Raw genomic sequence first — 69,342 nt, forward strand, 5'->3', positions numbered from 1 at the left:
GATGGAGCCCAGATCCGAGGTGTGGGTGGTGTGGAGAGCACACGTGAGGATGGAGCCCAGATCGCAGGTGTGGGTGGTGTGGAGAGCACACGTGAGGATGGAGCCATGACCCGAGGTGTGGGTGGTGTGGAGAGCACACGTGGGGATGGAGCCATGATCCGAGGTGTGGGTGTGTGGAGAGCACACGTGGGGATGGAGCCATGACCCGAGGTGTGGGTTGTGTGGAGAGCACACGTGGGGATGGAGCCATGATCCGAGGTGTGGTTGTGTGGAGAGCACACGTGGGGATGGAGCCATGATCCGAGGTGTGGTTGTGTGGAGAGCACACACAGAGGTGAAGTCCAGACCCAGGTGGCAGTGGCAGTGGACAAGCTCCCGTTCTGAGAGGCTACAGCACGGCTGTCCAGGATCAGCGGTCCTGGGTCTCCGCTGTGTGTGGGTGTGCATTGGCAGCAGAGATGAAGGAGCGTCCAGTGCAGAGCATTGACGGCTTCTGTCTCAACTCCAGTAGCTGTGCCTCCTTCCACCTGCTGAGTGAACCTCCTCGGAGGGCAAGTCAGGATCGGGAAGGCAGTGAAGGGATTCGCCCTCCTGTGAGTTATGGGGCAAACAGTGCAGCCCTCCAGGCCTGGGGCTGGTACCTAGAGCTGGCTGCGGGTAGTTAGGAGCCAGGGAGTGGATTGTGTGTCAAAACCTGGTGGGTAGCCCTGGGAGGAAAGAGGTGTTGTTGGCTGAGGGAAAAACAGGAGGTCTAGATTTAGAGTTTGGGGGAGAAAGAGCGGATTTGGCGTGCAGTGTTCAGTGTGAAGGGTTTGGAGGGAACCCTTGGGGGATTAGGTGCCATGGGAGAGCCAGGGGCACAGGAGATGCTTGGTATTGGGAGCTGAGAGCAGGTAATGTGTTTGTCTCCTGAGGGGAGAGAGGAAAGGTTATAACAGGTGAAGGGTATGGTTGTTACAGCAGTGAAGGCCCAGGAGTGTTAGCCTTGCTATAGGATCAGGGGGAAAAACCATACGCAAAGTGGCAGGAAAGGAGAATTTTGTGGGGACAGAGCATTTGAAGGACCTGTTTATATTTTCTGGGTCTTCTTGATTTAATCTTGGTAGGTTTTATACATGTGTATATGTAAGTACATATATGTGTGAGTGTGTGTATCTATACATATGTGTGTATGTATACATATATATGTGTATATTTAGGAATGTATCCATTTCTCCCGGATTTTCCATTTTCTGCATTCTATTTTCCTATGACCCTTTGTATTTCAATGATGTCTGTCTTAATCTACCCTTTTATATTTTATTTAGTTATTATTTATGTGTTTGAAAGGAAGAGTTGCTGTGAGAGGGAGCCAGAGGTAAGGCCCAGGCCCTCGCTGAGCCATCACCCGCTGATTTCCTTGGTGTTTTAAGCAGGGAGCTGGATCAGAGGTCGGGCAGCTGAGTGTTTAACTCTTGCCCAGATGGGATGCTGGCGTGGCTTAACTTACTACACGCTAACGCCAAACAGGTAATGTCTCTTATTTTTCTTCCTCTTCACTTGGGCTTTGGCTTGTTCCTTTTCTACATCTTGGAGGTGCATAGTTGTAACTTTGAATTTGCAATATCACTCTTTTTGTGTTCCCATTTAATACCGTCAGTCTCCCTCTTAATCCTGATTTTGCTGTATCCCGCTGATTTGCTATGTTATGTTTTCATTTTCATTTTTTCAAGAAAGGTTTTCATGTCCTTTCAATTTGTTCAATGACCGGTTGCTCATTTAGTAGCGTATCGTTTAACTCTCAGGTATTTGTGAGTGTCCAGTTCTTGTTGATGTCAAGCTTTATTTCTTACTGGTCTAAGTAGGTACATGGTATTTCTTCTATCTTTTATTTGCTGAGACTTGATTTGTGCCCTGTTACCTGATCTGTCATAGAAAAGGTTCTGTGTGCTGGTGAGCAGGATGTGTATATGCCACTCCATTATCTTCTGGCTTGTAGAGTTTCCTGTGAGAGGTCTTCTGTTAGTTTAATTTATAGTCCTTTATATTTCAGTTGATTTTTTTTACGTGCATATTTAAGAATCTTATGTTCAGTTGAAGAGAGCTTGATTATCATGTGTCTTGGTGAAGATCGCTTTTGGGCAAGCCTGTTGGGAGTTCTGTGCCCCTCTTGGATGTTGTTTCCCAATTCTTTCTCTAGATTAGGGACAACTTCCCATATTATTTCATTAAATATATTTGTAAACCCAGTTTCTCTTTCTGCACCTTCTGGGACTCCCATAACTCTTACTATTTGGCCTTTTAATATAGTGTCTTTCAATTCTTGAATACTTGTTTTGGCCCTATCTAGCTCTGCTCCCAGCTTTTGTTTGTTTCACCCTGGTGACAGGAAATATCTTAATTTTGAGATTGTTTCTTCTGCCTCCTTCATTCTATTTTGGAGACTCTCCATTGTGCTTTTAATTTGCTCCACTATGTTCTTCATCTCTAATATATCAGCTTTCATTTGATTCATTTCCTGTGTGACATATTCCTTGAATTCCTTGAATGCCTGCTTTACGTGCTTCTCGTTGTTGATAAGAAGCTGTATGACAAAGAGTTTTGAATTCTGTATCCCCCGTTTTCTCACTGTCTTCCCTAGTTAACTCTGAGGACTGCAGAGGGTTTTGCTCTTTTGCAGGGGAGTCTTCAGTAATATTCACTGTGCCTCTGTCTCTTCTTTTGCTCTTGGTCATTGTTACTAGATTCTTCTCCTTCTGGTTATCAGATTCTTCTCCTTGGGGCAGGTTGCTAAGCTCTGTCACCCACAGGTCTACATGATAAGATTTTACTTATTGCAGTTGGCACATGGCTTTTTGTTTGTAGTCATTTGTGTTGCTCCTTTCAGCGAGTTCCAGGTCTGGGTTCTTATGTTAGAGTTCCACCATGGTCTCCATAGCCTCAACTCTTGGCTCACCAGTCTCCACCCCCTGTGATACCATGCTGAGGCTTCATCATTGTCTGTACAGCCTTTCTTCCACTTCCGGTTGGAGCATTTGCCATTAGGTCTGGGTGCCACGCGGACCTATTTTGACCCATACAGTGCCACAGTTAGTATTATTTTCCTGTGAGACCAGTGCAATGCACATGAGTAGCTCACTGTTGTCCCCTGCAGTCTTACGTTCTTTGCCACACTGTAAGAAATGGCACTTGATCAACTGATTTCTTGATCTGCTGGCCGTCAGGTCTGAGAGCTACCCAGACCTATCTTGGGTGGAACCTGTAGGATGGCACGTTGTTGCAGTACACTGAGCCAGAAATGAATTCACTCTCAGCTCAGTGCATGCGCAATACTGTCCATAGCCCTTGTTTGCTTAAGCAAAATGGCACTCGATATGGCCCTAGAGGGCAGACTGGGTTGTGAAATCCACCCTGTTCCCACACTGCCCATCTGTGGCTCTGTCTCTGCTTCTGGTCAAATTAAACAGACCAGCAGGACAGGCAGTTCTTTGTCTGGGTTCACCTCCTGAGTTCCCGGTGACAGTCCCTTCCCACCTGGTTGCTGCTGGGTTTCGGCTGCCAGTGGAGTTCAGTCACCCCAACTACACAGTGCTATGTCCGCTGCTTTCCTGTGTCTGTCAGTCTCCAGGTACCCCTCTGCTATTGTTCTGTCCTCTCCTCTTTCCTGGAATGTGCCCTCTCTGGTTCACACTGGACAGTATTTCTCTGTTTAAATGTGTCCTTACCCTATTCTGCTATCTTGATTCTCACAGATGATTTTTTTATTGTGTCTCCTTGAGGGCCCCTCCTGTCCAGTTTTCTCTGAGTCCCTGGGCGAATGAGATGTGCGTCCAGTGTGCCCTGAGGTCTGAAACTGAGTCCAGACCTTGGTTTCTGTGGTGCCCATGTCCTACGGAAGGAGACGATTGGGCTAAGCCTACATTTGAGAACCCAGAACCTGGGAAGTAGACTGAATGCCTCTGAGTTTGGTTTCTGCAGGGCAATGGAGGAGGCTGAGGAGAAGATCCCAAGTGCCAGCTTCCTGGAACCCACCTTCCAAGGCGCTGTGCGAGAGCAGTGTTTCAGTGGCATGCTGGACTGGAGCCCTCCCTCTGTGCCCGAGGTCAGTTGCAGGGCCCATGAGGATGAAGCACAGTGAACACTGGCAGGTGAAAACTCTGGCTCAAGTCTCCACAGCCGTCCCTTGGAGCAGGATGGCTCCTGCAGGGCAAGGATCAGGTGGATCCTTGTATGAAGTGCTGTTTGGGTGTGCCGTGCCTGAGCTCAGCAAAGCTTGTCCAAAGCCACGGATCAAGCTGTTCACTTTCAGAGGCATGTGAATGTGTTTTGGGGAGAGAATACAGGGGCTGTGATCAGGTTGTCACCCCATGGCAAGAATCTGGTTTATAAGCCTTTGCTTTCCTGCTATTTCTGGTTATCATGTGCCTATTGGGGAAGATTGGTGGCACAGACCATGGTATGTTCTAGTCCTCAGATGTTGTAACCATCATCTAATTGCTTGTTCTGATTCCTGGTTCCTCAAATTTGCCTGTATTTGGAGCTGCTTTAATTTTACAGGTAGGGAGCTCACCCTGAAGTTCTCCTCTTTCCTGGTCTGCTGCTTTGATGTGCAGGTGCTGCAGAGCTAGCTAAGATTTCCATGACTTGAAGTGCCTTCCGTGTCCTGATTGGTCAGTGATGTGTCCTTTTGCTTCCCAGATACCGCCTGGTCTCCCTGCACTGTCTGAGGAGGAGACTGCTTTGATGCTGGTGGTGCACCACCTGGGTTCCAGTGCTATCCACAGGTAGAAGCATGTGCACAGATGTCCTCACCAGCCTCGATTCCTGCTTGGTGCACCGCAGTATGTAGCACTAATGAGTATCTCATAAGAAGCCAGCAAGGGCCCGCTGCCATGGCCTAGCGGCTAAAGTCCTCACCCTGAATGTGCTGGGATCTCATATGGGTGCTGGTTCTAATCCTGGCAGCCCCACTTCCCATCCAGCTCCCTGCTTGTGGCCTGGGAAGGTAGTCGAGGACGGCCCAAAGCCTTGGGACCCTGCACCCATGTAGGAGACCTGTAGGAAGTTCCTGGCTCCTGACTTCAGATCGGCACAGCACTGGCCATTGCGGTCAGTTGGGGAGTGAATTATCGGACAGAAGATCTTCCTCTCTGTCTCTCCTCCTCTCTGTATATCTGACTTTCCAATAAAAATAGGTAAATCTTAAAAAAAAAAAAAACCAGCAAAAGCTTGGTTTGGTTCAGTTCCATTCTGACTTGAAGGAAAATGACAAGTTTTTACTTTTAGAAGAGTTCTGGGTTGACGTGAGCAGATAGTGCAGAGAATTCTGGCATATCCCACAATTGCCTCGGTGTTGTCTGTGCCTCGTGGTGGATGAACCAGAGTGGATGCATTGCTCTCCACTAGAGCTCAGTGCGTGTGGCTTAGCAGGGCTTTGTCAGATTTGTGATTTCCCCAACAGGTGTTCATAGTCAGTGACTTCTCACACTCCTCACAGTGTTGTTCACAGAATTTTTTTTAGTGGCATTTATAATCCCTTCTTTGATGGTCTGTGTTTTTTTTTTTTCTAAGAAGTCCTCAGCAGTGGACAAGGTTGCCTAGATCTTTTTGTTAGAAATCTTAAACCTAATTCGGGAAGTCTAAAGGCTCTGTCTTGATTTTCTTTAAGATTTATTTATTTTTCTTAGGCAGATTGGGTTTACACAATGAAGGAGGTACAGAAAGTTCTTCCAGCTGCTGATTCACTCATCTTGTGGCTGCAGTGGCCAGAGCTGGGCTGAGCTGAGCTGAAGGCAGGAGCTAGGAGCCTCTTCCGGATCTTCCACATAGGCGCAGGGCCCCAAGTCCTTGGGCCATGCTCCACTGCTTTTCCAGGCCAAAAGCAGGGAGCTGGATGGGAAGTGGAGCAGTTGGGACATGGGCTGGCACCCAAAAGGGGTCTCAGCATTTGCAAGGTGAGGATTTAGCCATTGAGGCATTGCACTGGGCTTGATTTTTTATTCAAGTCGAAGACATTCAGTTGTGGCAGCATTACTTACTGACGCGATTATGGCTTGCTTAATAATCACCTGTGCACCTTTGTGTGAAACCAGGTGACTTACCCACAGAGGTCTCCTTCCACACTCTGCATTGCTTCCCATGGATTTATATATTACTTTACTTTTTCTTTGTTTACTAGCTCTGAAACATTTATTTTATTAATTAATTTATTTTTAGATTTTAGTAATCTTTACATAGTTGATTAGTGCACAAAGGGTCAAGGCTACAGGAAATTGGATAGGACCATTGTTTCCACATTTTTTTTTCTGTATCTGGGGAAAGGAAAATAAAGGGAGAAGCTCCACCCAGCCTCCCACCCCATCCCAGGGTCCCCGATTCAGGGCATGCTCCAAGGGCACTGCTCAAGTGGTTTTGATAGTTCAGCAGTTTTGAATTGCTGCAAATCTTGTCAGTCCAGGCATCATGAAATCACTCCAGAGTCCACTGGCTGAAATAGTCCACCTTAGAGTCTCCGTCTGCCCAGATTTTCACTGCCAACACGTGGCTGGGGTACTTGATTGATTTGTTCTGACCTCCATGCTCTGTTGTAGTGCCAGGTGTCCTCTGCAGTTCCGATGGACTGCCTTATCCTCCACGTGCACCTGGGCATGCTGTCCACTGCTCCGTCTGAGCCTCTGAGGAGGCTCAGCTTTGACCCTTGCACTCCATGGTCAGACCATGGAACCTGCGCTTCTCTTCATGGTTGGTGTTCTGAGACCAGCAGTTCGGTTGGAGTGATCCCTAGAGATACTTTGTCTGAGATATCTGACCTGATTCTTGTGTGTTCATGCCAGTACAGGGTCCGGCACAGTCTGTAGCCGCAATCAGCTTATGCACATGCTGGTTGTTGCAATTACTGGGTCAGTTCTGTCTCCAGCCCTGTCTTCCATGCAAAGTAATGGGTATTGCAGTCCAGCCTGATTCTGCCCACCATACACTTAACCTTCACACAAATCAGTGGGAGCTGCAGCCTAGTCGGAGCAACCCACAATAACCCCAACCATGCCCACCCACTGCCCTGGTTCTCGTGCTTGCCAGTATGTACAGTAGACTGGTCCAGTCTATGACACATCCCATTGAACTCTCATACATGTCAGTGGGCATTGAAGCCCGGTTCAATCCAACCAGCCCCACTATCCAGCCCACAGATGTGCTGGGGGGATGCCGTTCTGTCTAGCCATGCCTGCCCCAGTCCTGGTTCTCATGGTTTCTAGTAGGAGTGGAAACCCAAGAGGAAGCAATGAAATGTAACATTTCATTACTGTGACTTTATAAGAAGTCCTAGTGTTACTATCAACTGCTAAACGCTAAATGAAAATAGACGCAAGACAGCTGAATAGACCCTATAGCCATTTTAGGATGTGTAGAAAGTGGTCGTATATAAACTGAAATTGAAATGTCAATGAAGTAGTCACAGGATGTGGTTAAGAATTTGCATTTTTTAACATATCGGTTACCCAATACCATGTCAATGAATTCCATAATGTTGTAAATTGTTGTTGATGTTATGTTGTAGCTTTTAATAGATTGGGATGGTATTCTGCTAGCTCTGCCTTCAGACCAGAGATGGTCTCCCCAAGAAACTGTTGAATTTATCTGGACAGTAAGAAGCTGGACTCTATGCTTGGCATACACTTGCAATGAAAGACTGTTGACTGAATTTGAACTGTAATACTGCACCAAGGTGGAGGGGAGGGTATGGGAAGGGGTTGGGAGAATCCCAGAGCCTATGAAACTGTGTTCACGAAATGCAGTGTAGTAAATAATAATAATAATAAAAAGAAGTCCTAGTGTTAGTAGTACCAATCTTGCGGGACTTTCAAATCCAAATATAATTAGTTCTTTATTTTTAAATTTGGTGCCTGGATATATTCAAGTTCAGGAAGAAAGAGACTGGAGGAGAGAGTGTTGTCATTTGCTGGTCCAGTCCCCAGACATGGCTGAGCTGGCCTGGGCTGGGGCTGAAGCCAAAGCCAGTAATGAGCAGCTCACTTCGGATTGTCTCCATGGGTAGCTGGAATCCAGTGACCTGAACTCTCAGCAGTGTCTGCATGAGCGAGGACCTGGCGTTGAGTGCAGAGATCTGCATCGAGCTCAGGTACTCCTGTGGGGCAAGGGTTTCCTAATGTCTTCACCGCTGAGCCAAATGCCCACCCTTGTTACGTTTTGTTCTTTTTGCATTTTTCAAGATTGCTCTGTTTTGTTCATTAGCTATAGATGAACATGTAACCCTTGTATATTTTAACCCTTGTACAGTACAGTATTTCAAAATGTATATAGAAAATAAGCTAGTCTTATTAGAAAGTTCGACTTTTCATTTTCTGACGTGATCTGACTTTGTGTCTTTCTGTAGTGTCTCACCCCGTCATTTCTTCTTTCTGGAATGTTTATGCATTTTTAAATTATTTCCAAAGGAAAGGAAGAGGGAAGGGTAGCAAACAGCCTGAAGGCAGGAGACCCGAAGTTACTTTGAGACCAGTGCATTGGCTATGTATCTGCTAACATGACTCCCAGAATACACATGCACAGGAACCTGGAGGAGGCAGCCAGGCTGGGACTTGAGCCCAGGCACACAGCTGCAGGGGACGATGTTCCTGAACATCTTACCTGTTGTGAAGAGACCCAGGCCGCACCAGAGTCCCCAGAGTCTCAGCTCCACAAAAGCTAGATGGGAAGAAAGCCAAGGGAGCCAGGAGGTGAATGCTGCCAAGGAGGCAGTTGTCAGTCACCAGGCACCAGACAGTCATGGTCATTATCCTCACGATGCTCATGAGTTGGTGGAATCCAGTGCCCATTCAGTAGGGTCCAGCCATAATGAAGAACCAACAAAAAGACCAAAATCCATCAGATTTCAAACCAATGAAACTGTTAAATATATCTTGACACCGGAATGCTGGAATTCATACCATTCTTTATACCTACAATATCCGTGTACGCTTCAATAGCAGGATGATGGATTTGTGACCATTGTTGATGGACTAAACTATCATTACAAAACAGCAGAAAACAGTAAGGGGAAGGGAGGGGAGTAGAAGGGGAAAACCCTGAGCCTAAGGAACTGTATCCTAAAAAATGAAGAGTTAAAAAATTATGGGTCTGGTGTTGTAACGTAGTGGCTAAATCCTCATCTTGCATGTTCCCATTTGGATAGAAGCTCATGTCCCGGTTGCTCCACTTCCCATCCAGCTCTCTGCCTGTGGCCTGGGAAAGCAGTGGAGGATGGCCCAAAGCCTTGAGACCCTGCATCCATGTGGGAGACCCAGAAGGAGTTCCAGGCTCCTGGCTTCATATTGGCTCAGCTCCAGCCGTTGCGTCCACATGGTGAGTGAACCAGCAGATGGAAAATCGTTCTGTCTTTCCTTCTCTCTGTATATCTGACTTAACAGCCAATTTTTTTGTAAAAAATGTAAGACTTCGCTGTGAAGGAAAAATTGCCATTAAGCCCTGTTCTGTTGAATTATAGGTAATCTATTTGAATCATTTGATATGTTGGAAAAGTCTGTTGTGGGGCTGAAATGAAAGTTGTGACACATAGGAAGTGTTCTCTTTAGTTGACGTTGGGAGCAAAACAAAGTCCCAACTCAGAGGAAGGACTTAGGATACAGAGATGTGTAGACTGGTCCTTAGTGGAATGATGCTTCCACATACTGCCTGGGTGAGGGAAGAGAAGGCAACCCAAGTCTGGAGTGCCACTCTGTTGAGGTAGAACAGAAACAAGGTTTGAATGATGTGCGCCCGGCGGCGTGGCCTAGCGGCTAAAGTCCTCGCCTTGAAAGCCCCGAGATCCCATATGGGCGCCGGTTCTAATCCCGGCAGCTCCACTTCCCATCCAGCTCCCTGCTTGTGGCCTGGGAAAGCAGTGGAGGACAGCCCAAAGGTTTGGGACCCTGCACCCGCGTGGGAGACCCAGAAGAGGTTCCTGGTCCCGGCATCGGATTGACTCATACTGGCCCGTTGCGGCTCACTTTGGGAGTGAAACATCGGATGGAAGATCTTCCTCTCTGTCTCTCCTCCTCTCTGTAAATCCGGCTTTCCAATAATAATAAAATCTTTAAAAAAAAAAAAAAGAAAATGAATGATGTATGCACTTCATACCGTCCCCTGCTTCTGCTCCTAGACTATTTAATGGACACAGCAAACCTGCCGAAGCACAGAGAACACTGCGGGTGGTTTATAACGTGGCATGTCTCCCTGGAGGAAAAGCCTGGGAAAAGTGGAGTGACTTCCTGGCAGTCCTTGAGAAAACAAAACGTGTTTGGAAGCTAATTCTGCCATCCTGCTTACAACCGCAGAGAAGGATGGACAGGGAGAGATGTGCTTCTCTGTTCTAGTGAAAAAGGCAGGACTTTGAAATCAGCCCTGGGGGCCGCAACTCCCGAGACTGATGGATGAGGGCAGGTCCCTAAAGGGCAGGCGGCCTTGTTTACCAGTCGCCCAGGCAACTGGAAGGGAGGGGCTCTGGAGATTCCATGACTCAAACAAACCCTGCTATTCTAACTGCTTGGCAGTTGGCTGACAAGGAGGGCCTTCGTGCTTCACTTGTGAAGAGTAGGAGTACTACTTATTGAAAAACTGAATTATACTCATTTTTGCTCATTTTTACTCATCTGTGATATATTAAAGAGTTCCAGGCTCTGTGGGGGGATCCCCCCACAGAAGCATAAGTAAGTAGAAATTACAGTTAAAGTCACCATTCACTGCTTGATGACGGCCACAGATTTTGATGTTAACTGCTTTTCTGCTTGTGTTTCCTCATGCTAGTCCCAGAATTGCAGGGTGCTGCAACACCAGCAAGATGGCAGCACCACTTGATCCTTCCTGTGCAACCTCGGATGTGGACATTAAGCTAAACCAGCTCTTTCTAGAAATTTCTAGTATACAACATGAATTAAATGACATGCGACAACAGAGGCTTCAACTAATAGCGTGCTTACAAAGCTTCAGTAAGTTCCATAGCTCCACCCAACAAAATGATGAATGACTGTGTTTTGTCCTTCTAGGACATGAAATGTATTCCACATCTAGTTGTTCTCTTGCCTTCATCCACAACACGGTCATGGTTACCACCTTCTAAGAAAATAGTATAGATATTTTTGTTAAATTTACTGAATATGGAATAAGCAAGGCATGGATAGGGCAGTATTTCCGCGTCTTGCCCTGCAGGGATGTAAGGTGTCCATTAAAGACCTGGATAAGGTTCCTGGTATAGAAAGTACCTGTCAGTGTCATAAAGAAGCCAGACCTGTATTTATGAGCTATGTATCATACCAAATGTTGTGTTTCAGGAACTGAAATACAGGATAGAAATGCATTCAAAATGCAAGACATCTCTACTAGTCAAACAGGTAAATGTCGTGAAGAGTGCACAGGAGGACGGGCATGTAGGATATGGGGAAATAGGTGGGTGTAGGTTGTCAGGAAAAGTGACTGTACCACGGAAGACAGCAACCTGCTCATGGTGTATTAGACAGAGGACCCAGTTACAGTGACCGTGTGTGTAGCCCAAGAGGGCTTGCCAGCTTGCCAAGGCTAAGGGTTCCTGGAGTGTCCAGCACCAGGCCCACTGTGGACAGAGGGCGGGAGGGCGGGAGTGAGGGAGGAAAGGAGGGCACTGCAGGCTTTGAGAGGCCATGTGGCCATCCCTAGGTGCCAGGTCCTACAGCGTGTGGGGGCAGGTGCCCACGCAGGCTGTGGCCTGAGCTGAGGGCATGGGTCTTCCATGGAAGCGGGGGCTAGCTCGTTGTGGACACTCACGTGCGTTGGTCTCACTGAGGCTGCCTTGCCCCTGCTTTACAGTGGACAGCGCCACTGCCTCTGATGGGCCACAGGCCGGCAAGGACCAAGTGCCAACAATTGCCACAGGGTGCACCGGGGTGGACCCGGGGTAAGTGTCTGTGTGTGTGTGTGTGTGTGTGTGTGAGTGGCTGTGGCCGTGGCCATGGAACCTGGCTGTCCAGGCCTGAGTGGAATGTGGGGTGTCCCAGGTGCCAGTGGAGAAGGCGGCAGGCTGGGCTGTGGCAGGCTGGTCGTGTGCCAGGAAGGCTGCATTCTGCCCCTCCACTCCAACTCTGTTATGGTCGGGCCCTGCAGGTCTCCAGAGGCTATGGCACTGTGCCTTGCCAAGAGCCGTCCCTGGTGCTGGCTGTCAGCCATTTGTGTGGAAGCCCCCCGGGGTGCTGCCTGTGTCCCTCTGGGTCGTGCTGGGTCCTGGGAGCCAAGGGGCCTGAGATCAACCTCCTTGTGGGTTTTGCATGGTGCCCCATGTCCGTGAGGCCCCATGAAAGGAAGCAGAGTACCCCATCGCAGTGTCTGTATTGGTGCTCGGCAAAGTGCGGGTGTAGGATGTGTGTTGTTGCTGCGGCAGCTGGTGCAGCCAGCATCGGGGCCAGACACCGAGCAGAGAGAAAGGTGGCTAGGGCAGCCCGTGGCGTGTTTGGTGCTGGGCACCACCAGCGCCAGGCTCATGGAAGTGTCCCAGGCCTAGCATACCAGCACCTTGGTGTTGACCAGCATCCACGGGCTTGCTTCTAGCCTGACCCTGCCTGAACGCAAGTGGGAGAGAGCAGGGCCTTGGAGTGGGTGGTGAGATGGGGTCCTCTGCTGCAGGACCAGCCTCCTGCATGTCCCCACACGGTCCAAACACCACCCTGCCTGGACCATGGCCCCCAGAGTTCCCCGGGCCCTTTCCTTAGCCTCCAGCCACAGGTGCCCTGGTGCCAAGCGTGCATTGCTGGGCCCCCGGGTGCATGGCTTGCCACTGCCACGCTGTTTTCTCCCGTGGCCCTGTGCCCTTGGGCCCAGAAGGGAGGCCGGGCGCCAGTAGTGGTGGCTGCTGAGTACCCAGACCCCTTGGTCCTGCCCTGAGACCCAGCAGCGCTCAACTCCCTTCTCCCCCGTTCTGTCTCCTCAGGGCTAGATCCGTAGCCCATGTTGTCCCACAGAATGCCTGTGCTGACAAGGCTCCGGATGTGCTTTATTACTGGGCCCCGCAAGCCAGCCCCATGAGCGCTGTCCCGAGCCCTAGCACAGCTGTAGAGGCACCACTGAGCTCGGCCGAGCCGGTGGAAGGTGAGTCATGTCACGGGATGCTGTGGGGCTGCTCGGCCCCAGGGCTGTTCACGCATGGCTCCTGGCGTGTCCAGAGCCCCAGGACACGACCTGAGCCTATTGTGGGCCCAGGTGGGCATTGTTGGTGCTGGTGGCTGGAAGTTGTTCCCAAATCCCACACCCTCTCCCATGCCCCTTTAGCCCTGACCTCCAGGGTGCGTTGCCGGACTGTAGAGAGGTCGTGAGGCAAGGGTAGTTCCCTGGGCAATATGGAGGTGGATTCCTGACCTTGGCCAGGAGCGGGCGTGACCAGAAACCATGGGCATGTGATTGAATGGTCAACCCGTGCATGAGAATACCTGCCGATGTGCCATGCAACAGGCCCCAGTTGCAGTGCCCATGTGTGTAGCCCAAGAGGGCTTGCCAGCTTGCCAAGGCTAAGGGTTCCTGGAGTGTCCAGCACCAGGCCCACTGTGGACGGAGGGCGGGAGGGCGGGAGTGAGGAAAGGAGGGCACTGCAGGCTTTGAGAGGCCATGTGGCCATCCCTAGGTGCCAGGTCCTACAGCGTGTGGGGGCAGGTGCCCACGCAGGCTGTGGCCTGAGCTGAGGGCATGGGTCTTCCATGGAAGCGGGGGCTAGCTCGTTGTGGACACTCACGTGCGTTGGTCTCACTGAGGCTGCCTTGCCCCTGCTTTACAGTGGACAGCGCCACTGCCTCTGATGGGCCACAGGCCGGCAAGGACCAAGTGCCAACAATTGCCACAGGGTGCACCGGGGTGGACCCGGGGTAAGTGTCTGTGTGTGTGTGTGTGAGTGGCTGTGGCCGTGGCCATGGAACCTGGCTGTCCAGGCCTGAGTGGAATGTGGGGTGTCCCAGGTGCCAGTGGAGAAGGCGGCAGGCTGGGCTGTGGCAGGCTGGTCGTGTGCCAGGAAGGCTGCATTCTGCCCCTCCACTCCAACTCTGCTATGGTCGGGCCCTGCAGGTCTCCAGAGGCTATGGCACTGTGCCTTGCCAAGAGCCGTCCCTTCCCTGGTGCTGGCTGTCAGCCATTTGTGTGGAAGTCTCCCGGGGTGCTGCCTGTGTCCCTCTGGGTCGTGCTGGGTCCTGGGAGCCAAGGGGCCTGAGATCAACCTCCTTGTGGGTTTTGCATGGTGCCCCATGTCCGTGAGGCCCCATGAAAGGAAGCAGAGTACCCCATCACAGTGTCTGTATTGGTGCTCGGCAAAGTGCGGGTGTAGGATGTGTGTTGTTGCTGCGGCAGCTGGTGCAGCCAGCATCGGGGCCAGACACCGAGCAGAGAGAAAGGTGGCCAGGGCAGCCCGTGGCGTGTTTGGTGCTGGGGACCACCAGCGCCAGGCTCATGGAAGTGTCCCAGGCCTAGCATACCAGCACCTTGGTGTTGACCAGCATCCACGGGCTTGCTTCTAGCCCGACCCTGCCTGAACGCAAGTGGGAGAGAGCAGGGCCTTGGAGTGGGTGGTGAGATGGGGTCCTCTGCTGCAGGACCAGCCTCCTGCATGTCCCCACACGGTCCAAACACCACCCTGCCTGGACCATGGCCCCCAGAGTTCCCCGGGCCCTTTCCTTAGCCTCCAGCCACAGGTGCCCTGGTGCCAAGCGTGCATTGCTGGGCCCCCGGGTGCATGGCTTGCCACTGCCACGCTGTTTTCTCCCGTGGCCCTGTGCCCTTGGGCCCAGAAGGGAGGCCGGGCGCCAGTAGTGGTGGCTGCTGAGTACCCAGACCCCTCGGTCCTGCCCTGAGACCCAGCAGCGCTCAACTCCCTTCTCCCCCGTTCTGTCTCCTCAGGGCTAGATCCGTAGCCCATATTGTCCCAGAGAATGCCTGTGCTGACAAGGCTCCGGATGTGCTTTATTACTGGGCCCCGCAAGCCAGCCCCATGAGCGCTGTCCCGAGCCCTAGCACAGCTGTAGAGGCACCACTGAGCTCGGCCGAGCCGGTGGAAGGTGAGTCATGTCACGGGATGCTGTGGGGCTGCTCGGCCCCAGGGCTGTTCACACATGGCTCCTGGCGTGTCCAGAGCCCCAGGACACGACTTGAGCCTGTTGTGGGCCCAGGTGGGCATTGTTGGTGCTGGTGGCTGGAAGTTGTTCCCAAATCCCACACCCTCTCCCATGCCCCTTTAGCCCTGACCTCCAGGGTGCGTTGCCGGACTGTAGAGAGGTCGTGAGGCAAGGGTAGTTCCCTGGGCAATATGGAGGCGGATTCCTGACCTTGGCCAGGAGCGGGCGTGACCAGAAACCATGGGCTTGTGATTGAATGGTCGACCCGTGCATGAGAATACCTGCCGATGTGCCATGCAACAGGCCCCAGTTACAGTGCCCATGTGTGTAGCCCAAGAGGGCTTGCCAGCTTGCCAAGGCTAAGGGTTCCTGGAGTGTCCAGCACCAGGCCCACTGTGGACGGAGGGCGGGAGGGCGGGAGTGAGGAAGGAAAGGAGGGCACTGCAGGCTTTGAGAGGCCATGTGGCCATCCCTAGGTGCCAGGTCCTACAGCGTGTGGGGGCAGGTGCCCACGCAGGCTGTGGCCTGAGCTGAGGGCATGGGTCTTCCATGGAAGCGGGGGCTAGCTCGTTGTGGACACTCACGTGCGTTGGTCTCACTGAGGCTGCCTTGCCCCTGCTTTACAGTGGACAGCGCCACTGCCTCTGATGGGCCACAGGCCGGCAAGGACCAAGTGCCAACAATTGCCACAGGGTGCACCGGGGTGGACCCGGGGTAAGTGTCTGTGTGTGTGTGTGTGAGTGGCTGTGGCCGTGGCCATGGAACCTGGCTGTCCAGGCCTGAGTGGAATGTGGGGTGTCCCAGGTGCCAGTGGAGAAGGCGGCAGGCTGGGCTGTGGCAGGCTGGTCGTGTGCCAGGAAGGCTGCATTCTGCCCCTCCACTCCAACTCTGCTATGGTCGGGCCCTGCAGGTCTCCAGAGGCTATGGCACTGTGCCTTGCCAAGAGCCGTCCCTGGTGCTGGCTGTCAGCCATTTGTGTGGAAGCCCCCCGGGGTGCTGCCTGTGTCCCTCTGGGTCGTGCTGGGTCCTGGGAGCCAAGGGGCCTGAGATCAACCTCCTTGTGGGTTTTGCATGGTGCCCCATGTCCGTGAGGCCCCATGAAAGGAAGCAGAGTACCCCATCGCAGTGTCTGTATTGGTGCTCGGCAAAGTGCGGGTGTAGGATGTGTGTTGTTGCTGCGGCAGCTGGTGCAGCCAGCATCGGGGCCAGACACCGAGCAGAGAGAAAGGTGGCCAGGGGACCACCAGCGCCAGGCTCATGGAAGTGTCCCAGGCCTAGCATACCAGCACCTTGGTGTTGACCAGCATCCACGGGCTTGCTTCTAGCCCGACCCTGCCTGAACGCAAGTGGGAGAGAGCAGGGCCTTGGAGTGGGTGGTGAGATGGGGTCCTCTGCTGCAGGACCAGCCTCCTGCATGTCCCCACACGGTCCAAACACCACCCTGCCTGGACCATGGCCCCCAGAGTTCCCCGGGCCTTTTCCTTAGGCTCCAGCCACAGGTGCCCTGGTGCCAAGCGTGCATTGCTGGGCCCCCGGGTGCATGGCTTGCCACTGCCACGCTGTTTTCTCCCGTGGCCCTGTGCCCTTGGGCCCAGAAGGGAGGCCGGGCGCCAGTAGTGGTGGCTGCTGAGTACCCAGACCCCTCGGTCCTGCCCTGAGACCCAGCAGCGCTCAACTCCCTTCTCCCCCGTTCTGTCTCCTCAGGGCTAGATCCGTAGCCCATGTTGTCCCAGAGAATGCCTGTGCTGACAAGGCTCCGGATGTGCTTTATTACTGGGCCCCGCAAGCCAGCCCCATGAGCGCTGTCCCGAGCCCTAGCACAGCTGTAGAGGCACCACTGAGCTCGGCCGAGCCGGTGGAAGGTGAGTCATGTCACGGGATGCTGTGGGGCTGCTCGGCCCCAGGGCTGTTCACGCATGGCTCCTGGCGTGTCCAGAGCCCCAGGACACGACCTGAGTCTGTTGTGGGCCCAGGTGGGCATTGTTGGTGCTGGTGGCTGGAAGTTGTTCCCAAATCCCACACCCTCTCCCATGCCCCTTTAGCCCTGACCTCCAGGGTGCGTTGCCGGACTGTAGAGAGGTCGTGAGGCAAGGGTAGTTCCCTGGGCAATATGGAGGCGGATTCCTGACCTTGGCCAGGAGCGGGCGTGACCAGAAACCATGGGCTTGTGATTGAATGGTCGACCCGTGCATGAGAATACCTGCCGATGTGCCATGCAACAGGCCCCAGTTACAGTGCCCATGTGTGTAGCCCAAGAGGGCTTGCCAGCTTGCCAAGGCTAAGGGTTCCTGGAGTGTCCAGCACCAGGCCCACTGTGGACGGAGGGCGGGAGGGCGGGAGTGAGGAAGGAAAGGAGGGCACTGCAGGCTTTGAGAGGCCATGTGGCCATCCCTAGGTGCCAGGTCCTACAGCGTGTGGGGGCAGGTGCCCACGCAGGCTGTGGCCTGAGCTGAGGGCATGGGTCTTCCATGGAAGCGGGGGCTAGCTCGTTGTGGACACTCACGTGCGTTGGTCTCACTGAGGCTGCCTTGCCCCTGCTTTACAGTGGACAGCGCCACTGCCTCTGATGGGCCACAGGCCGGCAAGGACCAAGTGCCAACAATTGCCACAGGGTGCACCGGGGTGGACCCGGGGTAAGTGTCTGTGTGTGTGTGTGTGAGTGGCTGTGGCCGTGGCCATGGAACCTGGCTGTCCAGGCCTGAGTGGAATGTGGGGTGTCCCAGGTGCCAGTGGAGAAGGCGGCAGGCTGGGCTGTGGCAGGCTGGTCGTGTGCCAGGAAGGCTGCATTCTGCCCCTCCACTCCAACTCTGTTATGGTCGGGCCCTGCAGGTCTCCAGAGGCTATGGCACTGTGCCTTGCCAAGAGCCGTCCCTGGTGCTGGCTGTCAGCCATTTGTGTGGAAGCCCCCCGGGGTGCTGCCTGTGTCCCTCTGGGTCGTGCTGGGTCCTGGGAGCCAAGGGGCCTGAGATCAACCTCCTTGTGGGTTTTGCATGGTGCCCCATGTCCGTGAGGCCCCATGAAAGGAAGCAGAGTACCCCATCACAGTGTCTGTATTGGTGCTCGGCAAAGTGCGGGTGTAGGATGTGTGTTGTTGCTGCGGCAGCTGGTGCAGCCAGCATCGGGGCCAGACACCGAGCAGAGAGAAAGGTGGCCAGGGCAGCCCGTGGCGTGTTTGGTGCTGGGGACCACCAGCGCCAGGCTCATGGAAGTGTCCCAGGCCTAGCATACCAGCACCTTGGTGTTGACCAGCATCCACGGGCTTGCTTCTAGCCTGACCCTGCCTGAACGCAAGTGGGAGAGAGCAGGGCCTTGGAGTGGGTGGTGAGATGGGGTCCTCTGCTGCAGGACCAGCCTCCTGCATGTCCCCACACGGTCCAAACACCACCCTGCCTGGACCATGGCCCCCAGAGTTCCCCGGGCCCTTTCCTTAGCCTCCAGCCACAGGTGCCCTGGTGCCAAGCGTGCATTGCTGGGCCCCCGGGTGCATGGCTTGCCACTGCCACGCTGTTTTCTCCCGTGGCCCTGTGCCCTTGGGCCCAGAAGGGAGGCCGGGCGCCAGTAGTGGTGGCTGCTGAGTACCCAGACCCCTCGGTCCTGCCCTGAGACCCAGCAGCGCTCAACTCCCTTCTCCCCTGTTCTGTCTCCTCAGGGCTAGATCCGTAGCCCATATTGTCCCAGAGAATGCCTGTGCTGACAAGGCTCCGGATGTGCTTTATTACTGGGCCCCGCAAGCCAGCCCCATGAGCGCTGTCCCGAGCCCTAGCACAGCTGTAGAGGCACCACTGAGCTCGGCCGAGCCGGTGGAAGGTGAGTCATGTCACGGGATGCTGTGGGGCTGCTCGGCCCCAGGGCTGTTCACGCATGGCTCCTGGCGTGTCCAGAGCCCCAGGACACGACTTGAGCCTGTTGTGGGCCCAGGTGGGCATTGTTGGTGCTGGTGGCTGGAAGTTGTTCCCAAATCCCACACCCTCTCCCATGCCCCTTTAGCCCTGACCTCCAGGGTGCGTTGCCTGACTGTAGAGAGGTCGTGAGGCAAGGGTAGTTCCCTGGGCAATATGGAGGCGGATTCCTGACCTTGGCCAGGAGCGGGCGTGACCAGAAACCATGGGCTTGTGATTGAATGGTCGACCCGTGCATGAGAATACCTGCCGATGTGCCATGCAACAGGCCCCAGTTACAGTGCCCATGTGTGTAGCCCAAGAGGGCTTGCCAGCTTGCCAAGGCTAAGGGTTCCTGGAGTGTCCAGCACCAGGCCCACTGTGGACGGAGGGCGGGAGGGCGGGAGTGAGGAAGGAAAGGAGGGCACTGCAGGCTTTGAGAGGCCATGTGGCCATCCCTAGGTGCCAGGTCCTACAGCGTGTGGGGGCAGGTGCCCACGCAGGCTGTGGCCTGAGCTGAGGGCATGGGTCTTCCATGGAAGCGGGGGCTAGCTCGTTGTGGACACTCACGTGCGTTGGTCTCACTGAGGCTGCCTTGCCCCTGCTTTACAGTGGACAGCGCCACTGCCTCTGATGGGCCACAGGCCGGCAAGGACCAAGTGCCAACAATTGCCACAGGGTGCACCGGGGTGGACCCGGGGTAAGTGTCTGTGTGTGTGTGTGTGAGTGGCTGTGGCCGTGGCCATGGAACCTGGCTGTCCAGGCCTGAGTGGAATATGGGGTGTCCCAGGTGCCAGTGGAGAAGGCGGCAGGCTGGGCTGTGGCAGGCTGGTCGTGTGCCAGGAAGGCTGCATTCTGCCCCTCCACTCCAACTCTGTTATGGTCGGGCCCTGCAGGTCTCCAGAGGCTATGGCACTGTGCCTTGCCAAGAGCCGTCCCTGGTGCTGGCTGTCAGCCATTTGTGTGGAAGCCCCCCGGGGTGCTGCCTGTGTCCCTCTGGGTCGTGCTGGGTCCTGGGAGCCAAGGGGCCTGAGATCAACCTCCTTGTGGGTTTTGCATGGTGCCCCATGTCCGTGAGGCCCCATGAAAGGAAGCAGAGTACCCCATCACAGTGTCTGTATTGGTGCTCGGCAAAGTGCGGGTGTAGGATGTGTGTTGTTGCTGCGGCAGCTGGTGCAGCCAGCATCGGGGCCACACACCGAGCAGAGAGAAAGGTGGCCAGGGGACCACCAGCGCCAGGCTCATGGAAGTGTCCCAGGCCTAGCATACCAGCACCTTGGTGTTGACCAGCATCCACGGGCTTGCTTCTAGCCCGACCCTGCCTGAACGCAAGTGGGAGAGAGCAGGGCCTTGGAGTGGGTGGTGAGATGGGGTCCTCTGCTGCAGGACCAGCCTCCTGCATGTCCCCACACGGTCCAAACACCACCCTGCCTGGACCATGGCCCCCAGAGTTCCCCGGGCCCTTTCCTTAGGCTCCAGCCACAGGTGCCCTGGTGCCAAGCGTGCATTGCTGGGCCCCCGGGTGCATGGCTTGCCACTGCCACGCTGTTTTCTCCCGTGGCCCTGTGCCCTTGGGCCCAGAAGGGAGGCCGGGCGCCAGTAGTGGTGGCTGCTGAGTACCCAGACCCCTCGGTCCTGCCCTGAGACCCAGCAGCGCTCAACTCCCTTCTCCCCCGTTCTGTCTCCTCAGGGCTAGATCCGTAGCCCATGTTGTCCCACAGAATGCCTGTGCTGACAAGGCTCCGGATGTGCTTTATTACTGGGCCCCGCAAGCCAGCCCCATGAGCGCTGTCCCGAGCCCTAGCACAGCTGTAGAGGCACCACTGAGCTCGGCCGAGCCGGTGGAAGGTGAGTCATGTCACGGGATGCTGTGGGGCTGCTCGGCCCCAGGGCTGTTCACGCATGGCTCCTGGCGTGTCCAGAGCCCCAGGACACGACCTGAGCCTGTTGTGGGCCCAGGTGGGCATTGTTGGTGCTGGTGGCTGGAAGTTGTTCCCAAATCCCACACCCTCTCCCATGCCCCTTTAGCCCTGACCTCCAGGGTGCGTTGTCGGACTGTAGAGAGGTCGTGAGGCAAGGGTAGTTCCCTGGGCAATATGGAGGTGGATTCCTGACCTTGGCCAGGAGCGGGCGTGACCAGAAACCATGGGCTTGTGATTGAATGGTCGACCCGTGCATGAGAATACCTGCCGATGTGCCATGCAACAGGCCCCAGTTACAGTGCCCATGTGTGTAGCCCAAGAGGGCTTGCCAGCTTGCCAAGGCTAAGGGTTCCTGGAGTGTCCAGCACCAGGCCCACTGTGGACGGAGGGCGGGAGGGTGGGAGTGAGGGAGGAAAAGAGGGCACTGCAGGCTTTGAGAGGCCATGTGGCCATCCCTAGGTGCCAGGTCCTACAGCGTGTGGGGGCAGGTGCCCACGCAGGCTGTGGCCTGAGCTGAGGGCATGGGTCTTCCATGGAAGCGGGGGCTAGCTCGTTGTGGACACTCACGTGCGTTGGTCTCACTGAGGCTGCCTTGCCCCTGCTTTACAGTGGACAGCGCCACTGCCTCTGATGGGCCACAGGCCGGCAAGGACCAAGTGCCAACAATTGCCACAGGGTGCACCGGGGTGGACCCGGGGTAAGTGTCTGTGTGTGTGTGTGTGAGTGGCTGTGGCCGTGGCCATGGAACCTGGCTGTCCAGGCCTGAGTGGAATGTGGGGTGTCCCAGGTGCCAGTGGAGAAGGCGGCAGGCTGGGCTGTGGCAGGCTGGTCGTGTGCCAGGAAGGCTGCATTCTGCCCCTCCACTCCAACTCTGTTATGGTCGGGCCCTGCAGGTCTCCAGAGGCTATGGCACTGTGCCTTGCCAAGAGCCGTCCCTTCCCTGGTGCTGGCTGTCAGCCATTTGTGTGGAAGTCCCCCGGGGGGCTGCCTGTGTCCCTCTGGGTCGTGCTGGGTCCTGGGAGCCAAGGGGCCTGAGATCAACCTCCTTGTGGGTTTTGCATGGTGCCCCATGTCCGTGAGGCCCCATGAAAGGAAGCAGAGTACCCCATCACAGTGTCTGTATTGGTGCTCGGCAAAGTGCGGGTGTAGGATGTGTGTTGTTGCTGCGGCAGCTGGTGCAGCCAGCATCGGGGCCAGACACCGAGCAGAGAGAAAGGTGGCCAGGGCAGCCCGTGGCGTGTTTGGTGCTGGGGACCACCAGCGCCAGGCTCATGGAAGTGTCCCAGGCCTAGCATACCAGCACCTTGGTGTTGACCAGCATCCACGGGCTTGCTTCTAGCCCGACCCTGCCTGAACGCAAGTGGGAGAGAGCAGGGCCTTGGAGTGGGTGGTGAGATGGGGTCCTCTGCTGCAGGACCAGCCTCCTGCATGTCCCCACACGGTCCAAACACCACCCTGCCTGGACCATGGCCCCCAGAGTTCCCCGGGCCCTTTCCTTAGGCTCCAGCCACAGGTGCCCTGGTGCCAAGCGTGCATTGCTGGGCCCCCGGGTGCATGGCTTGCCACTGCCACGCTGTTTTCTCCCGTGGCCCTGTGCCCTTGGGCCCAGAAGGGAGGCCGGGCGCCAGTAGTGGTGGCTGCTGAGTACCCAGACCCCTTGGTCCTGCCCTGAGACCCAGCAGCGCTCAACTCCCTTCTCCCCCGTTCTGTCTCCTCAGGGCTAGATCCGTAGCCCATGTTGTCCCACAGAATGCCTGTGCTGACAAGGCTCCGGATGTGCTTTATTACTGGGCCCCGCAAGCCAGCCCCATGAGCGCTGTCCCGAGCCCTAGCACAGCTGTAGAGGCACCACTGAGCTCGGCCGAGCCGGTGGAAGGTGAGTCATGTCACGGGATGCTGTGGGGCTGCTCGGCCCCAGGGCTGTTCACGCATGGCTCCTGGCGTGTCCAGAGCCCCAGGACACGACCTGAGCCTGTTGTGGGCCCAGGTGGGCATTGTTGGTGCTGGTGGCTGGAAGTTGTTCCCAAATCCCACACCCTCTCCCATGCCCCTTTAGCCCTGACCTCCAGGGTGCGTTGCCGGACTGTAGAGAGGTCGTGAGGCAAGGGTAGTTCCCTGGGCAATATGGAGGCGGATTCCTGACCTTGGCCAGGAGCGGGCGTGACCAGAAACCATGGGCTTGTGATTGAATGGTCGACCCGTGCATGAGAATACCTGCCGATGTGCCATGCAACAGGCCCCAGTTACAGTGCCCATGTGTGTAGCCCAAGAGGGCTTGCCAGCTTGCCAAGGCTAAGGGTTCCTGGAGTGTCCAGCACCAGGCCCACTGTGGACGGAGGGCGGGAGGGTGGGAGTGAGGGAGGAAAAGAGGGCACTGCAGGCTTTGAGAGGCCATGTGGCCATCCCTAGGTGCCAGGTCCTACAGCGTGTGGGGGCAGGTGCCCACGCAGGCTGTGGCCTGAGCTGAGGGCATGGGTCTTCCATGGAAGCGGGGGCTAGCTCGTTGTGGACACTCACGTGCGTTGGTCTCACTGAGGCTGCCTTGCCCCTGCTTTACAGTGGACAGCGCCACTGCCTCTGATGGGCCACAGGCCGGCAAGGACCAAGTGCCAACAATTGCCACAGGGTGCACCGGGGTGGACCCGGGGTAAGTGTCTGTGTGTGTGTGTGTGAGTGGCTGTGGCCGTGGCCATGGAACCTGGCTGTCCAGGCCTGAGTGGAATGTGGGGTGTCCCAGGTGCCAGTGGAGAAGGCGGCAGGCTGGGCTGTGGCAGGCTGGTCGTGTGCCAGGAAGGCTGCATTCTGCCCCTCCACTCCAACTCTGCTATGGTCGGGCCCTGCAGGTCTCCAGAGGCTATGGCACTGTGCCTTGCCAAGAGCCGTCCCTTCCCTGGTGCTGGCTGTCAGCCATTTGTGTGGAAGTCTCCCGGGGTGCTGCCTGTGTCCCTCTGGGTCGTGCTGGGTCCTGGGAGCCAAGGGGCCTGAGATCAACCTCCTTGTGGGTTTTGCATGGTGCCCCATGTCCGTGAGGCCCCATGAAAGGAAGCAGAGTACCCCATCGCAGTGTCTGTATTGGTGCTCGGCAAAGTGCGGGTGTAGGATGTGTGTTGTTGCTGCGGCAGCTGGTGCAGCCAGCATCGGGGCCAGACACCGAGCAGAGAGAAAGGTGGCCAGGGCAGCCCGTGGCGTGTTTGGTGCTGGGGACCACCAGCGCCAGGCTCATGGAAGTGTCCCAGGCCTAGCATACCAGCACCTTGGTGTTGACCAGCATCCACGGGCTTGCTTCTAGCCCGACCCTGCCTGAACGCAAGTGGGAGAGAGCAGGGCCTTGGAGTGGGTGGTGAGATGGGGTCCTCTGCTGCAGGACCAGCCTCCTGCATGTCCCCACACGGTCCAAACACCACCCTGCCTGGACCATGGCCCCCAGAGTTCCCCGGGCCCTTTCCTTAGGCTCCAGCCACAGGTGCCCTGGTGCCAAGCGTGCATTGCTGGGCCCCCGGGTGCATGGCTTGCCACTGCCACGCTGTTTTCTCCCGTGGCCCTGTGCCCTTGGGCCCAGAAGGGAGGCCGGGCGCCAGTAGTGGTGGCTGCTGAGTACCCAGACCCCTCGGTCCTGCCCTGAGACCCAGCAGCGCTCAACTCCCTTCTCCCCCGTTCTGTCTCCTCAGGGCTAGATCCGTAGCCCATATTGTCCCAGAGAATGCCTGTGCTGACAAGGCTCCGGATGTGCTTTATTACTGGGCCCCGCAAGCCAGCCCCATGAGCGCTGTCCCGAGCCCTAGCACAGCTGTAGAGGCACCACTGAGCTCGGCCGAGCCGGTGGAAGGTGAGTCATGTCACGGGATGCTGTGGGGCTGCTCGGCCCCAGGGCTGTTCACACATGGCTCCTGGCGTGTCCAGAGCCCCAGGACACGACTTGAGCCTGTTGTGGGCCCAGGTGGGCATTGTTGGTGCTGGTGGCTGGAAGTTGTTCCCAAATCCCACACCCTCTCCCATGCCCCTTTAGCCCTGACCTCCAGGGTGCGTTGCCGGACTGTAGAGAGGTCGTGAGGCAAGGGTAGTTCCCTGGGCAATATGGAGGCGGATTCCTGACCTTGGCCAGGAGCGGGCGTGACCAGAAACCATGGGCTTGTGATTGAATGGTCGACCCGTGCATGAGAATACCTGCCGATGTGCCATGCAACAGGCCCCAGTTACAGTGCCCATGTGTGTAGCCCAAGAGGGCTTGCCAGCTTGCCAAGGCTAAGGGTTCCTGGAGTGTCCAGCACCAGGCCCACTGTGGACGGAGGGCGGGAGGGCGGGAGTGAGGAAGGAAAGGAGGGCACTGCAGGCTTTGAGAGGCCATGTGGCCATCCCTAGGTGCCAGGTCCTACAGCGTGTGGGGGCAGGTGCCCACGCAGGCTGTGGCCTGAGCTGAGGGCATGGGTCTTCCATGGAAGCGGGGGCTAGCTCGTTGTGGACACTCACGTGCGTTGGTCTCACTGAGGCTGCCTTGCCCCTGCTTTACAGTGGACAGCGCCACTGCCTCTGATGGGCCACAGGCCGGCAAGGACCAAGTGCCAACAATTGCCACAGGGTGCACCGGGGTGGACCCGGGGTAAGTGTCTGTGTGTGTGTGTGTGAGTGGCTGTGGCCGTGGCCATGGAACCTGGCTGTCCAGGCCTGAGTGGAATGTGGGGTGTCCCAGGTGCCAGTGGAGAAGGCGGCAGGCTGGGCTGTGGCAGGCTGGTCGTGTGCCAGGAAGGCTGCATTCTGCCCCTCCACTCCAACTCTGTTATGGTCGGGCCCTGCAGGTCTCCAGAGGCTATGGCACTGTGCCTTGCCAAGAGCCGTCCCTGGTGCTGGCTGTCAGCCATTTGTGTGGAAGCCCCCCGGGGTGCTGCCTGTGTCCCTCTGGGTCGTGCTGGGTCCTGGGAGCCAAGGGGCCTGAGATCAACCTCCTTGTGGGTTTTGCATGGTGCCCCATGTCCGTGAGGCCCCATGAAAGGAAGCAGAGTACCCCATCGCAGTGTCTGTATTGGTGCTCGGCAAAGTGCGGGTGTAGGATGTGTGTTGTTGCTGCGGCAGCTGGTGCAGCCAGCATCGGGGCCAGACACCGAGCAGAGAGAAAGGTGGCCAGGGGACCACCAGCGCCAGGCTCATGGAAGTGTCCCAGGCCTAGCATACCAGCACCTTGGTGTTGACCAGCATCCACGGGCTTGCTTCTAGCCCGACCCTGCCTGAACGCAAGTGGGAGAGAGCAGGGCCTTGGAGTGGGTGGTGAGATGGGGTCCTCTGCTGCAGGACCAGCCTCCTGCATGTCCCCACACGGTCCAAACACCACCCTGCCTGGACCATGGCCCCCAGAGTTCCCCGGGCCTTTTCCTTAGGCTCCAGCCACAGGTGCCCTGGTGCCAAGCGTGCATTGCTGGGCCCCCGGGTGCATGGCTTGCCACTGCCACGCTGTTTTCTCCCGTGGCCCTGTGCCCTTGGGCCCAGAAGGGAGGCCGGGCGCCAGTAGTGGTGGCTGCTGAGTACCCAGACCCCTCGGTCCTGCCCTGAGACCCAGCAGCGCTCAACTCCCTTCTCCCCCGTTCTGTCTCCTCAGGGCTAGATCCGTAGCCCATGTTGTCCCAGAGAATGCCTGTGCTGACAAGGCTCCGGATGTGCTTTATTACTGGGCCCCGCAAGCCAGCCCCATGAGCGCTGTCCCGAGCCCTAGCACAGCTGTAGAGGCACCACTGAGCTCGGCCGAGCCGGTGGAAGGTGAGTCATGTCACGGGATGCTGTGGGGCTGCTCGGCCCCAGGGCTGTTCACGCATGGCTCCTGGCGTGTCCAGAGCCCCAGGACACGACCTGAGCCTGTTGTGGGCCCAGGTGGGCATTGTTGGTGCTGGTGGCTGGAAGTTGTTCCCAAATCCCACACCCTCTCCCATGCCCCTTTAGCCCTGACCTCCAGGGTGCGTTGCCGGACTGTAGAGAGGTCGTGAGGCAAGGGTAGTTCCCTGGGCAATATGGAGGCGGATTCCTGACCTTGGCCAGGAGCGGGCGTGACCAGAAACCATGGGCTTGTGATTGAATGGTCGACCCGTGCATGAGAATACCTGCCGATGTGCCATGCAACAGGCCCCAGTTACAGTGCCCATGTGTGTAGCCCAAGAGGGCTTGCCAGCTTGCCAAGGCTAAGGGTTCCTGGAGTGTCCAGCACCAGGCCCACTGTGGACGGAGGGCGGGAGGGCGGGAGTGAGGAAGGAAAGGAGGGCACTGCAGGCTTTGAGAGGCCATGTGGCCATCCCTAGGTGCCAGGTCCTACAGCGTGTGGGGGCAGGTGCCCACGCAGGCTGTGGCCTGAGCTGAGGGCATGGGTCTTCCATGGAAGCGGGGGCTAGCTCGTTGTGGACACTCACGTGCGTTGGTCTCACTGAGGCTGCCTTGCCCCTGCTTTACAGTGGACAGCGCCACTGCCTCTGATGGGCCACAGGCCGGCAAGGACCAAGTGCCAACAATTGCCACAGGGTGCACCGGGGTGGACCCGGGGTAAGTGTCTGTGTGTGTGTGTGTGAGTGGCTGTGGCCGTGGCCATGGAACCTGGCTGTCCAGGCCTGAGTGGAATGTGGGGTGTCCCAGGTGCCAGTGGAGAAGGCGGCAGGCTGGGCTGTGGCAGGCTGGTCGTGTGCCAGGAAGGCTGCATTCTGCCCCTCCACTCCAACTCTGTTATGGTCGGGCCCTGCAGGTCTCCAGAGGCTATGGCACTGTGCCTTGCCAAGAGCCGTCCCTGGTGCTGGCTGTCAGCCATTTGTGTGGAAGCCCCCCGGGGTGCTGCCTGTGTCCCTCTGGGTCGTGCTGGGTCCTGGGAGCCAAGGGGCCTGAGATCAACCTCCTTGTGGGTTTTGCATGGTGCCCCATGTCCGTGAGGCCCCATGAAAGGAAGCAGAGTACCCCATCACAGTGTCTGTATTGGTGCTCGGCAAAGTGCGGGTGTAGGATGTGTGTTGTTGCTGCGGCAGCTGGTGCAGCCAGCATCGGGGCCAGACACCGAGCAGAGAGAAAGGTGGCCAGGGCAGCCCGTGGCGTGTTTGGTGCTGGGGACCACCAGCGCCAGGCTCATGGAAGTGTCCCAGGCCTAGCATACCAGCACCTTGGTGTTGACCAGCATCCACGGGCTTGCTTCTAGCCTGACCCTGCCTGAACGCAAGTGGGAGAGAGCAGGGCCTTGGAGTGGGTGGTGAGATGGGGTCCTCTGCTGCAGGACCAGCCTCCTGCATGTCCCCACACGGTCCAAACACCACCCTGCCTGGACCACGGCCCCCAGAGTTCCCCGGGCCCTTTCCTTAGCCTCCAGCCACAGGTGCCCTGGTGCCAAGCGTGCATTGCTGGGCCCCCGGGTGCATGGCTTGCCACTGCCACGCTGTTTTCTCCCGTGGCCCTGTGCCCTTGGGCCCAGAAGGGAGGCCGGGCGCCAGTAGTGGTGGCTGCTGAGTACCCAGACCCCTCGGTCCTGCCCTGAGACCCAGCAGCGCTCAACTCCCTTCTCCCCTGTTCTGTCTCCTCAGGGCTAGATCCGTAGCCCATATTGTCCCAGAGAATGCCTGTGCTGACAAGGCTCCGGATGTGCTTTATTACTGGGCCCCGCAAGCCAGCCCCATGAGCGCTGTCCCGAGCCCTAGCACAGCTGTAGAGGCACCACTGAGCTCGGCCGAGCCGGTGGAAGGTGAGTCATGTCACGGGATGCTGTGGGGCTGCTCGGCCCCAGGGCTGTTCACGCATGGCTCCTGGCGTGTCCAGAGCCCCAGGACACGACTTGAGCCTGTTGTGGGCCCAGGTGGGCATTGTTGGTGCTGGTGGCTGGAAGTTGTTCCCAAATCCCACACCCTCTCCCATGCCCCTTTAGCCCTGACCTCCAGGGTGCGTTGCCTGACTGTAGAGAGGTCGTGAGGCAAGGGTAGTTCCCTGGGCAATATGGAGGCGGATTCCTGACCTTGGCCAGGAGCGGGCGTGACCAGAAACCATGGGCTTGTGATTGAATGGTCGACCCGTGCATGAGAATACCTGCCGATGTGCCATGCAACAGGCCCCAGTTACAGTGCCCATGTGTGTAGCCCAAGAGGGCTTGCCAGCTTGCCAAGGCTAAGGGTTCCTGGAGTGTCCAGCACCAGGCCCACTGTGGACGGAGGGCGGGAGGGCGGGAGTGAGGAAGGAAAGGAGGGCACTGCAGGCTTTGAGAGGCCATGTGGCCATCCCTAGGTGCCAGGTCCTACAGCGTGTGGGGGCAGGTGCCCACGCAGGCTGTGGCCTGAGCTGAGGGCATGGGTCTTCCATGGAAGCGGGGGCTAGCTCGTTGTGGACACTCACGTGCGTTGGTCTCACTGAGGCTGCCTTGCCCCTGCTTTACAGTGGACAGCGCCACTGCCTCTGATGGGCCACAGGCCGGCAAGGACCAAGTGCCAACAATTGCCACAGGGTGCACCGGGGTGGACCCGGGGTAAGTGTCTGTGTGTGTGTGTGTGAGTGGCTGTGGCCGTGGCCATGGAACCTGGCTGTCCAGGCCTGAGTGGAATGTGGGGTGTCCCAGGTGCCAGTGGAGAAGGCGGCAGGCTGGGCTGTGGCAGGCTGGTCGTGTGCCAGGAAGGCTGCATTCTGCCCCTCCACTCCAACTCTGTTATGGTCGGGCCCTGCAGGTCTCCAGAGGCTATGGCACTGTGCCTTGCCAAGAGCCGTCCCTGGTGCTGGCTGTCAGCCATTTGTGTGGAAGCCCCCCGGGGTGCTGCCTGTGTCCCTCTGGGTCGTGCTGGGTCCTGGGAGCCAAGGGGCCTGAGATCAACCTCCTTGTGGGTTTTGCATGGTGCCCCATGTCCGTGAGGCCCCATGAAAGGAAGCAGAGTACCCCATCACAGTGTCTGTATTGGTGCTCGGCAAAGTGCGGGTGTAGGATGTGTGTTGTTGCTGCGGCAGCTGGTGCAGCCAGCATCGGGGCCACACACCGAGCAGAGAGAAAGGTGGCCAGGGGACCACCAGCGCCAGGCTCATGGAAGTGTCCCAGGCCTAGCATACCAGCACCTTGGTGTTGACCAGCATCCACGGGCTTGCTTCTAGCCCGACCCTGCCTGAACGCAAGTGGGAGAGAGCAGGGCCTTGGAGTGGGTGGTGAGATGGGGTCCTCTGCTGCAGGACCAGCCTCCTGCATGTCCCCACACGGTCCAAACACCACCCTGCCTGGACCATGGCCCCCAGAGTTCCCCGGGCCCTTTCCTTAGGCTCCAGCCACAGGTGCCCTGGTGCCAAGCGTGCATTGCTGGGCCCCCGGGTGCATGGCTTGCCACTGCCACGCTGTTTTCTCCCGTGGCCCTGTGCCCTTGGGCCCAGAAGGGAGGCCGGGCGCCAGTAGTGGTGGCTGCTGAGTACCCAGACCCCTCGGTCCTGCCCTGAGACCCAGCAGCGCTCAACTCCCTTCTCCCCCGTTCTGTCTCCTCAGGGCTAGATCCGTAGCCCATGTTGTCCCACAGAATGCCTGTGCTGACAAGGCTCCGGATGTGCTTTATTACTGGGCCCCGCAAGCCAGCCCCATGAGCGCTGTCCCGAGCCCTAGCACAGCTGTAGAGGCACCACTGAGCTCGGCCGAGCCGGTGGAAGGTGAGTCATGTCACGGGATGCTGTGGGGCTGCTCGGCCCCAGGGCTGTTCACGCATGGCTCCTGGCGTGTCCAGAGCCCCAGGACACGACCTGAGCCTGTTGTGGGCCCAGGTGGGCATTGTTGGTGCTGGTGGCTGGAAGTTGTTCCCAAATCCCACACCCTCTCCCATGCCCCTTTAGCCCTGACCTCCAGGGTGCATTACCGGACTGTAGAGAGGTCGTGAGGCAAGGGTAGTTCCCTGGGCAATATGGAGGTGGATTCCTGACCTTGGCCAGGAGCGGGCGTGACCAGAAACCATGGGCTTGTGATTGAATGGTCGACCCGTGCATGAGAATACCTGCCGATGTGCCATGCAACAGGCCCCAGTTACAGTGCCCATGTGTGTAGCCCAAGAGGGCTTGCCAGCTTGCCAAGGCTAAGGGTTCCTGGAGTGTCCAGCACCAGGCCCACTGTGGACGGAGGGCGGGAGGGTGGGAGTGAGGGAGGAAAAGAGGGCACTGCAGGCTTTGAGAGGCCATGTGGCCATCCCTAGGTGCCAGGTCCTACAGCGTGTGGGGGCAGGTGCCCACGCAGGCTGTGGCCTGAGCTGAGGGCATGGGTCTTCCATGGAAGCGGGGGCTAGCTCGTTGTGGACACTCACGTGCGTTGGTCTCACTGAGGCTGCCTTGCCCCTGCTTTACAGTGGACAGCGCCACTGCCTCTGATGGGCCACAGGCCGGCAAGGACCAAGTGCCAACAATTGCCACAGGGTGCACCGGGGTGGACCCGGGGTAAGTGTCTGTGTGTGTGTGTGTGAGTGGCTGTGGCCGTGGCCATGGAACCTGGCTGTCCAGGCCTGAGTGGAATGTGGGGTGTCCCAGGTGCCAGTGGAGAAGGCGGCAGGCTGGGCTGTGGCAGGCTGGTCGTGTGCCAGGAAGGCTGCATTCTGCCCCTCCACTCCAACTCTGTTATGGTCGGGCCCTGCAGGTCTCCAGAGGCTATGGCACTGTGCCTTGCCAAGAGCCGTCCCTTCCCTGGTGCTGGCTGTCAGCCATTTGTGTGGAAGTCCCCCGGGGTGCTGCCTGTGTCCCTCTGGGTCGTGCTGGGTCCTGGGAGCCAAGGGGCCTGAGATCAACCTCCTTGTGGGTTTTGCATGGTGCCCCATGTCCGTGAGGCCCCATGAAAGGAAGCAGAGTACCCCATCACAGTGTCTGTATTGGTGCTCGGCAAAGTGCGGGTGTAGGATGTGTGTTGTTGCTGCGGCAGCTGGTGCAGCCAGCATCGGGGCCAGACACCGAGCAGAGAGAAAGGTGGCCAGGGCAGCCCGTGGCGTGTTTGGTGCTGGGGACCACCAGCGCCAGGCTCATGGAAGTGTCCCAGGCCTAGCATACCAGCACCTTGGTGTTGACCAGCATCCACGGGCTTGCTTCTAGCCCGACCCTGCCTGAACGCAAGTGGGAGAGAGCAGGGCCTTGGAGTGGGTGGTGAGATGGGGTCCTCTGCTGCAGGACCAGCCTCCTGCATGTCCCCACACGGTCCAAACACCACCCTGCCTGGACCATGGCCCCCAGAGTTCCCCGGGCCCTTTCCTTAGGCTCCAGCCACAGGTGCCCTGGTGCCAAGCGTGCATTGCTGGGCCCCCGGGTGCATGGCTTGCCACTGCCACGCTGTTTTCTCCCGTGGCCCTGTGCCCTTGGGCCCAGAAGGGAGGCCGGGCGCCAGTAGTGGTGGCTGCTGAGTACCCAGACCCCTTGGTCCTGCCCTGAGACCCAGCAGCGCTCAACTCCCTTCTCCCCCGTTCTGTCTCCTCAGGGCTAGATCCGTAGCCCATGTTGTCCCACAGAATGCCTGTGCTGACAAGGCTCCGGATGTGCTTTATTACTGGGCCCCGCAAGCCAGCCCCATGAGCGCTGTCCCGAGCCCTAGCACAGCTGTAGAGGCACCACTGAGCTCGGCCGAGCCGGTGGAAGGTGAGTCATGTCACGGGATGCTGTGGGGCTGCTCGGCCCCAGGGCTGTTCACGCATGGCTCCTGGCGTGTCCAGAGCCCCAGGACACGACCTGAGCCTGTTGTGGGCCCAGGTGGGCATTGTTGGTGCTGGTGGCTGGAAGTTGTTCCCAAATCCCACACCCTCTCCCATGCCCCTTTAGCCCTGACCTCCAGGGTGCGTTGCCGGACTGTAGAGAGGTCGTGAGGCAAGGGTAGTTCCCTGGGCAATATGGAGGCGGATTCCTGACCTTGGCCAGGAGCGGGCGTGACCAGAAACCATGGGCTTGTGATTGAATGGTCGACCCGTGCATGAGAATACCTGCCGATGTGCCATGCAACAGGCCCCAGTTACAGTGCCCATGTGTGTAGCCCAAGAGGGCTTGCCAGCTTGCCAAGGCTAAGGGTTCCTGGAGTGTCCAGCACCAGGCCCACTGTGGACGGAGGGCGGGAGGGTGGGAGTGAGGGAGGAAAAGAGGGCACTGCAGGCTTTGAGAGGCCATGTGGCCATCCCTAGGTGCCAGGTCCTACAGCGTGTGGGGGCAGGTGCCCACGCAGGCTGTGGCCTGAGCTGAGGGCATGGGTCTTCCATGGAAGCGGGGGCTAGCTCGTTGTGGACACTCACGTGCGTTGGTCTCACTGAGGCTGCCTTGCCCCTGCTTTACAGTGGACAGCGCCACTGCCTCTGATGGGCCACAGGCCGGCAAGGATCAAGTGCCAACAATTGCCACAGGGTGCACCGGGGTGGACCCGGGGTAAGTGTCTGTGTGTGTGTGTGTGAGTGGCTGTGGCCGTGGCCATGGAACCTGGCTGTCCAGGCCTGAGTGGAATGTGGGGTGTCCCAGGTGCCAGTGGAGAAGGCGGCAGGCTGGGCTGTGGCAGGCTGGTCGTGTGCCAGGAAGGCTGCATTCTGCCCCTCCACTCCAACTCTGCTATGGTCGGGCCCTGCAGGTCTCCAGAGGCTATGGCACTGTGCCTTGCCAAGAGCCGTCCCTTCCCTGGTGCTGGCTGTCAGCCATTTGTGTGGAAGTCCCCCGGGGTGCTGCCTGTGTCCCTCTGGGTCGTGCTGGGTCCTGGGAGCCAAGGGGCCTGAGATCAACCTCCTTGTGGGTTTTGCATGGTGCCCCATGTCTGTGAGGCCCCATGAAAGGAAGCAGAGTACCCCATCACAGTGTCTGTATTGGTGCTCGGCAAAGTGCGGGTGTAGGATGTGTGTTGTTGCTGCGGCAGCTGGTGCAGCCAGCATCGGGGCCAGACACCGAGCAGAGAGAAAGGTGGCCAGGGCAGCCCGTGGCGTGTTTGGTGCTGGGGACCACCAGCGCCAGGCTCATGGAAGTGTCCCAGGCCTAGCATACCAGCACCTTGGTGTTGACCAGCATCCACGGGCTTGCTTCTAGCCCGACCCTGCCTGAACGCAAGTGGGAGAGAGCAGGGCCTTGGAGTGGGTGGTGAGATGGGGTCCTCTGCTGCAGGACCAGCCTCCTGCATGTCCCCACACGGTCCAAACACCACCCTGCCTGGACCATGGCCCCCAGAGTTCCCCGGGCCCTTTCCTTAGGCTCCAGCCACAGGTGCCCTGGTGCCAAGCGTGCATTGCTGGGCCCCCGGGTGCATGGCTTGCCACTGCCACGCTGTTTTCTCCCGTGGCCCTGTGCCCTTGGGCCCAGAAGGGAGGCCGGGCGCCAGTAGTGGTGGCTGCTGAGTACCCAGACCCCTCGGTCCTGCCCTGAGACCCAGCAGCGCTCAACTCCCTTCTCCCCCGTTCTGTCTCCTCAGGGCTAGATCCGTAGCCCATGTTGTCCCACAGAATGCCTGTGCTGACAAGGCTCCGGATGTGCTTTATTACTGGGCCCCGCAAGCCAGCCCCATGAGCGCTGTCCCGAGCCCTAGCACAGCTGTAGAGGCACCACTGAGCTCGGCCGAGCCGGTGGAAGGTGAGTCATGTCACGGGATGCTGTGGGGCTGCTCGGCCCCAGGGCTGTTCACGCATGGCTCCTGGCGTGTCCAGAGCCCCAGGACACGACCTGAGCCTGTTGTGGGCCCAGGTGGGCATTGTTGGTGCTGGTGGCTGGAAGTTGTTCCCAAATCCCACACCCTCTCCCATGCCCCTTTAGCCCTGACCTCCAGGGTGCGTTGCCGGACTGTAGAGAGGTCGTGAGGCAAGGGTAGTTCCCTGGGCAATATGGAGGCGGATTCCTGACCTTGGCCAGGAGCGGGCGTGACCAGAAACCATGGGCTTGTGATTGAATGGTCGACCCGTGCATGAGAATACCTGCCGATGTGCCATGCAACAGGCCCCAGTTACAGTGCCCATGTGTGTAGCCCAAGAGGGCTTGCCAGCTTGCCAAGGCTAAGGGTTCCTGGAGTGTCCAGCACCAGGCCCACTGTGGACGGAGGGCGGGAGGGTGGGAGTGAGGGAGGAAAAGAGGGCACTGCAGGCTTTGAGAGGCCATGTGGCCATCCCTAGGTGCCAGGTCCTACAGCGTGTGGGGGCAGGTGCCCACGCAGGCTGTGGCCTGAGCTGAGGGCATGGGTCTTCCATGGAAGCGGGGGCTAGCTCGTTGTGGACACTCACGTGCGTTGGTCTCACTGAGGCTGCCTTGCCCCTGCTTTACAGTGGACAGCGCCACTGCCTCTGATGGGCCACAGGCCGGCAAGGATCAAGTGCCAACAATTGCCACAGGGTGCACCGGGGTGGACCCGGGGTAAGTGTCTGTGTGTGTGTGTGTGAGTGGCTGTGGCCGTGGCCATGGAACCTGGCTGTCCAGGCCTGAGTGGAATGTGGGGTGTCCCAGGTGCCAGTGGAGAAGGCGGCAGGCTGGGCTGTGGCAGGCTGGTCGTGTGCCAGGAAGGCTGCATTCTGCCCCTCCACTCCAACTCTGCTATGGTCGGGCCCTGCAGGTCTCCAGAGGCTATGGCACTGTGCCTTGCCAAGAGCCGTCCCTTCCCTGGTGCTGGCTGTCAGCCATTTGTGTGGAAGTCCCCCGGGGTGCTGCCTGTGTCCCTCTGGGTCGTGCTGGGTCCTGGGAGCCAAGGGGCCTGAGATCAACCTCCTTGTGGGTTTTGCATGGTGCCCCATGTCCGTGAGGCCCCATGAAAGGAAGCAGAGTACCCCATCACAGTGTCTGTATTGGTGCTCGGCAAAGTGCGGGTGTAGGATGTGTGTTGTTGCTGCGGCAGCTGGTGCAGCCAGCATCGGGGCCAGACACCGAGCAGAGAGAAAGGTGGCCAGGGCAGCCCGTGGCGTGTTTGGTGCTGGGGACCACCAGCGCCAGGCTCATGGAAGTGTCCCAGGCCTAGCATACCAGCACCTTGGTGTTGACCAGCATCCACGGGCTTGCTTCTAGCCCGATCCTGCCTGAACGCAAGTGGGAGAGAGCAGGGCCTTGGAGTGGGTGGTGAGATGGGGTCCTCTGCTGCAGGACCAGCCTCCTGCATGTCCCCACACGGTCCAAACACCACCCTGCCTGGACCATGGCCCCCAGAGTTCCCCGGGCCCTTTCCTTAGGCTCCAGCCACAGGTGCCCTGGTGCCAAGCGTGCATTGCTGGGCCCCCGGGTGCATGGCTTGCCACTGCCACGCTGTTTTCTCCCGTGGCCCTGTGCCCTTGGGCCCAGAAGGGAGGCCGGGCGCCAGTAGTGGTGGCTGCTGAGTACCCAGACCCCTCGGTCCTGCCCTGAGACCCAGCAGCGCTCAACTCCCTTCTCCCCCGTTCTGTCTCCTCAGGGCTAGATCCGTAGCCCATATTGTCCCAGAGAATGCCTGTGCTGACAAGGCTCCGGATGTGCTTTATTACTGGGCCCCGCAAGCCAGCCCCATGAGCGCTGTCCCGAGCCCTAGCACAGCTGTAGAGGCACCACTGAGCTCGGCCGAGCCGGTGGAAGGTGAGTCATGTCACGGGATGCTGTGGGGCTGCTCGGCCCCAGGGCTGTTCACGCATGGCTCCTGGCGTGTCCAGAGCCCCAGGACACGACTTGAGCCTGTTGTGGGCCCAGGTGGGCATTGTTGGTGCTGGTGGCTGGAAGTTGTTCCCAAATCCCACACCCTCTCCCATGCCCCTTTAGCCCTGACCTCCAGGGTGCGTTGCCGGACTGTAGAGAGGTCGTGAGGCAAGGGTAGTTCCCTGGGCAATATGGAGGCGGATTCCTGACCTTGGCCAGGAGCGGGCGTGACCAGAAACCATGGGCTTGTGATTGAATGGTCGACCCGTGCATGAGAATACCTGCCGATGTGCCATGCAACAGGCCCCAGTTACAGTGCCCATGTGTGTAGCCCAAGAGGGCTTGCCAGCTTGCCAAGGCTAAGGGTTCCTGGAGTGTCCAGCACCAGGCCCACTGTGGACGGAGGGCGGGAGGGTGGGAGTGAGGAAGGAAAGGAGGGCACTGCAGGCTTTGAGAGGCCATGTGGCCATCCCTAGGTGCCAGGTCCTACAGCGTGTGGGGGCAGGTGCCCACGCAGGCTGTGGCCTGAGCTGAGGGCATGGGTCTTCCATGGAAGCGGGGGCTAGCTCGTTGTGGACACTCACGTGCGTTGGTCTCACTGAGGCTGCCTTGCCCCTGCTTTACAGTGGACAGCGCCACTGCCTCTGATGGGCCACAGGCCGGCAAGGACCAAGTGCCAACAATTGCCACAGGGTGCACCGGGGTGGACCCGGGGTAAGTGTCTGTGTGTGTGTGTGTGAGTGGCTGTGGCCGTGGCCATGGAACCTGGCTGTCCAGGCCTGAGTGGAATGTGGGGTGTCCCAGGTGCCAGTGGAGAAGGCGGCAGGCTGGGCTGTGGCAGGCTGGTCGTGTGCCAGGAAGGCTGCATTCTGCCCCTCCACTCCAACTCTGTTATGGTCGGGCCCTGCAGGTCTCCAGAGGCTATGGCACTGTGCCTTGCCAAGAGCCGACCCTTCCCTGGTGCTGGCTGTCAGCCATTTGTGTGGAAGTCCCCCGGGGTGCTGCCTGTGTCCCTCTGGGTCGTGCTGGGTCCTGGGAGCCAAGGGGCCTGAGATCAACCTCCTTGTGGGTTTTGCATGGTGCCCCATGTCCGTGAGGCCCCATGAAAGGAAGCAGAGTACCCCATCACAGTGTCTGTATTGGTGCTCGGCAAAGTGCGGGTGTAGGATGTGTGTTGTTGCTGCGGCAGCTGGTGCAGCCAGCATCGGGGCCAGACACCGAGCAGAGAGAAAGGTGGCCAGGGCAGCCCGTGGCGTGTTTGGTGCTGGGGACCACCAGCGCCAGGCTCATGGAAGTGTCCCAGGCCTAGCATACCAGCACCTTGGTGTTGACCAGCATCCACGGGCTTGCTTCTAGCCCGACCCTGCCTGAACGCAAGTGGGAGAGAGCAGGGCCTTGGAGTGGGTGGTGAGATGGGGTCCTCTGCTGCAGGACCAGCCTCCTGCATGTCCCCACACGGTCCAAACACCACCCTGCCTGGACCATGGCCCCCAGAGTTCCCCGGGCCCTTTCCTTAGGCTCCAGCCACAGGTGCCCTGGTGCCAAGCGTGCATTGCTGGGCCCCCGGGTGCATGGCTTGCCACTGCCACGCTGTTTTCTCCCGTGGCCCTGTGCCCTTGGGCCCAGAAGGGAGGCCGGGCGCCAGTAGTGGTGGCTGCTGAGTACCCAGACCCCTTGGTCCTGCCCTGAGACCCAGCAGCGCTCAACTCCCTTCTCCCCCGTTCTGTCTCCTCAGGGCTAGATCCGTAGCCCATGTTGTCCCACAGAATGCCTGTGCTGACAAGGCTCCGGATGTGCTTTATTACTGGGCCCCGCAAGCCAGCCCCATGAGCGCTGTCCCGAGCCCTAGCACAGCTGTAGAGGCACCACTGAGCTCGGCCGAGCCGGTGGAAGGTGAGTCATGTCACGGGATGCTGTGGGGCTGCTCGGCCCCAGGGCTGTTCACGCATGGCTCCTGGCGTGTCCAGAGCCCCAGGACACGACCTGAGCCTGTTGTGGGCCCAGGTGGGCATTGTTGGTGCTGGTGGCTGGAAGTTGTTCCCAAATCCCACACCCTCTCCCATGCCCCTTTAGCCCTGACCTCCAGGGTGCATTGCCGGACTGTAGAGAGGTCGTGAGGCAAGGGTAGTTCCCTGGGCAATATGGAGGCGGATTCCTGACCTTGGCCAGGAGCGGGCGTGACCAGAAACCATGGGCTTGTGATTGAATGGTCGACCCGTGCATGAGAATACCTGCCGATGTGCCATGCAACAGGCCCCAGTTACAGTGCCCATGTGTGTAGCCCAAGAGGGCTTGCCAGCTTGCCAAGGCTAAGGGTTCCTGGAGTGTCCAGCACCAGGCCCACTGTGGACGGAGGGCGGGAGGGTGGGAGTGAGGGAGGAAAAGAGGGCACTGCAGGCTTTGAGAGGCCATGTGGCCATCCCTAGGTGCCAGGTCCTACAGCGTGTGGGGGCAGGTGCCCACGCAGGCTGTGGCCTGAGCTGAGGGCATGGGTCTTCCATGGAAGCGGGGGCTAGCTCGTTGTGGACACTCACGTGCGTTGGTCTCACTGAGGCTGCCTTGCCCCTGCTTTACAGTGGACAGCGCCACTGCCTCTGATGGGCCACAGGCCGGCAAGGATCAAGTGCCAACAATTGCCACAGGGTGCACCGGGGTGGACCCGGGGTAAGTGTCTGTGTGTGTGTGTGTGAGTGGCTGTGGCCGTGGCCATGGAACCTGGCTGTCCAGGCCTGAGTGGAATGTGGGGTGTCCCAGGTGCCAGTGGAGAAGGCGGCAGGCTGGGCTGTGGCAGGCTGGTCGTGTGCCAGGAAGGCTGCATTCTGCCCCTCCACTCCAACTCTGCTATGGTCGGGCCCTGCAGGTCTCCAGAGGCTATGGCACTGTGCCTTGCCAAGAGCCGTCCCTTCCCTGGTGCTGGCTGTCAGCCATTTGTGTGGAAGTCCCCCGGGGTGCTGCCTGTGTCCCTCTGGGTCGTGCTGGGTCCTGGGAGCCAAGGGGCCTGAGATCAACCTCCTTGTGGGTTTTGCATGGTGCCCCATGTCCGTGAGGCCCCATGAAAGGAAGCAGAGTACCCCATCACAGTGTCTGTATTGGTGCTCGGCAAAGTGCGGGTGTAGGATGTGTGTTGTTGCTGCGGCAGCTGGTGCAGCCAGCATCGGGGCCAGACACCGAGCAGAGAGAAAGGTGGCCAGGGCAGCCCGTGGCGTGTTTGGTGCTGGGGACCACCAGCGCCAGGCTCATGGAAGTGTCCCAGGCCTAGCATACCAGCACCTTGGTGTTGACCAGCATCCACGGGCTTGCTTCTAGCCCGACCCTGCCTGAACGCAAGTGGGAGAGAGCAGGGCCTTGGAGTGGGTGGTGAGATGGGGTCCTCTGCTGCAGGACCAGCCTCCTGCATGTCCCCACACGGTCCAAACACCACCCTGCCTGGACCATGGCCCCCAGAGTTCCCCGGGCCCTTTCCTTAGGCTCCAGCCACAGGTGCCCTGGTGCCAAGCGTGCATTGCTGGGCCCCCGGGTGCATGGCTTGCCACTGCCACGCTGTTTTCTCCCGTGGCCCTGTGCCCTTGGGCCCAGAAGGGAGGCCGGGCGCCAGTAGTGGTGGCTGCTGAGTACCCAGACCCCTCGGTCCTGCCCTGAGACCCAGCAGCGCTCAACTCCCTTCTCCCCCGTTCTGTCTCCTCAGGGCTAGATCCGTAGCCCATGTTGTCCCACAGAATGCCTGTGCTGACAAGGCTCCGGATGTGCTTTATTACTGGGCCCCGCAAGCCAGCCCCATGAGCGCTGTCCCGAGCCCTAGCACAGCTGTAGAGGCACCACTGAGCTCGGCCGAGCCGGTGGAAGGTGAGTCATGTCACGGGATGCTGTGGGGCTGCTCGGCCCCAGGGCTGTTCACGCATGGCTCCTGGCGTGTCCAGAGCCCCAGGACACGACTTGAGCCTGTTGTGGGCCCAGGTGGGCATTGTTGGTGCTGGTGGCTGGAAGTTGTTCCCAAATCCCACACCCTCTCCCATGCCCCTTTAGCCCTGACCTCCAGGGTGCGTTGCCGGACTGTAGAGAGGTCGTGAGGCAAGGGTAGTTCCCTGGGCAATATGGAGGCGGATTCCTGACCTTGGCCAGGAGCGGGCGTGACCAGAAACCATGGGCTTGTGATTGAATGGTCGACCCGTGCATGAGAATACCTGCCGATGTGCCATGCAACAGGCCCCAGTTACAGTGCCCATGTGTGTAGCCCAAGAGGGCTTGCCAGCTTGCCAAGGCTAAGGGTTCCTGGAGTGTCCAGCACCAGGCCCACTGTGGACGGAGGGCGGGAGGGCGGGAGTGAGGAAGGAAAGGAGGGCACTGCAGGCTTTGAGAGGCCATGTGGCCATCCCTAGGTGCCAGGTCCTACAGCGTGTGGGGGCAGGTGCCCACGCAGGCTGTGGCCTGAGCTGAGGGCATGGGTCTTCCATGGAAGCGGGGGCTAGCTCGTTGTGGACACTCACGTGCGTTGGTCTCACTGAGGCTGCCTTGCCCCTGCTTTACAGTGGACAGCGCCACTGCCTCTGATGGGCCACAGGCCGGCAAGGACCAAGTGCCAACAATTGCCACAGGGTGCACCGGGGTGGACCCGGGGTAAGTGTCTGTGTGTGTGTGTGTGAGTGGCTGTGGCCGTGGCCATGGAACCTGGCTGTCCAGGCCTGAGTGGAATGTGGGGTGTCCCAGGTGCCAGTGGAGAAGGCGGCAGGCTGGGCTGTGGCAGGCTGGTCGTGTGCCAGGAAGGCTGCATTCTGCCCCTCCACTCCAACTCTGTTATGGTCGGGCCCTGCAGGTCTCCAGAGGCTATGGCACTGTGCCTTGCCAAGAGCCGTCCCTTCCCTGGTGCTGGCTGTCAGCCATTTGTGTGGAAGTCCCCCGGGGTGCTGCCTGTGTCCCTCTGGGTCGTGCTGGGTCCTGGGAGCCAAGGGGCCTGAGATCAACCTCCTTGTGGGTTTTGCATGGTGCCCCATGTCCGTGAGGCCCCATGAAAGGAAGCAGAGTACCCCATCGCAGTGTCTGTATTGGTGCTCGGCAAAGTGCGGGTGTAGGATGTGTGTTGTTGCTGCGGCAGCTGGTGCAGCCAGCATCGGGGCCAGACACCGAGCAGAGAGAAAGGTGGCCAGGGGACCACCAGCGCCAGGCTCATGGAAGTGTCCCAGGCCTAGCATACCAGCACCTTGGTGTTGACCAGCATCCACGGGCTTGCTTCTAGCCCGACCCTGCCTGAACGCAAGTGGGAGAGAGCAGGGCCTTGGAGTGGGTGGTGAGATGGGGTCCTCTGCTGCAGGACCAGCCTCCTGCATGTCCCCACACGGTCCAAACACCACCCTGCCTGGACCATGGCCCCCAGAGTTCCCCGGGCCCTTTCCTTAGGCTCCAGCCACAGGTGCCCTGGTGCCAAGCGTGCATTGCTGGGCCCCCGGGTGCATGGCTTGCCACTGCCACGCTGTTTTCTCCCGTGGCCCTGTGCCCTTGGGCCCAGAAGGGAGGCCGGGCGCCAGTAGTGGTGGCTGCTGAGTACCCAGACCCCTCGGTCCTGCCCTGAGACCCAGCAGCGCTCAACTCCCTTCTCCCCCGTTCTGTCTCCTCAGGGCTAGATCCGTAGCCCATGTTGTCCCACAGAATGCCTGTGCTGACAAGGCTCCGGATGTGCTTTATTACTGGGCCCCGCAAGCCAGCCCCATGAGCGCTGTCCCGAGCCCTAGCACAGCTGTAGAGGCACCACTGAGCTCGGCCGAGCCGGTGGAAGGTGAGTCATGTCACGGGATGCTGTGGGGCTGCTCGGCCCCAGGGCTGTTCACGCATGGCTCCTGGCATGTCCAGAGCCCCAGGACACGACCTGAGCCTGTTGTGGGCCCAGGTGGGCATTGTTGGTGCTGGTGGCTGGAAGTTGTTCCCAAATCCCACACCCTCTCCCATGCCCCTTTAGCCCTGACCTCCAGGGTGCGTTGCCTGACTGTAGAGAGGTCGTGAGGCAAGGGTAGTTCCCTGGGCAATATGGAGGCGGATTCCTGACCTTGGCCAGGAGCGGGCGTGACCAGAAACCATGGGCTTGTGATTGAATGGTCGACCCGTGCATGAGAATACCTGCCGATGTGCCATGCAACAGGCCCCAGTTACAGTGCCCATGTGTGTAGCCCAAGAGGGCTTGCCAGCTTGCCAAGGCTAAGGGTTCCTGGAGTGTCCAGCACCAGGCCCACTGTGGACGGAGGGCGGGAGGGCGGGAGTGAGGAAAGGAGGGCACTGCAGGCTTTGAGAGGCCATGTGGCCATCCCTAGGTGCCAGGTCCTACAGCGTGTGGGGGCAGGTGCCCACGCAGGCTGTGGCCTGAGCTGAGGGCATGGGTCTTCCATGGAAGCGGGGGCTAGCTCGTTGTGGACACTCACGTGCGTTGGTCTCACTGAGGCTGCCTTGCCCCTGCTTTACAGTGGACAGCGCCACTGCCTCTGATGGGCCACAGGCCGGCAAGGACCAAGTGCCAACAATTGCCACAGGGTGCACCGGGGTGGACCCGGGGTAAGTGTCTGTGTGTGTGTGTGTGAGTGGCTGTGGCCGTGGCCATGGAACCTGGCTGTCCAGGCCTGAGTGGAATGTGGGGTGTCCCAGGTGCCAGTGGAGAAGGCGGCAGGCTGGGCTGTGGCAGGCTGGTCGTGTGCCAGGAAGGCTGCATTCTGCCCCTCCACTCCAACTCTGCTATGGTCGGGCCCTGCAGGTCTCCAGAGGCTATGGCACTGTGCCTTGCCAAGAGCCGTCCCTTCCCTGGTGCTGGCTGTCAGCCATTTGTGTGGAAGTCCCCCGGGGTGCTGCCTGTGTCCCTCTGGGTCGTGCTGGGTCCTGGGAGCCAAGGGGCCTGAGATCAACCTCCTTGTGGGTTTTGCATGGTGCCCCATGTCCGTGAGGCCCCATGAAAGGAAGCAGAGTACCCCATCACAGTGTCTGTATTGGTGCTCGGCAAAGTGCGGGTGTAGGATGTGTGTTGTTGCTGCGGCAGCTGGTGCAGCCAGCATCGGGGCCAGACACCGAGCAGAGAGAAAGGTGGCCAGGGCAGCCCGTGGCGTGTTTGGTGCTGGGGACCACCAGCGCCAGGCTCATGGAAGTGTCCCAGGCCTAGCATACCAGCACCTTGGTGTTGACCAGCATCCACGGGCTTGCTTCTAGCCCGACCCTGCCTGAACGCAAGTGGGAGAGAGCAGGGCCTTGGAGTGGGTGGTGAGATGGGGTCCTCTGCTGCAGGACCAGCCTCCTGCATGTCCCCACACGGTCCAAACACCACCCTGCCTGGACCATGGCCCCCAGAGTTCCCCGGGCCCTTTCCTTAGGCTCCAGCCACAGGTGCCCTGGTGCCAAGCGTGCATTGCTGGGCCCCCGGGTGCATGGCTTGCCACTGCCACGCTGTTTTCTCCCGTGGCCCTGTGCCCTTGGGCCCAGAAGGGAGGCCGGGCGCCAGTAGTGGTGGCTGCTGAGTACCCAGACCCCTCGGTCCTGCCCTGAGACCCAGCAGCGCTCAACTCCCTTCTCCCCCGTTCTGTCTCCTCAGGGCTAGATCCGTAGCCCATGTTGTCCCACAGAATGCCTGTGCTGACAAGGCTCCGGATGTGCTTTATTACTGGGCCCCGCAAGCCAGCCCCATGAGCGCTGTCCCGAGCCCTAGCACAGCTGTAGAGGCACCACTGAGCTCGGCCGAGCCGGTGGAAGGTGAGTCATGTCACGGGATGCTGTGGGGCTGCTCGGCCCCAGGGCTGTTCACGCATGGCTCCTGGCGTGTCCAGAGCCCCAGGACACGACCTGAGCCTGTTGTGGGCCCAGGTGGGCATTGTTGGTGCTGGTGGCTGGAAGTTGTTCCCAAATCCCACACCCTCTCCCATGCCCCTTTAGCCCTGACCTCCAGGGTGCATTACCGGACTGTAGAGAGGTCGTGAGGCAAGGGTAGTTCCCTGGGCAATATGGAGGCGGATTCCTGACCTTGGCCAGGAGCGGGCGTGACCAGAAACCATGGGCTTGTGATTGAATGGTCGACCCGTGCATGAGAATACCTGCCGATGTGCCATGCAACAGGCCCCAGTTACAGTGCCCATGTGTGTAGCCCAAGAGGGCTTGCCAGCTTGCCAAGGCTAAGGGTTCCTGGAGTGTCCAGCACCAGGCCCACTGTGGACGGAGGGCGGGAGGGCGGGAGTGAGGAAAGGAGGGCACTGCAGGCTTTGAGAGGCCATGTGGCCATCCCTAGGTGCCAGGTCCTACAGCGTGTGGGGGCAGGTGCCCACGCAGGCTGTGGCCTGAGCTGAGGGCATGGGTCTTCCATGGAAGCGGGGGCTAGCTCGTTGTGGACACTCACGTGCGTTGGTCTCACTGAGGCTGCCTTGCCCCTGCTTTACAGTGGACAGCGCCACTGCCTCTGATGGGCTACAGGCCGGCAAGGACCAAGTGCCAACAATTGCCACAGGGTGCACCGGGGTGGACCCGGGGTAAGTGTCTGTGTGTGTGTGTGTGAGTGGCTGTGGCCGTGGCCCTGGAACCTGGCTGTCCAGGCCTGAGTGGAATGTGGGGTGTCCCAGGTGCCAGTGGAGAAGGCGGCAGGCTGGGCTGTGGCAGGCTGGTCGTGTGCCAGGAAGGCTGCATTCTGCCCCTCCACTCCAACTCTGCTATGGTCGGGCCCTGCAGGTCTCCAGAGGCTATGGCACTGTGCCTTGCCAAGAGCCGTCCCTTCCCTGGTGCTGGCTGTCAGCCATTTGTGTGGAAGTCCCCCGGGGTGCTGCCTGTGTCCCTCTGGGTCGTGCTGGGTCCTGGGAGCCAAGGGGCCTGAGATCAACCTCCTTGTGGGTTTTGCATGGTGCCCCATGTCCGTGAGGCCCCATGAAAGGAAGCAGAGTACCCCATCACAGTGTCTGTATTGGTGCTCGGCAAAGTGCGGGTGTAGGATGTGTGTTGTTGCTGCGGCAGCTGGTGCAGCCAGCATCGGGGCCAGACACCGAGCAGAGAGAAAGGTGGCCAGGGCAGCCCGTGGCGTGTTTGGTGCTGGGGACCACCAGCGCCAGGCTCATGGAAGTGTCCCAGGCCTAGCATACCAGCACCTTGGTGTTGACCAGCATCCACGGGCTTGCTTCTAGCCCGACCCTGCCTGAACGCAAGTGGGAGAGAGCAGGGCCTTGGAGTGGGTGGTGAGATGGGGTCCTCTGCTGCAGGACCAGCCTCCTGCATGTCCCCACACGGTCCAAACACCACCCTGCCTGGACCATGGCCCCCAGAGTTCCCCGGGCCCTTTCCTTAGGCTCCAGCCACAGGTGCCCTGGTGCCAAGCGTGCATTGCTGGGCCCCCGGGTGCATGGCTTGCCACTGCCACGCTGTTTTCTCCCGTGGCCCTGTGCCCTTGGGCCCAGAAGGGAGGCCGGGCGCCAGTAGTGGTGGCTGCTGAGTACCCAGACCCCTCGGTCCTGCCCTGAGACCCAGCAGCGCTCAACTCCCTTCTCCCCCGTTCTGTCTCCTCAGGGCTAGATCCGTAGCCCATGTTGTCCCACAGAATGCCTGTGCTGACAAGGCTCCGGATGTGCTTTATTACTGGGCCCCGCAAGCCAGCCCCATGAGCGCTGTCCCGAGCCCTAGCACAGCTGTAGAGGCACCACTGAGCTCGGCCGAGCCGGTGGAAGGTGAGTCATGTCACGGGATGCTGTGGGGCTGCTCGGCCCCAGGGCTGTTCACGCATGGCTCCTGGCGTGTCCAGAGCCCCAGGACACGACCTGAGCCTGTTGTGGGCCCAGGTGGGCATTGTTGGTGCTGGTGGCTGGAAGTTGTTCCCAAATCCCACACCCTCTCCCATGCCCCTTTAGCCCTGACCTCCAGGGTGCATTACCGGACTGTAGAGAGGTCGTGAGGCAAGGGTAGTTCCCTGGGCAATATGGAGGCGGATTCCTGACCTTGGCCAGGAGCGGGCGTGACCAGAAACCATGGGCTTGTGATTGAATGGTCGACCCGTGCATGAGAATACCTGCCGATGTGCCATGCAACAGGCCCCAGTTACAGTGCCCATGTGTGTAGCCCAAGAGGGCTTGCCAGCTTGCCAAGGCTAAGGGTTCCTGGAGTGTCCAGCACCAGGCCCACTGTGGACGGAGGGCGGGAGGGTGGGAGTGAGGGAGGAAAAGAGGGCACTGCAGGCTTTGAGAGGCCATGTGGCCATCCCTAGGTGCCAGGTCCTACAGCGTGTGGGGGCAGGTGCCCACGCAGGCTGTGGCCTGAGCTGAGGGCATGGGTCTTCCATGGAAGCGGGGGCTAGCTCGTTGTGGACACTCACGTGCGTTGGTCTCACTGAGGCTGCCTTGCCCCTGCTTTACAGTGGACAGCGCCACTGCCTCTGATGGGCCACAGGCCGGCAAGGATCAAGTGCCAACAATTGCCACAGGGTGCACCGGGGTGGACCCGGGGTAAGTGTCTGTGTGTGTGTGTGTGAGTGGCTGTGGCCGTGGCCATGGAACCTGGCTGTCCAGGCCTGAGTGGAATGTGGGGTGTCCCAGGTGCCAGTGGAGAAGGCGGCAGGCTGGGCTGTGGCAGGCTGGTCGTGTGCCAGGAAGGCTGCATTCTGCCCCTCCACTCCAACTCTGCTATGGTCGGGCCCTGCAGGTCTCCAGAGGCTATGGCACTGTGCCTTGCCAAGAGCCGTCCCTTCCCTGGTGCTGGCTGTCAGCCATTTGTGTGGAAGTCCCCCGGGGTGCTGCCTGTGTCCCTCTGGGTCGTGCTGGGTCCTGGGAGCCAAGGGGCCTGAGATCAACCTCCTTGTGGGTTTTGCATGGTGCCCCATGTCCGTGAGGCCCCATGAAAGGAAGCAGAGTACCCCATCACAGTGTCTGTATTGGTGCTCGGCAAAGTGCGGGTGTAGGATGTGTGTTGTTGCTGCGGCAGCTGGTGCAGCCAGCATCGGGGCCAGACACCGAGCAGAGAGAAAGGTGGCCAGGGCAGCCCGTGGCGTGTTTGGTGCTGGGGACCACCAGCGCCAGGCTCATGGAAGTGTCCCAGGCCTAGCATACCAGCACCTTGGTGTTGACCAGCATCCACGGGCTTGCTTCTAGCCCGACCCTGCCTGAACGCAAGTGGGAGAGAGCAGGGCCTTGGAGTGGGTGGTGAGATGGGGTCCTCTGCTGCAGGACCAGCCTCCTGCATGTCCCCACACGGTCCAAACACCACCCTGCCTGGACCATGGCCCCCAGAGTTCCCCGGGCCCTTTCCTTAGGCTCCAGCCACAGGTGCCCTGGTGCCAAGCGTGCATTGCTGGGCCCCCGGGTGCATGGCTTGCCACTGCCACGCTGTTTTCTCCCGTGGCCCTGTGCCCTTGGGCCCAGAAGGGAGGCCGGGCGCCAGTAGTGGTGGCTGCTGAGTACCCAGACCCCTCGGTCCTGCCCTGAGACCCAGCAGCGCTCAACTCCCTTCTCCCCCGTTCTGTCTCCTCAGGGCTAGATCCGTAGCCCATGTTGTCCCACAGAATGCCTGTGCTGACAAGGCTCCGGATGTGCTTTATTACTGGGCCCCGCAAGCCAGCCCCATGAGCGCTGTCCCGAGCCCTAGCACAGCTGTAGAGGCACCACTGAGCTCGGCCGAGCCGGTGGAAGGTGAGTCATGTCACGGGATGCTGTGGGGCTGCTCGGCCCCAGGGCTGTTCACGCATGGCTCCTGGCGTGTCCAGAGCCCCAGGACACGACTTGAGCCTGTTGTGGGCCCAGGTGGGCATTGTTGGTGCTGGTGGCTGGAAGTTGTTCCCAAATCCCACACCCTCTCCCATGCCCCTTTAGCCCTGACCTCCAGGGTGCGTTGCCGGACTGTAGAGAGGTCGTGAGGCAAGGGTAGTTCCCTGGGCAATATGGAGGCGGATTCCTGACCTTGGCCAGGAGCGGGCGTGACCAGAAACCATGGGCTTGTGATTGAATGGTCGACCCATGCATGAGAATACCTGCCGATGTGCCATGCAACAGGCCCCAGTTACAGTGCCCATGTGTGTAGCCCAAGAGGGCTTGCCAGCTTGCCAAGGCTAAGGGTTCCTGGAGTGTCCAGCACCAGGCCCACTGTGGACGGAGGGCGGGAGGGCGGGAGTGAGGAAGGAAAGGAGGGCACTGCAGGCTTTGAGAGGCCATGTGGCCATCCCTAGGTGCCAGGTCCTACAGCGTGTGGGGGCAGGTGCCCACGCAGGCTGTGGCCTGAGCTGAGGGCATGGGTCTTCCATGGAAGCGGGGGCTAGCTCGTTGTGGACACTCACGTGCGTTGGTCTCACTGAGGCTGCCTTGCCCCTGCTTTACAGTGGACAGCGCCACTGCCTCTGATGGGCCACAGGCCGGCAAGGACCAAGTGCCAACAATTGCCACAGGGTGCACCGGGGTGGACCCGGGGTAAGTGTCTGTGTGTGTGTGTGTGAGTGGCTGTGGCCGTGGCCATGGAACCTGGCTGTCCAGGCCTGAGTGGAATGTGGGGTGTCCCAGGTGCCAGTGGAGAAGGCGGCAGGCTGGGCTGTGGCAGGCTGGTCGTGTGCCAGGAAGGCTGCATTCTGCCCCTCCACTCCAACTCTGCTATGGTCGGGCCCTGCAGGTCTCCAGAGGCTATGGCACTGTGCCTTGCCAAGAGCCGTCCCTTCCCTGGTGCTGGCTGTCAGCCATTTGTGTGGAAGTCCCCCGGGGTGCTGCCTGTGTCCCTCTGGGTCGTGCTGGGTCCTGGGAGCCAAGGGGCCTGAGATCAACCTCCTTGTGGGTTTTGCATGGTGCCCCATGTCCGTGAGGCCCCATGAAAGGAAGCAGAGTACCCCATCGCAGTGTCTGTATTGGTGCTCGGCAAAGTGCGGGTGTAGGATGTGTGTTGTTGCTGCGGCAGCTGGTGCAGCCAGCATCGGGGCCAGACACCGAGCAGAGAGAAAGGTGGCCAGGGGACCACCAGCGCCAGGCTCATGGAAGTGTCCCAGGCCTAGCATACCAGCACCTTGGTGTTGACCAGCATCCACGGGCTTGCTTCTAGCCCGACCCTGCCTGAACGCAAGTGGGAGAGAGCAGGGCCTTGGAGTGGGTGGTGAGATGGGGTCCTCTGCTGCAGGACCAGCCTCCTGCATGTCCCCACACGGTCCAAACACCACCCTGCCTGGACCATGGCCCCCAGAGTTCCCCGGGCCCTTTCCTTAGGCTCCAGCCACAGGTGCCCTGGTGCCAAGCGTGCATTGCTGGGCCCCCGGGTGCATGGCTTGCCACTGCCACGCTGTTTTCTCCCGTGGCCCTGTGCCCTTGGGCCCAGAAGGGAGGCCGGGCGCCAGTAGTGGTGGCTGCTGAGTACCCAGACCCCTCGGTCCTGCCCTGAGACCCAGCAGCGCTCAACTCCCTTCTCCCCCGTTCTGTCTCCTCAGGGCTAGATCCGTAGCCCATGTTGTCCCACAGAATGCCTGTGCTGACAAGGCTCCGGATGTGCTTTATTACTGGGCCCCGCAAGCCAGCCCCATGAGCGCTGTCCCGAGCCCTAGCACAGCTGTAGAGGCACCACTGAGCTCGGCCGAGCCGGTGGAAGGTGAGTCATGTCACGGGATGCTGTGGGGCTGCTCGGCCCCAGGGCTGTTCACGCATGGCTCCTGGCGTGTCCAGAGCCCCAGGACACGACCTGAGCCTGTTGTGGGCCCAGGTGGGCATTGTTGGTGCTGGTGGCTGGAAGTTGTTCCCAAATCCCACACCCTCTCCCATGCCCCTTTAGCCCTGACCTCCAGGGTGCGTTGCCTGACTGTAGAGAGGTCGTGAGGCAAGGGTAGTTCCCTGGGCAATATGGAGGCGGATTCCTGACCTTGGCCAGGAGCGGGCGTGACCAGAAACCATGGGCTTGTGATTGAATGGTCGACCCGTGCATGAGAATACCTGCCGATGTGCCATGCAACAGGCCCCAGTTACAGTGCCCATGTGTGTAGCCCAAGAGGGCTTGCCAGCTTGCCAAGGCTAAGGGTTCCTGGAGTGTCCAGCACCAGGCCCACTGTGGACGGAGGGCGGGAGGGCGGGAGTGAGGAAAGGAGGGCACTGCAGGCTTTGAGAGGCCATGTGGCCATCCCTAGGTGCCAGGTCCTACAGCGTGTGGGGGCAGGTGCCCACGCAGGCTGTGGCCTGAGCTGAGGGCATGGGTCTTCCATGGAAGCGGGGGCTAGCTCGTTGTGGACACTCACGTGCGTTGGTCTCACTGAGGCTGCCTTGCCCCTGCTTTACAGTGGACAGCGCCACTGCCTCTGATGGGCCACAGGCCGGCAAGGACCAAGTGCCAACAATTGCCACAGGGTGCACCGGGGTGGACCCGGGGTAAGTGTCTGTGTGTGTGTGTGTGAGTGGCTGTGGCCGTGGCCATGGAACCTGGCTGTCCAGGCCTGAGTGGAATGTGGGGTGTCCCAGGTGCCAGTGGAGAAGGCGGCAGGCTGGGCTGTGGCAGGCTGGTCGTGTGCCAGGAAGGCTGCATTCTGCCCCTCCACTCCAACTCTGCTATGGTCGGGCCCTGCAGGTCTCCAGAGGCTATGGCACTGTGCCTTGCCAAGAGCCGTCCCTTCCCTGGTGCTGGCTGTCAGCCATTTGTGTGGAAGTCCCCCGGGGTGCTGCCTGTGTCCCTCTGGGTCGTGCTGGGTCCTGGGAGCCAAGGGGCCTGAGATCAACCTCCTTGTGGGTTTTGCATGGTGCCCCATGTCCGTGAGGCCCCATGAAAGGAAGCAGAGTACCCCATCACAGTGTCTGTATTGGTGCTCGGCAAAGTGCGGGTGTAGGATGTGTGTTGTTGCTGCGGCAGCTGGTGCAGCCAGCATCGGGGCCAGACACCGAGCAGAGAGAAAGGTGGCCAGGGCAGCCCGTGGCGTGTTTGGTGCTGGGGACCACCAGCGCCAGGCTCATGGAAGTGTCCCAGGCCTAGCATACCAGCACCTTGGTGTTGACCAGCATCCACGGGCTTGCTTCTAGCCCGACCCTGCCTGAACGCAAGTGGGAGAGAGCAGGGCCTTGGAGTGGGTGGTGAGATGGGGTCCTCTGCTGCAGGACCAGCCTCCTGCATGTCCCCACACGGTCCAAACACCACCCTGCCTGGACCATGGCCCCCAGAGTTCCCCGGGCCCTTTCCTTAGGCTCCAGCCACAGGTGCCCTGGTGCCAAGCGTGCATTGCTGGGCCCCCGGGTGCATGGCTTGCCACTGCCACGCTGTTTTCTCCCGTGGCCCTGTGCCCTTGGGCCCAGAAGGGAGGCCGGGCGCCAGTAGTGGTGGCTGCTGAGTACCCAGACCCCTCGGTCCTGCCCTGAGACCCAGCAGCGCTCAACTCCCTTCTCCCCCGTTCTGTCTCCTCAGGGCTAGATCCGTAGCCCATGTTGTCCCACAGAATGCCTGTGCTGACAAGGCTCCGGATGTGCTTTATTACTGGGCCCCGCAAGCCAGCCCCATGAGCGCTGTCCCGAGCCCTAGCACAGCTGTAGAGGCACCACTGAGCTCGGCCGAGCCGGTGGAAGGTGAGTCATGTCACGGGATGCTGTGGGGCTGCTCGGCCCCAGGGCTGTTCACGCATGGCTCCTGGCGTGTCCAGAGCCCCAGGACACGACTTGAGCCTGTTGTGGGCCCAGGTGGGCATTGTTGGTGCTGGTGGCTGGAAGTTGTTCCCAAATCCCACACCCTCTCCCATGCCCCTTTAGCCCTGACCTCCAGGGTGCGTTGCCGGACTGTAGAGAGGTCGTGAGGCAAGGGTAGTTCCCTGGGCAATATGGAGGCGGATTCCTGACCTTGGCCAGGAGCGGGCGTGACCAGAAACCATGGGCTTGTGATTGAATGGTCGACCCATGCATGAGAATACCTGCCGATGTGCCATGCAACAGGCCCCAGTTACAGTGCCCATGTGTGTAGCCCAAGAGGGCTTGCCAGCTTGCCAAGGCTAAGGGTTCCTGGAGTGTCCAGCACCAGGCCCACTGTGGACGGAGGGCGGGAGGGTGGGAGTGAGGGAGGAAAAGAGGGCACTGCAGGCTTTGAGAGGCCATGTGGCCATCCCTAGGTGCCAGGTCCTACAGCGTGTGGGGGCAGGTGCCCACGCAGGCTGTGGCCTGAGCTGAGGGCATGGGTCTTCCATGGAAGCGGGGGCTAGCTCGTTGTGGACACTCACGTGCGTTGGTCTCACTGAGGCTGCCTTGCCCCTGCTTTACAGTGGACAGCGCCACTGCCTCTGATGGGCCACAGGCCGGCAAGGATCAAGTGCCAACAATTGCCACAGGGTGCACCGGGGTGGACCCGGGGTAAGTGTCTGTGTGTGTGTGTGTGAGTGGCTGTGGCCGTGGCCATGGAACCTGGCTGTCCAGGCCTGAGTGGAATGTGGGGTGTCCCAGGTGCCAGTGGAGAAGGCGGCAGGCTGGGCTGTGGCAGGCTGGTCGTGTGCCAGGAAGGCTGCATTCTGCCCCTCCACTCCAACTCTGCTATGGTCGGGCCCTGCAGGTCTCCAGAGGCTATGGCACTGTGCCTTGCCAAGAGCCGTCCCTTCCCTGGTGCTGGCTGTCAGCCATTTGTGTGGAAGTCCCCCGGGGTGCTGCCTGTGTCCCTCTGGGTCGTGCTGGGTCCTGGGAGCCAAGGGGCCTGAGATCAACCTCCTTGTGGGTTTTGCATGGTGCCCCATGTCCGTGAGGCCCCATGAAAGGAAGCAGAGTACCCCATCACAGTGTCTGTATTGGTGCTCGGCAAAGTGCGGGTGTAGGATGTGTGTTGTTGCTGCGGCAGCTGGTGCAGCCAGCATCGGGGCCAGACACCGAGCAGAGAGAAAGGTGGCCAGGGCAGCCCGTGGCGTGTTTGGTGCTGGGGACCACCAGCGCCAGGCTCATGGAAGTGTCCCAGGCCTAGCATACCAGCACCTTGGTGTTGACCAGCATCCACGGGCTTGCTTCTAGCCCGACCCTGCCTGAACGCAAGTGGGAGAGAGCAGGGCCTTGGAGTGGGTGGTGAGATGGGGTCCTCTGCTGCAGGACCAGCCTCCTGCATGTCCCCACACGGTCCAAACACCACCCTGCCTGGACCATGGCCCCCAGAGTTCCCCGGGCCCTTTCCTTAGGCTCCAGCCACAGGTGCCCTGGTGCCAAGCGTGCATTGCTGGGCCCCCGGGTGCATGGCTTGCCACTGCCACGCTGTTTTCTCCCGTGGCCCTGTGCCCTTGGGCCCAGAAGGGAGGCCGGGCGCCAGTAGTGGTGGCTGCTGAGTACCCAGACCCCTCGGTCCTGCCCTGAGACCCAGCAGCGCTCAACTCCCTTCTCCCCCGTTCTGTCTCCTCAGGGCTAGATCCGTAGCCCATGTTGTCCCACAGAATGCCTGTGCTGACAAGGCTCCGGATGTGCTTTATTACTGGGCCCCGCAAGCCAGCCCCATGAGCGCTGTCCCGAGCCCTAGCACAGCTGTAGAGGCACCACTGAGCTCGGCCGAGCCGGTGGAAGGTGAGTCATGTCACGGGATGCTGTGGGGCTGCTCGGCCCCAGGGCTGTTCACGCATGGCTCCTGGCGTGTCCAGAGCCCCAGGACACGACTTGAGCCTGTTGTGGGCCCAGGTGGGCATTGTTGGTGCTGGTGGCTGGAAGTTGTTCCCAAATCCCACACCCTCTCCCATGCCCCTTTAGCCCTGACCTCCAGGGTGCGTTGCCGGACTGTAGAGAGGTCGTGAGGCAAGGGTAGTTCCCTGGGCAATATGGAGGCGGATTCCTGACCTTGGCCAGGAGCGGGCGTGACCAGAAACCATGGGCTTGTGATTGAATGGTCGACCCATGCATGAGAATACCTGCCGATGTGCCATGCAACAGGCCCCAGTTACAGTGCCCATGTGTGTAGCCCAAGAGGGCTTGCCAGCTTGCCAAGGCTAAGGGTTCCTGGAGTGTCCAGCACCAGGCCCACTGTGGACGGAGGGCGGGAGGGCGGGAGTGAGGAAGGAAAGGAGGGCACTGCAGGCTTTGAGAGGCCATGTGGCCATCCCTAGGTGCCAGGTCCTACAGCGTGTGGGGGCAGGTGCCCACGCAGGCTGTGGCCTGAGCTGAGGGCATGGGTCTTCCATGGAAGCGGGGGCTAGCTCGTTGTGGACACTCACGTGCGTTGGTCTCACTGAGGCTGCCTTGCCCCTGCTTTACAGTGGACAGCGCCACTGCCTCTGATGGGCCACAGGCCGGCAAGGATCAAGTGCCAACAATTGCCACAGGGTGCACCGGGGTGGACCCGGGGTAAGTGTCTGTGTGTGTGTGTGTGAGTGGCTGTGGCCGTGGCCATGGAACCTGGCTGTCCAGGCCTGAGTGGAATGTGGGGTGTCCCAGGTGCCAGTGGAGAAGGCGGCAGGCTGGGCTGTGGCAGGCTGGTCGTGTGCCAGGAAGGCTGCATTCTGCCCCTCCACTCCAACTCTGCTATGGTCGGGCCCTGCAGGTCTCCAGAGGCTATGGCACTGTGCCTTGCCAAGAGCCGTCCCTTCCCTGGTGCTGGCTGTCAGCCATTTGTGTGGAAGTCCCCCGGGGTGCTGCCTGTGTCCCTCTGGGTCGTGCTGGGTCCTGGGAGCCAAGGGGCCTGAGATCAACCTCCTTGTGGGTTTTGCATGGTGCCCCATGTCCGTGAGGCCCCATGAAAGGAAGCAGAGTACCCCATCGCAGTGTCTGTATTGGTGCTCGGCAAAGTGCGGGTGTAGGATGTGTGTTGTTGCTGCGGCAGCTGGTGCAGCCAGCATCGGGGCCAGACACCGAGCAGAGAGAAAGGTGGCCAGGGGACCACCAGCGCCAGGCTCATGGAAGTGTCCCAGGCCTAGCATACCAGCACCTTGGTGTTGACCAGCATCCACGGGCTTGCTTCTAGCCCGACCCTGCCTGAACGCAAGTGGGAGAGAGCAGGGCCTTGGAGTGGGTGGTGAGATGGGGTCCTCTGCTGCAGGACCAGCCTCCTGCATGTCCCCACACGGTCCAAACACCACCCTGCCTGGACCATGGCCCCCAGAGTTCCCCGGGCCCTTTCCTTAGGCTCCAGCCACAGGTGCCCTGGTGCCAAGCGTGCATTGCTGGGCCCCCGGGTGCATGGCTTGCCACTGCCACGCTGTTTTCTCCCGTGGCCCTGTGCCCTTGGGCCCAGAAGGGAGGCCGGGCGCCAGTAGTGGTGGCTGCTGAGTACCCAGACCCCTCGGTCCTGCCCTGAGACCCAGCAGCGCTCAACTCCCTTCTCCCCCGTTCTGTCTCCTCAGGGCTAGATCCGTAGCCCATGTTGTCCCACAGAATGCCTGTGCTGACAAGGCTCCGGATGTGCTTTATTACTGGGCCCCGCAAGCCAGCCCCATGAGCGCTGTCCCGAGCCCTAGCACAGCTGTAGAGGCACCACTGAGCTCGGCCGAGCCGGTGGAAGGTGAGTCATGTCACGGGATGCTGTGGGGCTGCTCGGCCCCAGGGCTGTTCACGCATGGCTCCTGGCGTGTCCAGAGCCCCAGGACACGACCTGAGCCTGTTGTGGGCCCAGGTGGGCATTGTTGGTGCTGGTGGCTGGAAGTTGTTCCCAAATCCCACACCCTCTCCCATGCCCCTTTAGCCCTGACCTCCAGGGTGCGTTGCCTGACTGTAGAGAGGTCGTGAGGCAAGGGTAGTTCCCTGGGCAATATGGAGGCGGATTCCTGACCTTGGCCAGGAGCGGGCGTGACCAGAAACCATGGGCTTGTGATTGAATGGTCGACCCGTGCATGAGAATACCTGCCGATGTGCCATGCAACAGGCCCCAGTTACAGTGCCCATGTGTGTAGCCCAAGAGGGCTTGCCAGCTTGCCAAGGCTAAGGGTTCCTGGAGTGTCCAGCACCAGGCCCACTGTGGACGGAGGGCGGGAGGGCGGGAGTGAGGAAAGGAGGGCACTGCAGGCTTTGAGAGGCCATGTGGCCATCCCTAGGTGCCAGGTCCTACAGCGTGTGGGGGCAGGTGCCCACGCAGGCTGTGGCCTGAGCTGAGGGCATGGGTCTTCCATGGAAGCGGGGGCTAGCTCGTTGTGGACACTCACGTGCGTTGGTCTCACTGAGGCTGCCTTGCCCCTGCTTTACAGTGGACAGCGCCACTGCCTCTGATGGGCCACAGGCCGGCAAGGACCAAGTGCCAACAATTGCCACAGGGTGCACCGGGGTGGACCCGGGGTAAGTGTCTGTGTGTGTGTGTGTGAGTGGCTGTGGCCGTGGCCATGGAACCTGGCTGTCCAGGCCTGAGTGGAATGTGGGGTGTCCCAGGTGCCAGTGGAGAAGGCGGCAGGCTGGGCTGTGGCAGGCTGGTCGTGTGCCAGGAAGGCTGCATTCTGCCCCTCCACTCCAACTCTGCTATGGTCGGGCCCTGCAGGTCTCCAGAGGCTATGGCACTGTGCCTTGCCAAGAGCCGTCCCTTCCCTGGTGCTGGCTGTCAGCCATTTGTGTGGAAGTCCCCCGGGGTGCTGCCTGTGTCCCTCTGGGTCGTGCTGGGTCCTGGGAGCCAAGGGGCCTGAGATCAACCTCCTTGTGGGTTTTGCATGGTGCCCCATGTCCGTGAGGCCCCATGAAAGGAAGCAGAGTACCCCATCACAGTGTCTGTATTGGTGCTCGGCAAAGTGCGGGTGTAGGATGTGTGTTGTTGCTGCGGCAGCTGGTGCAGCCAGCATCGGGGCCAGACACCGAGCAGAGAGAAAGGTGGCCAGGGCAGCCCGTGGCGTGTTTGGTGCTGGGGACCACCAGCGCCAGGCTCATGGAAGTGTCCCAGGCCTAGCATACCAGCACCTTGGTGTTGACCAGCATCCACGGGCTTGCTTCTAGCCCGACCCTGCCTGAACGCAAGTGGGAGAGAGCAGGGCCTTGGAGTGGGTGGTGAGATGGGGTCCTCTGCTGCAGGACCAGCCTCCTGCATGTCCCCACACGGTCCAAACACCACCCTGCCTGGACCATGGCCCCCAGAGTTCCCCGGGCCCTTTCCTTAGGCTCCAGCCACAGGTGCCCTGGTGCCAAGCGTGCATTGCTGGGCCCCCGGGTGCATGGCTTGCCACTGCCACGCTGTTTTCTCCCGTGGCCCTGTGCCCTTGGGCCCAGAAGGGAGGCCGGGCGCCAGTAGTGGTGGCTGCTGAGTACCCAGACCCCTCGGTCCTGCCCTGAGACCCAGCAGCGCTCAACTCCCTTCTCCCCCGTTCTGTCTCCTCAGGGCTAGATCCGTAGCCCATATTGTCCCAGAGAATGCCTGTGCTGACAAGGCTCCGGATGTGCTTTATTACTGGGCCCCGCAAGCCAGCCCCATGAGCGCTGTCCCGAGCCCTAGCACAGCTGTAGAGGCACCACTGAGCTCGGCCGAGCCGGTGGAAGGTGAGTCATGTCACGGGATGCTGTGGGGCTGCTCGGCCCCAGGGCTGTTCACACATGGCTCCTGGCGTGTCCAGAGCCCCAGGACACGACTTGAGCCTGTTGTGGGCCCAGGTGGGCATTGTTGGTGCTGGTGGCTGGAAGTTGTTCCCAAATCCCACACCCTCTCCCATGCCCCTTTAGCCCTGACCTCCAGGGTGCGTTGCCGGACTGTAGAGAGGTCGTGAGGCAAGGGTAGTTCCCTGGGCAATATGGAGGCGGATTCCTGACCTTGGCCAGGAGCGGGCGTGACCAGAAACCATGGGCTTGTGATTGAATGGTCGACCCGTGCATGAGAATACCTGCCGATGTGCCATGCAACAGGCCCCAGTTACAGTGCCCATGTGTGTAGCCCAAGAGGGCTTGCCAGCTTGCCAAGGCTAAGGGTTCCTGGAGTGTCCAGCACCAGGCCCACTGTGGACGGAGGGCGGGAGGGCGGGAGTGAGGAAGGAAAGGAGGGCACTGCAGGCTTTGAGAGGCCATGTGGCCATCCCTAGGTGCCAGGTCCTACAGTGTGTGGGGGCAGGTGCCCACGCAGGCTGTGGCCTGAGCTGAGGGCATGGGTCTTCCATGGAAGCGGGGGCTAGCTCGTTGTGGACACTCACGTGCGTTGGTCTCACTGAGGCTGCCTTGCCCCTGCTTTACAGTGGACAGCGCCACTGCCTCTGATGGGCCACAGGCCGGCAAGGACCAAGTGCCAACAATTGCCACAGGGTGCACCGGGGTGGACCCGGGGTAAGTGTCTGTGTGTGTGTGTGTGAGTGGCTGTGGCCGTGGCCATGGAACCTGGCTGTCCAGGCCTGAGTGGAATGTGGGGTGTTCCAGGTGCCAGTGGAGAAGGCAGCAGGCTGGGCTGTGGCAGGCTGGTCGTGTGCCAGGAAGGCTGCATTCTGCCCCTCCACTCCAACTCTGCTATGGTCGGGCCCTGCAGGTCTCCAGAGGCTATGGCACTGTGCCTTGCCAAGAGCCGTCCCTGGTGCTGGCTGTCAGCCATTTGTGTGGAAGCCCCCCGGGGTGCTGCCTGTGTCCCTCTGGGTCGTGCTGGGTCCTGGGAGCCAAGGGGCCTGAGATCAACCTCCTTGTGGGTTTTGCATGGTGCCCCATGTCCGTGAGGCCCCATGAAAGGAAGCAGAGTACCCCATCGCAGTGTCTGTATTGGTGCTCGGCAAAGTGCGGGTGTAGGATGTGTGTTGTTGCTGCGGCAGCTGGTGCAGCCAGCATCGGGGCCAGACACCGAGCAGAGAGAAAGGTGGCCAGGGGACCACCAGCGCCAGGTTCATGGAAGTGTCCCAGGCCTAGCATACCAGCACCTTGGTGTTGACCAGCATCCACGGGCTTGCTTCTAGCCCGACCCTGCCTGAACGCAAGTGGGAGAGAGCAGGGCCTTGGAGTGGGTGGTGAGATGGGGTCCTCTGCTGCAGGACCAGCCTCCTGCATGTCCCCACACGGTCCAAACACCACCCTGCCTGGACCATGGCCCCCAGAGTTCCCCGGGCCCTTTCCTTAGGCTCCAGCCACAGGTGCCCTGGTGCCAAGCGTGCATTGCTGGGCCCCCGGGTGCATGGCTTGCCACTGCCACGCTGTTTTCTCCCGTGGCCCTGTGCCCTTGGGCCCAGAAGGGAGGCCGGGCGCCAGTAGTGGTGGCTGCTGAGTACCCAGACCCCTCGGTCCTGCCCTGAGACCCAGCAGCGCTCAACTCCCTTCTCCCCCGTTCTGTCTCCTCAGGGCTAGATCCGTAGCCCATATTGTCCCAGAGAATGCCTGTGCTGACAAGGCTCCGGATGTGCTTTATTACTGGGCCCCGCAAGCCAGCCCCATGAGCGCTGTCCCGAGCCCTAGCACAGCTGTAGAGGCACCACTGAGCTCGGCCGAGCCGGTGGAAGGTGAGTCATGTCACGGGATGCTGTGGGGCTGCTCGGCCCCAGGGCTGTTCACACATGGCTCCTGGCGTGTCCAGAGCCCCAGGACACGACTTGAGCCTGTTGTGGGCCCAGGTGGGCATTGTTGGTGCTGGTGGCTGGAAGTTGTTCCCAAATCCCACACCCTCTCCCATGCCCCTTTAGCCCTGACCTCCAGGGTGCGTTGCCGGACTGTAGAGAGGTCGTGAGGCAAGGGTAGTTCCCTGGGCAATATGGAGGCGGATTCCTGACCTTGGCCAGGAGCGGGCGTGACCAGAAACCATGGGCTTGTGATTGAATGGTCGACCCGTGCATGAGAATACCTGCCGATGTGCCATGCAACAGGCCCCAGTTACAGTGCCCATGTGTGTAGCCCAAGAGGGCTTGCCAGCTTGCCAAGGCTAAGGGTTCCTGGAGTGTCCAGCACCAGGCCCACTGTGGACGGAGGGCGGGAGGGCGGGAGGGAGGAAAGGAGGGCACTGCAGGCTTTGAGAGGCCATGTGGCCATCCCTAGGTGCCAGGTCCTACAGCGTGTGGGGGCAGGTGCCCACGCAGGCTGTGGCCTGAGCTGAGGGCATGGGTCTTCCATGGAAGCGGGGGCTAGCTCGTTGTGGACACTCACGTGCGTTGGTCTCACTGAGGCTGCCTTGCCCCTGCTTTACAGTGGACAGCTCCACTGCCTCTGATGGGCCACAGGCCGGCAAGGACCAAGTGCCAACAATTGCCACAGGGTGCACCGGGGTGGACCCGGGGTAAGTGTGTGTGTGTGTGTGTGAGTGGCTGTGGCCGTGGCCATGGAACCTGGCTGTTCAGGGCTGAGTGGAATGTGAGGTGTGTCTGTGTTGCCGGGAGTGGGGCCGTGTGAGTCGGCTGTGGAATGCCTTGTATGTGCCAGGAAGGCTGCACTCTAGCAATGCAAGGCATCTCTGGTGTCGTGGGGCACTGCTGGTCTCCAGAGCCCCTAGCGGTGTGCCTCCCCGAGAGCTCCATCCCTGGCTATCAGCTATGCTTGTGAAGCCCCCGGGTCCTTCCCTGTCTTCCTCTTGTGCCACAGTGCCCGGGGTTCAGGACCCCTGGTGGGGCATCTGTGCCGTCACATCTCCACGCATGTGTTGTGTGCGAGTAGGCTGAAGCCCTAAGCAGTCTCTGTTAGTGTCCGGGAAAGTGTGGGTGAAGGATGTCATTTTATTACGCGAGTAGTAGGTGTGGCTGGCATGTGTCCCGCACATGGAGCAGAGGGCAGGGTAGCCGCAGGAAGCCTGAGCATGTCTGTTCCTTGGTCGTGCTGGCGTCGGGTGCCTGGGCATGTACCAAGGCTGCAGAGGTGGGACCATTGGCCTTGCCCAGGCCCCTTGGGCTTGCTTCTGGCTCGACGTGGTGTGTGGTCAAGCGTGAGGCAGCCAGGGCCTTGGCACTTGGGGATGTTGTGGGATGCTGTGCTTCAGAGCCCACCTCTTGGCCGAGCCTACCTCTTGGCCATGCCCACACAGCACAAGCACCACCCTCACCTGGAGCACAGCCCACAGAGTTCCCAGGCCCCTTGTGTCAGCTTGCACCCATAGGTGCAGTGGTGCCCCCGTGATGGCTCGCTCTGGTCCCCGATGGCATGGGTTGCCACTGTCACGCTGTCTTTCCTTGGGAGGCCGGCCCCTTGGGCCCAAGAGGGAGGCCGAGCGCTGGCGCTGGTGGTTCCTGGGGAACACGGGCCCCCAACCATGCCCCTGAATCCAGCAGCACTCAGCTCTCTTCCTCCTGGCCTCTCTCCTCAGGCCGGGCTCGGCCCCACACTACCTGCCCAGAACCAGATTCATGGAGTGGAGCCCAGAGGCCCTGGCCCCCTGGGCCATGTACCAGTGGGCAGCCAGCATGGGCATTGTCCCCAGCCTGAACACCTGTGTAGAGGCGCCATTCCGCTGGACAGAGGCGGTTGAGGGTGAGTCACATGATGCAACTCCCGCAGGGTGCTCTGGCCCTCAGGGCTGTTGGCAGTCCTGTCCTGGCGCTGCTGCCAGAGCCCCGGGACATGACGTGAAGTTGCTGTGAGCCCAGGCAGACCCTCCTGCTGCTGCTGCTGCTGCTGCTGCTGGTGCTGGAGGCTGGGAGTCGTGCCCATGCTCCCCTCCTTCTCGCACAGCCCCTTTACCCCTGAGGTCTAGGGTGCGTTGTGTGGCCCAAAGGATGGCAGGGTGCAGTGGTGCTTGCATGGGCCCTATGGGGCTGGGTTGCAACCTTAACTGCTGGGCCCAGCGCTTGCCTGAAGGCCTAGCTGCATGGAGGTGGAAGGGTCCTCCCATAGGTTAGAGACCCTGAGGTCCCAGTGTGTGTCAGGCCCCAGGGGCGGTGCACATGTGCTCCCCAAGGGCAGAGGGCTGCTTGGCGATCTGTGGATTCTTGGTGTGGGCAGCACCCAGCTCCCCATGCAGAGAGGGAGAGATGGATGGAGGGAGGGAGGGAGGGAAGAAGCGAGGGTGGGAGATAAGGAGAGCACAGAGGGCTGGCAGAGGCCACGCGTTGCAGGTCCTGTAGTGTGCAGTGCGGCTGGCCACCCAGGCGGTGGCGTGAGCTGAGGCCATGGCCCTCCCTTGGCTTCTGGGGTGGCACGCTGGGGATGCTCGTGTGCTTTGGTCTCACGGGAGTTCCCCTGCCCCTCCATTCCAGTGGATGCCACCTCCCCCTCTGTTGGGCCACCGGCCACCAATACTGACCAAATCCTGACCATTCCCACACCCCGGACCGAGGTGGACAGGGGGTAAGTGTGTGCGTGTGACAGTGGCTGTTGAACGTGGCTGAGCAGGCCTGAGTGGAGTGTCGGGTGTGTCTGTTGCCGGGGGAGGGGCCGTGGGAGTGGACTGTGGAAGGCTGTTGGTGTGGCAGGAAGGCCCCATTCTAGCCCTCCCATGGCATCTCTGCTGTCATGGGGCACTGCTGGTCTGCAGAGCGCTTGGCAGTGTGCCTCCCAGAGAGCCACGTTCTGGCCATCAGCCATGGTCGTGAAGACTCCTGGGACCTTCCCTGTCTTCCCTGTGTGGCAAGGGACCAGGCGATCAGGACCCCTATGGGGCATCTGTGCTGTCACATCTCCACGTGTTGCATGCCAGTGGCAGAGAGGCCTGTCACAGTGTCTGTGTTAGTGCCCGGGAAAGTGTGGGTGAAGGATGTCATGACGCGAGTAGCAGGTGTGGCTGGCATGTGGCACACACACGGAGCAGAGGGCAAGGTGGCCACAGGAAGCCCTAGCGTGTCTGTTCCTGGGTCCTGCCTGTGTTGGACACACGGGCATGTCCCAAGCCTGCTGCAGCGGGCCTGTTGGCCTTGCCCAGGCTCCTTGGGCTTGCTTCTGGCTCGACGTGGTGTGTGGTCAAGCGTGAGGCAGCCAGGGCCTTGGCACTTGGGGATGTCGTGGGATGCTGTGCTTCAGAGCCCACCTCTTGGCCGAGCCTACCTCTTGGCCGTGCCCACCTCTTGCCCATGCCCACCTCTTGGCCATGCCCACACAGCGCAACACCACCCTCAGCTGGAGCACAGCCCACAGAGGTCCCAGGCCCCTTGTGTCAGCTTGCACCCATAGGTGCAGTGGTGCCCCCGTGATGGCTCGCTCGGGTCCCCGATGGCATGGGTTGCCACTGTCACGCTGTCTTTCCTTGGGAGGCCGGCCCCTTGGGCCCAAGAGGGAGGCCGAGCGCTGGCGCTGGTGGTTCCTGGGGAACACGGGCCCCCAACCATGCCCCTGAATCCAGCAGCACTCAGCTCTCTTCCTCCTGGCCTCTCTCCTCAGGCCGGGCTCGGCCCCACACTACCTGCCCAGAACCAGATTCATGGAGTGGAGCCCAGAGGCCCTGGCCCCCTGGGCCATGTACCAGTGGGCAGCCAGCATGGGCATTGTCCCCAGCCTGAACACCTGTGTAGAGGCGCCATTCCGCTGGACAGAGGCGGTTGAGGGTGAGTCACGTGATGCAACTCCCGCAGGGTGCTCTGGCCCTCAGGGCTGTTGGCAGTTCTGTCCTGGCGCTGCTGCCAGAGCCCCGGGACATGACGTGAAGTTGCTGTGAGCCCAGGCAGACCCTCCTGCTGCTGCTGCTGCTGCTGGTGCTGGAGGCTGGGAGTCGTGCCCATGCTCCCCTCCTTCTCGCACAGCCCCTTTACCCCTGAGGTCTAGGGTGCGTTGTGTGGCCCAAAGGATGGCAGGGTGCAGTGGTGCTTGCATGGGCCCTATGGGGCTGGGTTGCAACCTTAACTGCTGGGCCCAGCGCTTGCCTGAAGGCCTAGCTGCATGGAGGTGGAAGGGTCCTCCCATAGGTTAGAGACCCTGAGGTCCCAGTGTGTGTCAGGCCCCAGGGGCGGTGCACATGTGCTCCCCAAGGGCAGAGGGCTGCTTGGCGATCTGTGGATTCTTGGTGTGGGCAGCACCCAGCTCCCCATGCAGAGAGGGAGAGATGGATGGAGGGAGGGAGGGAGGGAAGAAGCGAGGGTGGGAGATAAGGAGAGCACAGAGGGCTGGCAGAGGCCACGCGTTGCAGGTCCTGTAGTGTGCAGTGCGGCTGGCCACCCAGGCGGTGGCGTGAGCTGAGGCCATGGCCCTCCCTTGGCTTCTGGGGTGGCACGCTGGGGATGCTCGTGTGCTTTGGTCTCACGGGAGTTCCCCTGCCCCTCCATTCCAGTGGATGCCACCTCCCCCTCTGTTGGGCCACCGGCCACCAATACTGACCAAATCCTGACCATTCCCACACCCCGGACCGAGGTGGACAGGGGGTAAGTGTGTGCGTGTGACAGTGGCTGTTGAACGTGGCTGAGCAGGCCTGAGTGGAGTGTCGGGTGTGTCTGTTGCCGGGGGAGGGGCCGTGGGAGTGGGCTGTGGAAGGCTGTTGGTGTGGCAGGAAGGCCCCATTCTAGCCCTCCCATGGCATCTCTGCTGTCATGGGGCACTGCTGGTCTGCAGAGCGCTTGGCAGTGTGCCTCCCAGAGAGCCACGTTCTGGCCATCAGCCATGGTCGTGAAGACTCCTGGGACCTTCCCTGTCTTCCCTGTGTGGCAAGGGACCAGGCGATCAGGACCCCTATGGGGCATCTGTGCTGTCACATCTCCACGTGTTGCATGCCAGTGGCAGAGAGGCCTGTCACAGTGTCTGTGTTAGTGCCCGGGAAAGTGTGGGTGAAGGATGTCATGACGCGAGTAGCAGGTGTGGCTGGCATGTGGCACACACACGGAGCAGAGGGCAAGGTGGCCACAGGAAGCCCTAGCGTGTCTGTTCCTGGGTCCTGCCTGTGTTGGACACACGGGCATGTCCCAAGCCTGCTGCAGCGGGCCTGTTGGCCTTGCCCAGGCTCCTTGGGCTTGCTTCTGGCTCGACGTGGTGTGTGGTCAAGCGTGAGGCAGCCAGGGCCTTGGCACTTGGGGATGTCGTGGGATGCTGTGCTTCAGAGCCCACCTCTTGGCCGAGCCTACCTCTTGGCCGTGCCCACCTCTTGCCCATGCCCACCTCTTGGCCATGCCCACACAGCGCAACACCACCCTCAGCTGGAGCACAGCCCACAGAGGTCCCAGGCCCCTTGTGTCAGCTTGCACCCATAGGTGCAGTGGTGCCCCCGTGATGGCTCGCTCGGGTCCCCGATGGCATGGGTTGCCACTGTCACGCTGTCTTTCCTTGGGAGGCCGGCCCCTTGGGCCCAAGAGGGAGGCCGAGCGCTGGCGCTGGTGGTTCCTGGGGAACACGGGCCCCCAACCATGCCCCTGAATCCAGCAGCACTCAGCTCTCTTCCTCCTGGCCTCTCTCCTCAGGCCGGGCTCGGCCCCACACTACCTGCCCAGAACCAGATTCATGGAGTGGAGCCCAGAGGCCCTGGCCCACTGGGCCATGTACCAGTGGGCAGCCAGCATGGGCATTGTCCCCAGCCTGAACACCTGTGTAGAGGCGCCATTCCGCTGGACAGAGGCGGTTGAGGGTGAGTCACATGATGCAACTCCCGCAGGGTGCTCTGGCCCTCAGGGCTGTTGGCAGTCCTGTCCTGGCGCTGCTGCCAGAGCCCCGGGACATGACGTGAAGTTGCTGTGAGCCCAGGCAGACCCTCCTGCTGCTGCTGCTGCTGCTGCTGCTGCTGGTGCTGGAGGCTGGGAGTCGTGCCCATGCTCCCCTCCTTCTCGCACAGCCCCTTTACCCCTGAGGTCTAGGGTGCGTTGTGTGGCCCAAAGGATGGCAGGGTGCAGTGGTGCTTGCATGGGCCCTATGGGGCTGGGTTGCAACCTTAACTGCTGGGCCCAGCGCTTGCCTGAAGGCCTAGCTGCATGGAGGTGGAAGGGTCCTCCCATAGGTTAGAGACCCTGAGGTCCCAGTGTGTGTCAGGCCCCAGGGGCGGTGCACATGTGCTCCCCAAGGGCAGAGGGCTGCTTGGCGATCTGTGGATTCTTGGTGTGGGCAGCACCCAGCTCCCCATGCAGAGAGGGAGAGATGGATGGAGGGAGGGAGGGAGGGAAGAAGCGAGGGTGGGAGATAAGGAGAGCACAGAGGGCTGGCAGAGGCCACGCGTTGCAGGTCCTGTAGTGTGCAGTGCGGCTGGCCACCCAGGCGGTGGCGTGAGCTGAGGCCATGGCCCTCCCTTGGCTTCTGGGGTGGCACGCTGGGGATGCTCGTGTGCTTTGGTCTCACGGGAGTTCCCCTGCCCCTCCATTCCAGTGGATGCCACCTCCCCCTCTGTTGGGCCACCGGCCACCAATACTGACCAAATCCTGACCATTCCCACACCCCGGACCGAGGTGGACAGGGGGTAAGTGTGTGCGTGTGACAGTGGCTGTTGAACGTGGCTGAGCAGGCCTGAGTGGAGTGTCGGGTGTGTCTGTTGCCGGGGGAGGGGCCGTGGGAGTGGACTGTGGAAGGCTGTTGGTGTGGCAGGAAGGCCCCATTCTAGCCCTCCCATGGCATCTCTGCTGTCATGGGGCACTGCTGGTCTGCAGAGCGCTTGGCAGTGTGCCTCCCAGAGAGCCACGTTCTGGCCATCAGCCATGGTCGTGAAGACTCCTGGGACCTTCCCTGTCTTCCCTGTGTGGCAAGGGACCAGGCGATCAGGACCCCTATGGGGCATCTGTGCTGTCACATCTCCACGTGTTGCATGCCAGTGGCAGAGAGGCCTGTCACAGTGTCTGTGTTAGTGCCCGGGAAAGTGTGGGTGAAGGATGTCATGACGCGAGTAGCAGGTGTGGCTGGCATGTGGCACACACACGGAGCAGAGGGCAAGGTGGCCACAGGAAGCCCTAGCGTGTCTGTTCCTGGGTCCTGCCTGTGTTGGACACACGGGCATGTCCCAAGCCTGCTGCAGCGGGCCTGTTGGCCTTGCCCAGGCTCCTTGGGCTTGCTTCTGGCTCGACGTGGTGTGTGGTCAAGCGTGAGGCAGCCAGGGCCTTGGCACTTGGGGATGTCGTGGGATGCTGTGCTTCAGAGCCCACCTCTTGGCCGAGCCTACCTCTTGGCCGTGCCCACCTCTTGCCCATGCCCACCTCTTGGCCATGCCCACACAGCGCAACACCACCCTCAGCTGGAGCACAGCCCACAGAGGTCCCAGGCCCCTTGTGTCAGCTTGCACCCATAGGTGCAGTGGTGCCCCCGTGATGGCTCGCTCGGGTCCCCGATGGCATGGGTTGCCACTGTCACGCTGTCTTTCCTTGGGAGGCCGGCCCCTTGGGCCCAAGAGGGAGGCCGAGCGCTGGCGCTGGTGGTTCCTGGGGAACACGGGCCCCCAACCATGCCCCTGAATCCAGCAGCACTCAGCTCTCTTCCTCCTGGCCTCTCTCCTCAGGCCGGGCTCGGCCCCACACTACCTGCCCAGAACCAGATTCATGGAGTGGAGCCCAGAGGCCCTGGCCCCCTGGGCCATGTACCAGTGGGCAGCCAGCATGGGCATTGTCCCCAGCCTGAACACCTGTGTAGAGGCGCCATTCCGCTGGACAGAGGCGGTTGAGGGTGAGTCACATGATGCAACTCCCGCAGGGTGCTCTGGCCCTCAGGGCTGTTGGCAGTCCTGTCCTGGCGCTGCTGCCAGAGCCCCGGGACATGACGTGAAGTTGCTGTGAGCCCAGGCAGACCCTCCTGCTGCTGCTGCTGCTGCTGCTGCTGCTGGTGCTGGAGGCTGGGAGTCGTGCCCATGCTCCCCTCCTTCTCGCACAGCCCCTTTACCCCTGAGGTCTAGGGTGCGTTGTGTGGCCCAAAGGATGGCAGGGTGCAGTGGTGCTTGCATGGGCCCTATGGGGCTGGGTTGCAACCTTAACTGCTGGGCCCAGCGCTTGCCTGAAGGCCTAGCTGCATGGAGGTGGAAGGGTCCTCCCATAGGTTAGAGACCCTGAGGTCCCAGTGTGTGTCAGGCCCCAGGGGCGGTGCACATGTGCTCCCCAAGGGCAGAGGGCTGCTTGGCGATCTGTGGATTCTTGGTGTGGGCAGCACCCAGCTCCCCATGCAGAGAGGGAGAGATGGATGGAGGGAGGGAGGGAGGGAAGAAGCGAGGGTGGGAGATAAGGAGAGCACAGAGGGCTGGCAGAGGCCACGCGTTGCAGGTCCTGTAGTGTGCAGTGAGGCTGGCCACCCAGGCGGTGGCGTGAGCTGAGGCCATGGCCCTCCCTTGGCTTCCGGGGCTGGCACGCTGGGGATGCTCGTGTGCTTTGGTCTCACGGGAGTTCCCCTGCCCCTCCATTCCAGTGGATGCCACCTCCCCCTCTGTTGGGCCACCGGCCACCAATACTGACCAAATCCTGACCATTCCCACACCCCGGACCGAGGTGGACAGGGGGTAAGTGTGTGCGTGTGACAGTGGCTGTTGAACGTGGCTGAGCAGGCCTGAGTGGAGTGTCGGGTGTGTCTGTTGCCGGGGGAGGGGCCGTGGGAGTGGACTGTGGAAGGCTGTTGGTGTGGCAGGAAGGCCCCATTCTAGCCCTCCCATGGCATCTCTGCTGTCATGGGGCACTGCTGGTCTGCAGAGCGCTTGGCAGTGTGCCTCCCAGAGAGCCACGTTCTGGCCATCAGCCATGGTCGTGAAGACTCCTGGGACCTTCCCTGTCTTCCCTGTGTGGCAAGGGACCAGGCGATCAGGACCCCTATGGGGCATCTGTGCTGTCACATCTCCACGTGTTGCATGCCAGTGGCAGAGAGGCCTGTCACAGTGTCTGTGTTAGTGCCCGGGAAAGTGTGGGTGAAGGATGTCATGACGCGAGTAGCAGGTGTGGCTGGCATGTGGCACACACACGGAGCAGAGGGCAAGGTGGCCACAGGAAGCCCTAGCGTGTCTGTTCCTGGGTCCTGCCTGTGTTGGACACACGGGCATGTCCCAAGCCTGCTGCAGCGGGCCTGTTGGCCTTGCCCAGGCTCCTTGGGCTTGCTTCTGGCTCGACGTGGTGTGTGGTCAAGCGTGAGGCAGCCAGGGCCTTGGCACTTGGGGATGTCGTGGGATGCTGTGCTTCAGAGCCCACCTCTTGGCCGAGCCTACCTCTTGGCCGTGCCCACCTCTTGCCCATGCCCACCTCTTGGCCATGCCCACACAGCGCAACACCACCCTCAGCTGGAGCACAGCCCACAGAGGTCCCAGGCCCCTTGTGTCAGCTTGCACCCATAGGTGCAGTGGTGCCCCCGTGATGGCTCGCTCGGGTCCCCGATGGCATGGGTTGCCACTGTCACGCTGTCTTTCCTTGGGAGGCCGGCCCCTTGGGCCCAAGAGGGAGGCCGAGCGCTG

The sequence above is a fragment of the Ochotona princeps genome, chromosome 31 (assembly GCF_030435755.1).
Source record: "Ochotona princeps isolate mOchPri1 chromosome 31, mOchPri1.hap1, whole genome shotgun sequence".
NCBI lineage: Eukaryota > Metazoa > Chordata > Mammalia > Lagomorpha > Ochotonidae > Ochotona > Ochotona princeps.